Source organism: Rutidosis leptorrhynchoides, chromosome 3, assembly GCF_046630445.1.
Source record: "Rutidosis leptorrhynchoides isolate AG116_Rl617_1_P2 chromosome 3, CSIRO_AGI_Rlap_v1, whole genome shotgun sequence".
Classification (NCBI taxonomy): domain Eukaryota; kingdom Viridiplantae; phylum Streptophyta; class Magnoliopsida; order Asterales; family Asteraceae; genus Rutidosis; species Rutidosis leptorrhynchoides.
In genome coordinates, this window is record NC_092335.1 from 366,723,833 (window position 1) to 366,795,921 (window position 72,089).

Genomic DNA, 72,089 nt, shown 5'->3' on the forward strand with positions numbered 1-72,089 from the left:
GCAGAAAAGGTTATAGTTTCCTAGATTGCTAAGGCATCCTAGCTAGCAAGTAAGGCACACATAAGGATACAATCATGGTTCTCTATAATAGCCTGGTTTGCTCTGATACCAATCTATCACACCCCCAGTTAGGGCCTGGGCGAAATGTGACTTAATATCAAATAAACCAACATATTATAATATACGAGAACAATACTAAATGATAAAATAAACTTTATTGAGAGTACGCACCGGAAAATGAAATGTCGTTAAAATTATGGAAGTAACAATAATGTAAATGTTCAAATGCAAAAGTAAATAATGCGATATCTCTTGATCCTATGTCCAAGTAGCATCACATAAATAGTAAGTAAGAAAGCTTGAATCAATCAGCACCTGAGACAAAACATGCTAAAGTGTCAACCAAAAAGGTTGAGTGAAGTTCATAGGTTTAACAAATAAGTTTGACCATTTTTTTAGACCACAAGATTTAGTTTGTAAAGTTGATCTCCGCAGGATCAAAAAGTTAATCTCGCAGATCCAAAAGTTATGCCAGTGCGTGATATTTAGACTAAACGTTTAAGTTTGCCCCAAAGACAAGTTGTAGTTTATACTTGTTGGTTTAATTTCATTATTAAGTAATACAATGACTTGGTCAAATATATCGGGGACGTTACTCCCGATAGGCCTACCCCCAATAACTAAGCATGCATTCAACGAGCAATTAAAAATATCACTGTAGGGACTTAGTCAGACATAGCTAGGTATAGCATAGTTTTAGCAGTTGGTACTTGTGTCTAAAGCGTAAAATGTAAAAACAGCATGTGTCTCACCCCAATAAAAGTAAGTAAGTTTGCTAGCAATAAAGAGTGGGGCTATGAATTCACCTTAGTAAGTAGAGAGAGAGAGAGTTATTCCTCGGAATAGAAAGTTGGATGAGTGAGCAGAAAAGTCAACCTATTGACATTTAAGAGTAGTAAGTGTTTTTGCCCAAGTTTAAGTAGATGTTTAAGTATGATATTGTTGTAAGTATAGTTCGTTTTACTAAGTTTCTTTTCCTAGTAAGTTTCTATTTTTAGAAAGTTTCCACTTTTAGTAGATTTCTTATCTTAGTAAGTTTCTATAACTAGAAAGTTTCTACTTTAAGAGTGTTTTCCATTTTAGGATACTTGCCGTATTAGATAAGCTTCCAATCACCCCTTTTCCTTCGAATGGCCATTTCAGGTCTAGGGGCTTGAGCTATAGGATCCTTTAAATCGGAAATCCAAAACCTTCCGCCTAGAGTTTCGTAGAAACCATTCGTCAAGAAAGTTCGAAGATCTATACATCTCTAATACATATCCCAAAAAAATTTTATGTGTTATAATATAAGTAGTAGGTTATAGGTGTTAGTAATAGTAATAGTGTATACATGTTAATTAATAGTATAAGTAGTATTAGGGTTTCATTAATTATGGTTAGTTAATTAAAGTAGTATTTTAATGATTAGGGTTTAGGGTTTTGAGGATCTAAATAATATGAATGTTAAGATCATGCACGAATATGATTATGAATATAAACATGAATTGAAAGAAAGATTTAAAAGTTTTAAGATTTTGGATCATACCTTGTTAATGATGATGAAGATTAACAAGAAACAAGAAGAAAACTTGGTGATGAAGATCAAATAACCCAAATAATGAAGAACACGCTTGAAAATCTTGATGAACACGAAGAACAAGCTTAAAGATCCGAATACCACAAGAGAGGGAGAGGGAGAGATTGTTTTTGAGAGAGAATTTTGGTGTGATTTGTGAATGAGAAACTAGGAGTCTAGGGGTGTTTATATAGTGCAAGTATTAGAGTGTTAGTCAACATAAGGATGTTCTAATTAATGATTTTATTTTATTTTATAATTTTTAGTCAACAATAGGTGGTACTAGTTTATATATATATATATATATATATATATATATATATATATATATATATATATATATATATATATATATATATATATATATATATATATATATATATCCAGGGATTGCATTTGAAAGATACATAGGTCAGGTCATTATAGCATGAATTCCCAGTATGGAATGAGTAAAGAATGTCTTTTGTCAACTTTCATGTATGTTAGGATCAAAACCTTTTTTAATAAAGGTTTTAGCCCTATAATGAGTTAAAACCATTCGAAGCCCTTGTTTTACATCATTTGGTTGTTTGCACGACACAGCTCCCCCCCTCCCAAAGTATATATATATATATATATATATATATATATATATATATATATATATATATATATATATATATATATATATATATATATATATATATATATATATATATATATATATTATTTTTAGTCAACATAAGGATGTAATTGTTTAAGATTCTTTAGTCTCATTATTATTATTATTATTATTATTATTATTATTATTATTATTATTATTATTATTATTATTATTATTATTATTATTATTATTATTATTATTTTTACATTTACTACATGATAAGTATTATTTTCTTTTTACTAATTCATGACTTGTATATATATATTTTTTTATTTAGTTCTCAATTGTTTTATTATTTATATAAATGTCACTTTTTATTTATTACTTATAGGTTATTAGTTATAATACTACATAAATGCATAAATTAGCAGTGAGTGTCGACTAACAGTTTATTATTTTCACCTTTTATTAACTTGTCAATTATTGCACAAAGTTAATTAATATTTTTTAACTCTTAACACTTAACAATTGTTGATTAAAGTTTAATCATTAAGTTTTAATTATATTGTTTGGGCATTTAATATTGGAAAAATATAGAATGGAAAAAATAAGGGTCGTTATAATTTACAAAGTAGTTCAATGACTAAACATGTTACAATGTTTTAAGTACAATTGAAACCTGTGCGACACAATTTAAGTTAAGTCAAAAGACGCTCCATGTATGCATGTATACTCGACATCCAAGCAAGTATCAAAAAGAGTGCGGAAGCATGTAGAACATAGCGTTCAAGGTCCTGAGAAAACATATAGAAAACTGTCAACGAAAACGTTGGTGAAATCATAGGTTTAGTAAGTGAGTATGTAAGTTGAACCACAAGATTTATAACGTTGAAATAATAGTAAACCATTCTAAAATTTGTTATCACGAGCACCCAATTATCAAGGCTTAACTAACGTTACCCCATACACATAGTGTTAGAAACTACACTTATTCTCGAAAATATATTTCATCCGCATAACGGTAGCGAACCGTCCGAATGAGGGTTTGTCAAACTCATATGGCCATACAACATAAGTTCTCGCTTACACCACGCAAGTGTTACTAATGATAATCGAATTGAGGCATTTTTGTTCTAACTCGTACGTAGAATGTTTGATTTCGTACTTGTGTTCACTTGTAAAACGAAACGTTTATGTTTTCTCATCCCAAATGTAAGTATAAAAGGGTAAAAGTGGGACTATGATCTCACCTTGAGTGCACGGGTAAATAGGTACTTCACAAAGTAAACGTGTGCAAGAACAAATGCTAGTCTTGACTTAAACAAATAGGTTGTATCAATATCGGTAAACACGGTCGGTCAAAGTTGTTCAATTAGTCCTATGGCTCGTTACGACTCGATTAATATAGCATGTGAGTCAAATTGTCAAGTTGCATGCAAGATATAAGTATAAACGCAAGTTAGAACGATTGCATAAGAGTTTGGTTAAGTTTGACTAAAAGTCAAAATTGGTCAAAGTCAAAGTCAAAGTCAACGGTTTCGGCTCGGGTTTCCGACCATTACACATAAAAATGTAGTCATATAAAAGCATGTTGGCAAATTTTCATGTTAAACGGAGTTGCGAGTAAGCGGGAACGAAATTGCAAAAATCAAAAATTGACTTTGGTCAGGGAGAATCTCGCGACCGCGAGCCCAAACCTCGCGATCGCGAAGTGGCCTTTTTCAGCATCTGGTGACCGCGAGCCCAAACTTCGCGATCGCGAAGTGCCCTTTTTCAGCAGCTGGTGGCTGCAAATTGTGATATGCACGAACCAAACTTCAAATAACCATAAATCATGAACCGTAAACATTTAGAATATGTATCTTATATTGTTGGAAAGGTAATTTAACGAGGAATACAATTAAACACATTTAATCAAACAAAAACATCATTTACAATAACCGAATTCCCGACGAATGATAATTTAAAGCTCACCATTCAATGTTTCAAGCTCATAAATGCAAGTGATGATTCGGGAACTTAATACACACATATAATACACTGTTTCGTAGGTAATTATGCATACAACACTACTAAACACTTACAAACAACATTGCAAAGCATTCAATGCATCAAAAGTTTATATTAAATCTATCAAACCCTAACCAAGAATCACAAAATCAAAAATTATGTTAATGTAAGGTTTTCATGTCATCCAACATACCAAATCGAAGCTTATGAAGTTAGTAACACAATTAACACAAGAACTTTAACATCTAACAACATTTCATTAACCAAAATGAAGGATTAAACTAACCCTTTTTTCATATTCAAGCTACTTACATCAAAATGACAAGAACAAGCAAATAATTCACATAATCATGTTAGATTTGAGCCATAGACACTAATTAACACACTTTTAACTTTTAAAGATCGAGAACAAGAAATTTAGTATTTTTAGAAAGTTACCCAAACGAGATGAAGTTGGTATGGAATCGAAGAGGAAGTTGCAAGGATTCCAAATATGTAATTTGTTTTGAAGAACGCTTGCTAGATCGGATTTGGATGATGAATTTGTGTTTGAGGGTTTGAGAGCATAAAGGTAGAAGTAGTGAAAAGTGGTGGATGAAATGAATGGAGGAGGGAGGAATTTGGCTAGTTGACCTAGTCATCTCTTTGGTCTCTTGGCAAGTTTAGTCCCTCAAGTTTAAAAGCAGGTGCGTGAATTACCTAAACGAAATATTTTAAAAACGCGTCTTAACAGGTGATGTTATAATTAAATAACAGACTTTAAATTAAGTAGACGGAAAGTAAACTGAAAAAGGCGGGTCATTACACCCTAGTGGACCTAAGCCCACAATCAGGTTGGGCTAACTTATCATCTAACACTCTTCCGCAGTCCGAGCGGCAAAATCGCGAAAGCTCGGACTGAAAGAAATCAATACACATAAAAAGAATAAATAAAACCACAATTTTCTCTTTAATTTGTTGTATCGAATTGATTGATATCGTTGTTTGATTGCGTTGCTTGACTGCGTTTCCTTTTTCGTAACGTTTTTTTTTTTACGTCGTGGCTTGCTTGCCTAAGGATTGAGCAGAACTTGGGTTTTGAACTTTTTCCGCATACAATCTTCTTCAACGCTGCAAAACAAGAGAGTTTTTTTTTTTATTGTTCCTCTTTTTTTCCGGGGTTTGGAACCTAGTCAGGATAGGCGGCTCATCCCCACGTCGATGAAAAACAAAATAAAAATAAAAGTTACATGTTTGGATGGTATCTAAACAAAAGAAAAGAAAAAGGATGAAATCGGCAAGAACAGTAGGTTGCTAAATAAAATAAAGTGACGGAAGTCCATCGGTAAAACACAACTAAGTTTAAAAGATAAATATGCAAATAAGGAAGTTGAAGGATTCTAAGGTTTTTGTGTATACGTAGAGCTTAAAATAAAAAGAAAATAGAATATTGTGTTGGGAGAATAAGATGAATGGAAGTGGATTTGTGAATCCGTAGATTAGGTTGATAAGCAAAATAAATATAAAAGTCAAAGAGTGTTGATAAGCCGGAGTTGTATTTGCAGAGGGTTTTTTTTTTCGATGGCAGCTTCTTTGCTAGGGTTTTTAGAATTTGTTATTATGATTTTTGGGATAAAGATGTAGGATCGAAAGGTTTGACGGGGGCGGCTAAAGAATAGATCTCGGGATCAGACCTAAGCTCTGATTACCATGTAAGACAATGATAAACCCGTGATTATTATTCAATATTGATGCGATATTTATATTACAATGAAAACCACCTACAAACCCTATTGGACCTAAGCCCACAATCAGGTTGGGCTAACTTATCATCTAACACTTCTAAATTGTTGAGAGGGTCCTGATTGGACTCCCACGCAACTATGGTAAACTATAGAGATTCCTCTAGCTTTTTTTTTTTTTTTTTTACTCGATTAGTAGTTTTAAAGAAGTTAAATAGGCCTCCGGTGTAATTTTGTCTTGAATGAAAGTATTTTGAATGAAAGTATTTGTATTTATAGAAGACATAATTACGCTCCTCGTCCCTGTGATTTACCTCAAAATACACTCCTCGTCCTTTTCCCCTTTTTTTTTGCTTTTCTCGTCCCTGTGGTATTAACTTACTACATTCCTCGTCCTTCTGTTCAATTTCTGTTAATTTTGACCGTTAACTGCATCATGTGCAGAACATGTGAGGGTATTTTAGTCATTTTAACTCCTTTTTACCCCATTTTGACTTCTCTCTCATTCAACTCAAAACATAAACCCTAATTTCTTAATTAATACAGTAACAATAACCACGAGATCACCATTTCTTTTTGTTTATCATCTTCTACCACCAATTTTTTTTTTTCAAATAAACCCATTGACGATAAAAGCAAAACATCACCACCTGCTGCGTTTCTTTTACTTCATAAATACATATACATAGAGTAAAATCAAAATCATAAACACATAAGTTCATCCTTTCACTTCATAAATAGAAAATCTCAAAATCAGAATTATATACAAAAAATATCTCAATATCTCAAAATCATAAGCATAAAAATCTCATTGCAACATCAATAACAGTTGTTTTTAATTAAGTTGTCAAATTCTGAGAGCTGGATGAAACCTAGGCAGAAGAAGAAGACAGGTCAATTTTGCAGCCACCTTCAACCCAAAGACAAACCCAATCCCAAACCTGAACCCGAAAATCAATTTCATTACCGGCGACGTGAGTAATTGAGAACACCGATTTCGTTACCGACGACGTGAGTAATTGATGTCAACAATTTATGTTTCCAGCCACCTTCAACCCAAACCCAAACCCAAAAATCAATTTTGCAGCCACCTTCAACCCCAACCCTAACCCCAAAATCAGTTTTCCAGCACCTTCAACCCCAACAGTTGACCTTATCGGCGATTTTCTCAACGTCGTCACCTTCAACCCCAAAATCCGACCACTTTCGTTTTCCAGCCACCTCCATTTCATGACCCGTCCTAATCCATCTGAACGAAGTCCATATCGATTATAAACGATTCACAATAGTTGATTACATCGCGAGGTACTTGACCTCTCTATGATACATTTTACAAACATTGCATTCGTTTTTAAAAGACAAACTTTCATTTCATCGAAAATTGACAGACATGCATCCCATTTCATAATATATCAAACTATCAATGACTTAATAATAATCTTGATGAACTCAATAACTCGAATGCAACGTCTTTTGAAATATGTCATGAATGACTTCAAGTAATATATCTAAAATGAGCAAATGCACAGCGGAAGATTTCTTTCGTACCTGAGAATAAACATGCTTTAAAGTGTCAACCAAAAGGTTGGTGAGTTAATTAGTTTAACATAAATAATCATTTCCATCATTTTAATAGACCGCAAGATTTTCAGTTCTCATAAATACACATCTCGTATCACGCATTTCGCAAACTGCATAGAGATAAAAAATCATTCATATGGATTGAACACCTGGTAACCGACGTTAACTTAATGCATAGAATATCCCCAAAACAGAACCTCTCGTCTGTATAATAATCTCGAAGTACTAAAGCATTCGTACCCCAAATGGGACTTGTCAAGGTCCATAGATCTATCATTAGAATTCGCGTCAATCATGGGCCATTTCCCTAAATTCTTAGGTTACCAGACTTGAAGTGCGATATTCGGTTTAATAATCCAACCATAGAATGTAATTTTAAGTACTTGTGTCTATTTCGTAAAACATTTATAAAAGCAGCGCATGTATTCTCAGTCCCAAAAATATATATAGCAAAAGCATTTAAAAAGGGAGCAAATGAAACTCACCTAATGTATTTTGTAGTAAAAATACATATGACTAAGTTGAACAACTGAACAATGCAGGGTTGGCCTCGGATTCACGAACCTATATCATTTGTGTATTCATTAATATATATGTAATCGAATAAATATATATATATATATATATATATATATATATATATATATATATATATATATATATATATATATATATATATATATATTATTGTTAGTGATATAATTTTTATATTAATAAATTATATATTTCATTATTTGATTAAATGTGTTCATTTTGTATATAAAAATATTAATATAGTTAAGTTATGTATATTTAATATACTTTTATGTAATTACTCTTTGTTTACAAAATACTAGTTATAATAACACTAGAATAATTATACTGATAATAATAATAATTTTTATAGTACTAATAGTATTAATGGTAATAGTAATAACAGTTTTTATAAAAATATAGATTTAAAGTAATGATACTTTTAATAATAACTATATTAATTTTTCAATAATAATAGTACCTGTTAATGATATTCCTGTTACGAAAGTGCTAATATTAATAATAATACTTAGGTCAACATTGATAATACTAAAAAATTTAAAATGATACTAATACTAATATTAACAAAAATACTATTAAGTCTTATTATTTTCATAATAGTAATAATAATAATGTTCATAATCATAATAATAATAATAATAATAATTAATACTAAGAATAATAATAATAATTATAGTAATAATACTACCTTTAAAGTAATAATCTCCAAAAATAAAATTTGCTGTTGCTCAGGCTCGAACCTTAGACCTCTCGTTCACCCAAACACCTCCTAACCACTAATCCATCTCAGCTTTTATAACTTAATTCGCATACTATTTTTATTTAACTTGTTTCATATATGCTTCATTTCTCTTTATCATTTTAAATAAATTTTCAATCGATCCAATCTTCATCATCTTATATGTACACCACGATTATATTCCTCAGTGCAGCTCCTGATCGGCCCAACAGCATGTAAACTGGATCACGGCCCAACTGCAGAGCCCCAAACATATTCTGTTGTTAATAATAAAAAAAATGCAATGGCCGGGGATTGAACCCGGGACCTCTAGATCTAAGCAAACACCCTCAACCATTCCACTATTCTTGTTTTTCTGATACATAATCATACCTATAATTAATAACTCGCTATACATCTGTTTCTTTTCCTTCTCATTAATCACAGCTCATCAATTCGTCAACTTCCATTAAGGTGTCTTTACAGCTCACCTTGATCATTAAGAACATCAAGTGGGGAACCTTTGCTTTATACTTGACGGTTAGAAAAAAAATACATCATCGACAATCGATTTTTCCTTCCATATTCACTTTATAACTTTCCTCTCATCATCTTCTTATTATCCTTCCTTGTTGGGTGGCCTTTTGAACCGAAAAAGAAACAGATGTAGTAGTAATTTGATCGATTGAATGATCAAAGTGAGGGTTTGGTGGTGTCTTCTAGCAAGAGCATCAAAAGAAAAGAAATATATATATATATATATATATATATATAGCTGTAGCGAAATGGAAAAAAAATATATGTTAAAGTGGCAGTTTTTGCTTCGGTGATTCATGACGGGGTTCCATCAAAACAGATGGTACGAAAGAAAAAGAAGTAAAACGGTATTAGGTTATCTACGAGTGGTGGTTTGGTGTTGGCAACGGTTTAAAACACAGGAGAGAGAGAGAGAGAGAGAGAGAGATAAATAAAGAGAGAGAGAGAAGAGATGGATGGTGAAGGTCGTTTATAGGGTTGTTGGGTTCGGTTATTTGCAACGAAATAAAACTGAAATGGGTTTAGTTCATTTGAGTGGCGGTTTGATTAGGAACAGAAAAAAAAATATAATAGCAGCAAGGATAACGAGCACCGATGGTGATGAGGGGTGAAGATGGTTATCATGGTTGTCATAGGTGGTGGTGTTTGTGGGTGTCGATGATGGTGGTTATTTGGTGAAAGTGGTGATCGACGGTTGAAAGTGGTGAAAGTGGGTTGTAACTTTATGTGGTGGTCTCATGGTGAATTACGAGTAGTGGGTGGTGCTAGACTTGAAGATGGTGGTTCTGAATAATGGTTTTGAGTTTTGTCCATCTCTAAATAAAATGAAGTAGTGGTTTGTTATGTTCAAGACAAGGGAAACATAAAATAAAATTAGAAGGGTAGGTGGTCGACAAAGGAATCACGAGTAAGAAAAGGAAAGACAAATACAAGAGAAAGATACAAAAACTTGATTTTGATGTTTAACAAAACTTATAATTCAGTGAACTTAGATACCAATTATGCATATAAATTAAACAGAGATGACAGTGATTTAAACCTGATTTGGATTCTGTAAAAAAAAAATACGTATTTGTATAAACCGGTATAAGTATTTATATATACCCGTATTTGTATAACTATATATTGAATATGTGTATATATATCTGTATATAGAGAATCATAATAATAAACATTAATATTTATTCTTTAATCATAATGAAATTAATAATATTACTATTAATAACTATATCTTTACCTGTAATTACTTCTAATATATTAATGTTTCAATTTATATGTATATTTTATTTTTAAAAATAATAATTTTAATAATACAATTATTGATATATACATTTATAATGAAGATAAAGTTAATTATATTTAAACTTGTAATTTATTTAATATAATATAAATTATAAATTTTATCATATTTTCTAATTATAATAAATTGAATCCTTAATATCTATTACCTATGATATAATATTATTTATGTATAATATATATATATATATATATATATATATATATATATATATATATATATATATATATATTTACAATTAATAGTTCGCGAATCGTCGAGAGCAGTCGAAGGTCAAATGATCCCATTAAAATATTTCAAAAATTTTGAGACTCCACATTACAGACTTTGCTTATCGTGTCCGAATTATATAAAGATTCAAGTTTAAATTTGGTCGGAAATTTCCGGGTCGTCACAGTACCTACCCGTTAAAGAAATTTCGTCCCGAAATTTGATCGTGGTCGTCATGGCTAATCATAAAAATGTTTTTATGACGAATATAAATTGGTATATAGAGTTTTATCACTATTGAATAATATAGATAAAACGATTCGATTACTGGAAGAGTAAGAGTGAAGCTATCATAAAAGAAATGAAATGAGAAAGACAAGTTTTATCATAACTTTTGACTAGTCATGGTTGAATTTAGAAATTAAGACTCGTCTTAACTTTTGACGATGTCTTGGTTGAATTCCGGAATTCAAGGGATTTAAAGAAAATTTTCGAAATCTAAAAGATTTGATTCTTCGGCGAATAAGGGAATTAAGATCTCTATATTTAAATACGGTGATCTGCCTCAATTACTCTGTCTGATATTTCCATTATAAATTTACCTTTTCCGTTCCATTAGTCTCCACCACTTGTATACCTTCTTTCTCAGTTCATATTTTTCAAAAGATTATAATAATGCTTAATCCGGTTCTAATCCTTGTTCTTATTCTGACTATCGCAATGATCGTTCTTCTTTTCCAACTCCCACCGGAAGAATCTGTTTATTTCTACTATGCTCTAGGGATTATTGTATTTATAATCCTCCCGTGTCTTTATATTGCTATACGCACTGATATCCACAGTTTGTAATTTCGGTGTTGTTGTTGGGCTTTATATTCTCCCTTATATTTCGTAGTCCCCGCTTCGGTCTTCTGTAATCATTGTCATTCACAGTTAATGCTCTCTTTTATTTGCTGCGATTTATACTCCCATTTCTATGTCGGAGCTTCATTCTTTCGTTTCTTCTTCTTGAGATTAAGCACCGCATGTAATGGTCCAGAATTCGTAAATATGAATTTCGAAATGATCATAGTTAATGCTCTAAGAAGGAAATTGTAATGGCACGATCTTGATTTGTCAAATTACCAGAATATCACGGAAAAGATAGAACTATCAAGAAAATATGTTCTTGATATGTTTATAGATTAGATAGAATGTAAGAGTCGTATAACATGGCACATGATGATGTTATAATCTGTGAATCATCACGTTCCATTAGAAACTCAGCATGACTTACTGTAATATAATCACATTGATCAAGTGTCATTATATTATACTAACTAATGCATCAATTTCCAACATTTCTTCAATAACATTCATATTTTAAGCTCGAAAGTTTACAGAATATAGAAACTAACAGTTTCTATATGATGTAACACTGATAGCACGAAGAGATTAATGATTTCAGATAAGAATAGTTATGAAAATATCTTCAGAAATATGGAGGATATTTATAATGAAAGATACGATGATATCTTGGAATTTCTAATATCGAAGGATGGTGAAGAAAATTTGTCCGCAAGAGTTTGGAGTCAGAAGCAAGGTATTCGCTAAAGATTTCATCAGAAACAGAATCATCAGGATTCTTAATGTACAAGTTTAGTCCTTTTGATTTGTTCAGAGACTCCTTCGTAGTTTACTCAATCAGTTTTTCAGTTTTAAACTTTTTCTGAGCTTTGCCAACATACAATTCTTTATCATCAACTTTTTGGCTGTTGAGGTCGTTTACAGTTTTTGTTGCTTCATTCAACTTTTCAACATTCAGAGCATTAATTCGCAGACTGGGTGCTTTTCAGAATGAAAGATTATAGTTCTAAGAGATAAATGTTATATGGATACATATAACTGTTGATGTGGAAACGTTGCGAGACTCACAATACAGATTTGCTGATTCCCGGTAATTGGTATGACAATTCTTGTTACAAGATGCGGATGAGTATATGATGAGACTTCAATAGATAAATATAGTGATTTGTCGGAGAGATTTAAACCAAGGAGCAACGAGGTTACTAGTACGTCTGCTGGTAGTATGATGGAATATAAAAGGTTCCCCGGTAACAATAAAAGAGCATGCATATATATCAAGGTTATAATAAGGTTGTTTCGAACAAAAAATCGAAGTTGATTTGTTGGAGCTGTGACAAAATTGGCTAATTTGAAAAGAGATTGCAAAGTCATTTTCGATAATAATAACGCTAAAGGAATTAGTACAGCTACGCGTTAAATGTTTACTCAGTTTTTGAGAGCTTTCAGGTGCATAACTATATGCATCGATCTTTTCTTCTGTAGATGAAGTGCGGTTTGGTTCATCCTCTCGATTGATGTGTTTTCAAGAATTATGAAAGGTTTGAACACAGATTGTAATCGTCAAGATACAAATGAGGTTTAAGATGAATTCAAGTGGCAAACTTGAAAAAATGTTTAGTTTCATATGTTATAATCAATATTTTAATTCATTTTAATTGTCCAATGTTATTAGTCCACAGTCGATAGTCCACAGTAACAGTCCAATAATTCATATATAGTTTAATATATAATATTCGAATTAATTAATACGTATCGTGACCCGTATTCGTCTCAGACTCGATCACAACTCAAACTATATATATTATTGTAGAATCAACCTCAACCCTGTATAGCTAACTCCAACATTACTGCATATAGAGTGTCTATGGTTATTCCAAATAATATATATGGATGTGTCGATATGATATGTCAAAACCTTGTATACATGTCCCGATATTTAAAGTGCGTAAAATAAATAACAGAAATTAAATGACGATAAATAAAGTGCGTAAAGTAAATAACATAAATTAAATGACGATAAATAAAATTGCGAGAATATAAATTGCGATAAATAAACTGCGATAAATAAATTGTGATAATTAAATTGCGATAAATAAAATGTAATCAGTTAGCTAGGAACAATTAGCTAGGAACAGTTAGAGTGGATTCTTAACAAAATTTCTCATAGTTAATTTGTTTGTTTCTATCAAATTTTTATTTCGTCAAATGTGTTCTTCATTATGCCACTTGTTGGATTCTGATAGATTAAAATTCAAATATGAAATTGAATGAAAATGGTTATTCTATGGTGAATCAGATTCGTATATCTGTGGATGCAAGTAGGATGGTAATTGACCGTTGAATCAGATTCGAAGAATGTACAGTGTAACTTATTAATGTAAAATCTAAATATTCCTCGGATATTACCTACCCGTTAAAATATTTTCATCATTAACAGTTTGTACGAAGGAATTTTTAATTACAATCTTTATGAAAATATATATACATATATATTTTCTTCAGATGTAATCATGGATTTAATGAGTCAATATGATATTAACCTCATTTGATTTACCGTTAGAACAAGAATACATAATCTCTAAAACATTAGAGATTACATAATCGCCATGTCGAACGAAGATAATTGATGTAGAACGATACATAGAACGATGATTATACTCGAGGCATAGAATGAGATGTTGAGGCAAGAATTATTGAAACTTGGGTTGTTGGTGGTATTGGTGCCATTGGTGCTGAGGCTGGTGATGTTACTGGTGTTAGTGATACTGCTAGTGCTTGAAAATTGTATACCGTGCTTTCTAAAGCTAATACTCGAGCTCGGAGTTCTCTAACTTCTTCTACTAACCCTGGTTGATTATCAGTGTGAGGTAGAGGTCGGATATCTTCTCTAGTTCCGTTAATGGTAGCTTCAAGAAGAAAAATTCTTGCAAATAGGGTATAAACGGTGTTGCAAACGGGATCGCCGGTGAGCGGGTCAAGTACTCCAAGGTTAGGTGGTAGATTCGATTCATGATATGGTGTACCTTCTTCCCTTCTCCATAGGGTGAGTATGTCACAAACCTACCCCCATTTTCTCCAGTAATCACGGTAGTTGATTGGTTGGTGTGCTCCTGTCACGCTGTCTTCAGAGTCAGAGGAACTTGGTCGATTCGTAGAGGCCATCTTAAGCGATCTCAGGAAAGATTATTGGTATGAAGAGTTTAGTGACAGCAATTGATAGTTGGATGGTATTCTCAATGCATAATTTGCATAGATATATATAGTACCAAGATCCCTTAAATTAAGGAGAAATTTGCGAGAGATATCAGGCAAGATCTACAGTAACAGATACGCTAAGATATGAATTGTCAGATACGCTAAGATATGAATTTTGTCTATACACTATTCATGCAGTCAATGCAGTAAAACGTGTCTAGACTAAGAATAATGAGTAGGTAATTTCCTAAGGATGATAAGCAGATGATTTCCGACAAAAATGATAAGAAAAACTTTTGACATGCAGACACGGTCGAAGTCCAGACTCACTGATGCATCCTAATGACTATCAGTTAGACATACTAATGCAAGACCTGGTTCGCTAAGACCATCGCTCTGATACCAACTTTCATGACCCGTCCTAATCCATCTGAACGAAGTCCATATCGATTATAAACGATTCACAATAGTTGATTACATCGCGAGGTACTTGACCTTTATATGATACATTTTACAAACATTGCATTCGTTTTTAAAAGACAAACTTTCATTTCATCGAAAATTGACAGACATGCATCCCATTTCATAATATATCAAACTATCAACGACTTAATAATAATCTTGATGAACTCAATGACTTGAATGCAACGTCTTTTGAAATATGTCATGAATGACTTCAAGTAATATCTCTAAAATGAGCAAATGCACAGCAGAAGATTTCTTTCGTACCTGAGAATAAACATGCTTTAAAGTGTCAACCAAAAGGTTGGTGAGTTCATTAGTTTAACATAAATAATCATTTCCATCATTTTAATAGACCACAAGATTTTCAGTTCTCATAAATACACATCTCGTATCAGGCATTTCACAAACTGCATAGAGATAAAAATCATTCATATGGATTGAACACCTGGTAACCGACGTTAACTTAATGCATAGAATATCCCCAAAACAGAACCTCTCGTCTGTATAATAATCTCGAAGTACTAAAGCATTCATACCCCGAATGGGACTTGTCAAGGTCCATAGATCTATCTTTAGAATTCGAGTCAATCAGGGGCCATTTCCCTAAATTCTTACGTTACCAGACTTGAAGGGCGATATTCGATTTAATAATCCAACCATAGAATGTAATTTTAAGTACTTGTGTCTATTTCGTAAAACATTTATAAAAGCAGCGCATGTATTCTCAGTCCCAAAAATATATATAGCAAAAGCATTTAAAAAGGGAGCAAATGAAACTCAACTAATGTATTTTGTAGTAAAAATACATATGACTAAATTGAACAACTGAACAATGCAGGGTTGGCCTCGGATTCCCGAACCTATATCATTTGTGTAGTCATTAATATATATGTAATCAAATAAATAAATAAATAAATAAATAAATATATATATATATATATATATATATATATATATATATATATATATATATATATATATATATATATATATATATATATATATATATATATATATATATATATATATATTATTGTTAGTGATATAATTTTTATATTAATAAATTATATATTTCATTATTTGATTAAATGTGTTCATTTTGTATATAAAAATATTAATATAGTTAAGTTATGTATATTTAATATACTTTTATGTAATTACTCTTTGTTTACAAAATACTAGTTATAATAACACTAGAATAATTATACTGATAATAATAATAATTTTTATAGTACTAATAGTATTAATGGTAATAGTAATAACAGTTTTTATAAAAATATAGATTTAAAGTAATGATACTTTTAATAATAACTATATTAATTTTTCAATAATAATAGTACCTGTTAATGATATTCCTGTTACGAAAGTGCTAATATTAATAATAATACTTACGTCAACATTGATAATACTAAAAATTTTAAAATGATACTAATACTAATATTAACAAAAATACTATTAAGTCTTATTATTTTCATAATAGTAATAATAATAATGTTCATAATCATAATAATAATAATAATAATTAATACTAAGAATAATAATAATAATTATAGTAATAATACTACCTTTAAAGTAATAATCTCCAAAAATAAAATTTGCTGTTGCTCAGGCTCGAACCTTAGACCTCTCGTTCACCCAAACACCTCCTAACCACTAATCCATCTCAGATTTTATAACTTAATTCGCATACTATTTTTATTTAACTTGTTTCATATATGCTTCATTTCTCTTTATCATTTTAAATAAATTTTCAATCGATCCAATCAACCCTTCATCATCTTATACGTACACCACGATTATATTCCTCAGTGCAGCTCCTGATCGGCCCAACAGCATGTAAACTGGATCACGGCCCAACTGCAGAGCCCCAAACATATTCTGTTGTTAATAATAATAAAAAAATGCAATGGCCGGGGATTGAACCCGCGACCTCTAGATCTAAGCAAACACCCTCAACCATTACACTATTCTTGTTTTTCTGATACATAATCATACCTATAATTAATAACCCGCTATACATCTGTTTCTTTTCCTTCTCATTAATCACAGCTCATCAATTCGTCACCTTCCATTAAGGTGTCTTTACAGCTCACCTTGATCATTAAGAACATCAAGTGGGGAACCTTTGCTTTATACTTGACGGTTAGGAAAAAAAATACATCATCGATAATCGATTTTTCCTTCCATATTCACTTTATAACTTTTCTCTCATCATCTTCTTATTATCCTTCCTTGTTGCGTGGCCTTTTGAACCGAAAAAGAAACAGATGTAGTAGTAATTTGATCGATTGAATGATCAAAGTGAGGGTTTGGTGGTGTCTTCCAGCAAGAGCATCAAAAGAAAAGAAAAAAATTATATATATATATATATATATATATATATATATATATATATATATATATATATATATATAAATATAGCTGTAGCGAAATGGAAAAAAAAATATCTTAAAGTGGCAGTTTTTGCTTCGGTGATTCATGACGGGATTCCATCGGAACAGATGGTACGGAAAAAAAAGAAGTAAAACGGTATTAGGTTATCTACGAGTGGTGGTTTTGGTGTTGGCGACGGTTTAAAACACAGGATAGAGATATAAATAAAGAGAGAGAGAAGAGATGGATGGTGAAGGTCGTTTATAGGGTTGTTGGGTTCGGTTGATTGCAACGAAATAAAACTGAAATGGGTTTAGTTCATTTGGGTGGCGGTTTGATTAGGAACAGAAAAAAAAAAATATAATAGCAGCAAGGATAACGAGCACCGATGGTGATGAGGGGTGAAGATGGTTATCATGGTTGTCATAGGTGGTGGTGTTTGTGGGTGTCGATGATGGTGGTTAATTGGTGAAAGTGGTGATCGACGGTTGAAAGTGGTGAAAGTGGTTTTTAACTTTATGTGGTGGTCTCATGGTGAATTACGAGTAGTGGGTGGTGCTAGACTTGAAGATGGTGGTTCTGAATAATGGTTTTGAGTTTTGTCCATCTTTAAATAAAATGAAGTAGTGGTTTGTTATGTTCAAGACAAGGGAAACATAAAATAAAATTAGAAGGGTAGGTGGTCGACAGAGAAATCACGAGTAAGAAAAGGAAAGACAAATACAAGAGAAAGATACAAAAACTTGATTTTGATGTTTAACAAAACTTATAATTCAGTGAACTTAGCTACCAATTATGCATATAAATTAAACAGAGATGACAGTGATTTAAACCTGATTTTGATTCTGTAAAAAAAAATACGTATTTGTATAAACCGATATAAGTATTTATATATACCCGTATTTGTATAACTATATATTGAATATGTGTATATATATCTGTATATAGAGAATCATAATAATAAACATTAATATTTATTTTTTAATCATAATGAAATTAATAATATTACTATTAATAACTATATCTTTACCTGTAATTACTTCTAATATATTAATGTTTCAATTTATATGTATATTTTATTTTTAAAAATAATAATTTTAATAATACAATTATTGATATATACATTTATAATGAAGATAAAGTTAATTATATTTAAACTTGTAATTTATTTAATATAATATAAATTATAAATTTTATCATATTTACTAATTATAATAAATTGAATCCTTAATATCTATTACCTATAATATAATATTATTTATGTATAGAATATATATATATATATATATATATATATATATATATATATATATATATATATATATATATATATATATATATATATATATATATATATATATATATATATATATATATATATATATATATATTGAATTACAATTAATAGTTCGCGAATCGTCGAGAGCAGTCGAAGGTCAAATGATCCCATTAAAATATTTCAAAAATTTTGAGACTCCACATTACAGACTTTGCTTATCGTGTTGGAATTATATAAAGATTCAAGTTTAAATTTGGTCGGAAATTTCCGGGTCGTCACACTCCAACCCCAACTTTTAACGATAAGCTGTGTTTGAATTCCGAACTTGATCTGATGCATGAACACGAGTTTTAGAAAACCTAAAGCGGGTCTGATTAAATGGAATTTTAGTGGGTGCAATGAAAACCATTTCTTAATTTTTCAAATGAGAAAGGAATATGCAAGGGTTGCAAGGCCGATTAGATTTTAGTTTTAGTTAGGGGTTTTGAATTAGACTGAAAATGGTTGTAGGTGGGTTAATAGAATAGGGACGAGATAGGAGTTAAAAATGTAGGGTTTATAAAGTTCATCCTTTAACTAAAATACCCCTCACATGTTTTGCACGAGAAGGAGTTAACGGTCAAATTTAACGGAAATTGGACGGAAGGACAAGGAATGTAGTAAGTTAATACCACAGGGACGAGGAAAGCAAAAAATATAGGAAAAGGATGAGGAGTGTATTTTGAGGTAAACCACAGGGACGAGGAGCGTAATTATGTCTTTATAGAAAGTATACTTGGCAAATGAGTCAGGTTGTGTCGGTTTGGTTAAGGGGTTAAAACAGTTTTGGGTTGAAATGGGCTATGGGTCAAACGGGTAAAAATTTTAAACGGGTCCAACCGGGTCAGGTTAGGTCGGTTTGGGTAACAGGTCAAAACGGGTAATGGGTCAAATGGTTCAAATAGATCGAAACATGTCATATACTTTTACATTTATTATGTTGTTTTAGTTATTATTAAGAATAATTATATATAAGAAAATATTAATATACATGCTAATTGATATAACCATTAATGTTTTCATAAATGATTGACGGATGATCTTGTTATGCTCGACCCATTTGTTCCATTCACTAGAACCATTAGACCTGTCTCTATTTATTGAACTTTAGAAATTTTTACTCATTTCACCCTTTTTTTTTTGTATTTTGTATCAAACCCAATAAGTTTGAAGAAAAAACTTATTGGACATTTTTTAAATTGTAGTTTAAATTGTCAGGCATAATTTATTTCGAGACCCAATTAACTCGAAAGTTTGATCCATTTAACTCAAATTTGAGAGTATGCGTCTCAATTGCGTAAGATATAATTAAAAAGGTTAGTTTGTTTATATATATATATATATATATATATATATATATATATATATATATATATATATATAAATAATTTAGTGGTTTTCAATTTTTTAAAATAAATATGTTATAGATATCAATGTTTAGTTCTTTTTATTTCTGAAAAAAATGCTGATTTGCTGTTGCTGTGAAGGTCGAAGAAATTTTAGTGATGAATATAATATTATTGTACCTCTCACACCGAACCTTTTTTGTTTAAATTTCAATGCAAAGTTTATATTTATATGAATGATGACTCATATGTGTTACTCTTTCTAAATATATAGAATGTCGAGTCATGATCCATATATAAATAGACATATAGCGTGTATTAGTTCAACATCGTCTATATATGTACAAAGTTAGCATGTGAATTGTCTACGGTACATTTTACAAGGTAAAAGTTTGAAAACAAATTGCTTGTTCATTTTTCCCAGCAATTATTACCCTAACTTAAATGTCTAACGTATATTGTTTTCTAGTTTTGTACTAAAAATGTATTTTACAAGTTTCACCAACTATCAATTTTGGCATATATATAATTGCAAACTTACCATTCACCAAATCTTCACGGTTTATTTTCTCCGCATAAAACTGAAGATGTAAATTAACGTGGTTTTTAGTTTTATTAGTTAAATACTTAAATACTTAATTTAAAGTAAATTTACGAGTAAATTAAAAATGACCGGAAAAAAGGTATACGGTGACTTGATGGTAAACGAATAATATGATCAAACGGGTGAGGTGTAATAGGTTCAAATTACTTGAATGGTCGAGTATTTTTATTTAGATGAACACAGAGGCGTCTTTGAGCATAGACAAGATAGGCAACCACCTAGGGCCCAAAATTTTAATATGTATATAACCATTCTCAAAGTATTCAAATAAATAAAATATAAAATTGTCAATTAATGTATTATTGTAATTTTAAATAGTTAAATACATTGTTTGTGAAAAAATAGATAAATTTAAGTGTTATCTTTCTATATGTATTAAAAAAATAACGTGTATGAGGGCTCATTTTTATTTTCGTCTAGAGCCTCGAAATTATTGAGACGGCCCTGGATGAACAAAGTCTAATCAAAATACAAATTACTATCTTATGTGAGGATTATGGTAATATGGTGGTTCAAGGGTGAGGTTGCAAAAGGCATGTACATATATATGCGTGTTATGAGATTATGGTTAGAAGAATACGGCACAACATTTTAATTGGACAATTGTCACGTGAACAAGGCTATATTTAACTCAAATAGTTCATATGCAACGCAAGACGTAACTTTGTGCAAAATATATGACATATTTTGTTAAATTTTATATAGTTATTTATATATTTATATAATTATATATTTATATATACATGATCAACGTGTTATGGTTTACCACTTTAGCAAAAGTTTATTTTCCATATGTTCAGTGGCGATTCCACGATTAAAAATCAATGAAATGTGATTTGAGATATCCTAAACGGTCTTGTAAACGACGTTTGTTGCATCCGTTGTGACGCTCGTTGTGAAGGTTTGGTGACTAGCCCGTCTCGCTGTCTAATAAGTCGGTCAACGGTCAAAAGTCGGGTCAAATGCGGGAAATGTCGGGTCAACGCCGGACAAAAGTAAAAAAAGTCGGTTAAAATCCGTCAAAAGTCGGTCAAATCAATCAAAATTGACGTAGTTTAGTGTTACTTTTTTGTGATAATAGCAATTAAAGGTACAAACTGGTCAACAAGGTTTATTAACTTTAAACACACACACACACACACACACACACACACACACACACACACACACACACATATATATATATATATATATATATATATATATATATATATATATATATATATATATATATAGTCAACTTAACGTTTTAAGGTATCAACCGTCTCGACCACGTTTCATGTCCTTTTCAACCTTGATCCTCGTGAATTAAAAAGGCTGGTAACCCCTTGGCGGAGTAAAAATGATACATAATTTTTCTTTTTTTCCATAACTTTTTCACTAATCACCCCTTAAGTTATTAAATAATCCGATTTACCAGACATCTAAAACTACTTATTTGATTATTACGTTGTCAAACTGATAATCAAATCTACACAACATTAATGTATAACACGTTTTGCTACAGCTTATTATTTAATTATAATTATTTAAAACGCCTAATCAATTTTCAAAACATAAATCCAAACATTCCCGTAGTGGAGGGTCCGGTGTTCTAGTTCATTTTTCAAGAGAGAGAAATAGTAATATTATCAAAACATAGATGTCGCTTGAGTGACGTTGGTTCCAGAATGTCAGTTTGGAGAGATGGAACCGTCAGATTTGACGTTCCGAAAGGGCGACATCGAAGAAAAACGTTCCACTCCTTGTGCTCTTATGGAACTATTAGTTGGGCTACACGTGATCTAGTCACCTGCTTTTCAATTGTGGCTTCAATTGTTTTTTTCTACTTTAAATCTAATAAATCTGACTTTTAACCGATTTTGACCCAGACCAACAACTTTGACCGACTCGGGCCTAGTTAGGGACTCGTCGGCCGACTTTTACAAACACTTCATATATAAAAGAAGAGACTCGAATCTATCTATTTTATATCGTACCTTGGACATAAGGTTAATTCAATTTGATTGCAACATATGCAGACAAGCTTGTTGGGGGATGATAAATGATTTGTCTAAAAAAAGAAGTTGAGTGTTTTAATAAAATACACGCCACCCTCCACAAACAGAATATTACATTGTATTCAATTCTAGAGCTCACTAGTCTTAAAAATGTGCATATAAATACGTCCAAAACACAACACTTATATTCCCGTCTTGTTAGAGTTAGAGTCAGAAGCCTTTTGGTTCACAATTCTCACCCTAACTCTAACATAACCCAAAGTTAGTTGTACACATTAAAAAATGGAACTTTTTAATGTTCATCACCCTTTGGTTTTCGTTTTTGGCATTTTAGGTATGTAATGTTCAAACTTAACATTCATAGTTTGATGATATCTTGATTTCATCCTACTCAAATTAACTTGTTTCTTTGTTTTGTTAACATGTTACAGGTAACATGATCTCCACCGGTGTCTACTTCGCACCAATGTAAGTCTAAAATTGCAAATTAAGATATGATACACGAGTTTAGTGAGTTAAAAGTATGTGACTAATGGAAGTATTTGCAGGCCAACATTTATACAAATATGCAAGCGAAAATCGACAATGGGGTTCCAATCGTTACCATATGTGGTGTCACTCTTTAGCGCATTGCTATGGTTGTTTTACGCTTTCATTAAAGGAAGCGACACGTTCCTTTTAATCTCCATCAACACTCTTGGTACCATAATCGAGTCTATCTACATCATCATTTTTCTTGTGTACGCTACTCCGGATGCTAAGGTACATGTTTCATTATTGTCCCGTTTTTGGGCTTCATTTCATAAAACTTTGTATATTTACGAAAATGAATGTTATTTATGCGCAGAAGAAGACGTTTATGACTTTATTCGTTGCTATGGTGCTTTGTCTCGCGATTTCTCTTATAACACTATTATTGGTAAATCCACATAAACAAGTGCTCGTAGTTGGGTGGATTTGTGTTGGGATTTCGGTAGCCGTTTTTGCAGCACCTCTTGCTATTGTGGTGAGTTGGCACGTCGTATATCTTGTTTAGTTGAGTCATATTCTTGTGCTTAAGAAACAAACGAAACTAATTTTTTGCTTGAATTTAAACAGGTTCAAGTTGTGAGAACTAAAAGTGTCGAGTTCATGCCATTGTCTTTATCGTTTTTCCTTACACTAAGCGCAATAATGTGGTTCTTGTATGGATTTTCCATCAAGGATAGACGTGTTATGGTAACCAACACCTTTTCTCCATTCTGTTTAAGCTACCATTTTTTTTTTTTTTTTGGCGAAAACAGAATTTAAATTATTATAGATCCAACGATCTGTTCGAGCTACTATATTTAAAATGTTGGTTAGGATTTAGTTAACGTAAAATGTTTAATTTGTAGGTGCCAAACATATTAGGATTTATATTGGGAGTTTTGCAAATGGTACTTTATGGATACTATAGAAATGCAAGTATTCAACAAGAGAAAGATCCAAAGGCGAAAAAACAACATGTCGTAAACATATCGATTCTATCAAACTCAGAAGTGCACCCGGTGGATTCGGGTCGAACTAGTGAAGCAGAAGATGAAACCAAAAGTTGTGATAATCACATTGAGATGCAGGAAGTGAAGGATGAAAGGGATACTGGTTTAGTAGTTGTGATGTGCGAGGTTTAACTAATTATAGTAAATGGTGACCAATTAAAGTTGTTTAATTGGTATATTAATTTTGACATATAAAATGGTCATGTCGTCACGTATAGTAGTAGACCAATAGTATAATTTATAGATTTATATTTAGTGGTCGTTGGACAACACTCTTTATCTTTTAATAACAGAAATCCACCCAAAAAAAGTAACATTCTAACTGAAACTCCTCTGTTTTTGTTAGTGAGTGTTTGATCATCAGTCTTCAAGTTGTAATGCTCAACTTTTCTTTTTCAATGAATACATATATGAGTTTGTTACTAACTTAGATATATCTTATACGGAGTATCTAATACTATTAACATATATTTTTTGTTTTTAAAAGTTGGAACTTTTTTATTTTATCTTATGTCTAAGGGTTTGCATAAAGTGTGGAATGGAAATGGGTTCAATTTTGACTCATCACTCTTGATGATGAGGAACAAACCCCATTTGATGGGCTTCATTCCCAAATGTAAAATTCATACCCTTAAACCAAACAACTTATTTCATACCCATTTCTATTTGCTTTATATCAAACTCATTATCCAAACACACCTAGATATTTTTGATATGGAATCGGAAACTTACAATAAGGATTATAATTTTGATAACACAAACCAGCTTAATATTATGTACTCCATATCTTTAGACTCAAGAGGTACTATTATTGTAGTTAAAACTTTACTAAGTTTTAAAGGCTTATAGAATTAGTTTTTTATCAACAAATATCTTGGTGGCGGGTCGGAAACAGGTGGTAAGGTTGCGTACATTTTAGTAAAAAAAAAAAAAAAAAAACTCCCTTTTTCCTCAAATAATTTGGACATGTAAAACCCGTTATTGTTGGATATCTTGGTTGGGACTATGAAAGCTATTAAATGTTTCCCTTCAAACTAATCTTTTTATGACTTCTTTGTTCTGTTTAATATTAATTGTAGTTTAAGATGGTTAGCACCACTGATTTGTTGCATGAGTTTGGCCAACATTGTGTTCTTAGTTAGGGGTTGATTCCCCATCGTGCAACATTATGTTATCAAATTAAAGTATCAAATAAATACATAAAAGCATAAGTTTCGGTATGGACTATCTCAACGTAAGTTGTAAAAGAAGTTATACAATATCTTGATAAGAAACTCCTCTCTAATCAGCGCAACATCGACACTTCTTTAAAAAAACTAAAAAGACCGAGAGTTGGAACTCTTCTAAACCCCTTTCTTTTAATTCCTCTTTTTACTCTCGTTGCACACAGAAACCAAAACCAAAACCAAAACCAAAACCAAAAATTGCATGTAGGTCTCACCAATGCTTCGTGTTCATTTACCAAGGATATGCCTTTGCCAAGACTATCAAAAGACATGACCCGTCATCCATTAAAGACAAGCCAAAGATATCTTAGATATACCGTTGGCAACTCTGAGCAAATGCATTGGCAGTACTATGATATGTGAATTTTTATCAAATGAAAGGGCATTTCGCCTAGTGATATTCGAGGCTTCGACAGTGCATTTCAGCTATTGATTCCTTTTGTATTTCGTTACATAACTACCATTAGTAAAGTTGGTGTTCTTGTTCACAATCACACAATCATTTTATAAAGATAACTTTATAACCCATAAGTTCGTATATAAAGTGGTAGAAAAAAAACAAAATCATGCGTTTTTATATAATATGTTATCACAAATATAAGGGAAGCCAAACCATAAAAAAGGACTCGTGTCAAACAAAATCACTTACAAAATTCAAGAATTTCGCTTTTAAATTTCGTTTCATCTCCTTTTCCCTCGAGAATTCGGACACTTGTTCTTCTCATCAACAAAATTTACAAAGATTACGTCCGAAAAATTGGTTTCACGGACCATACCATGTCTATGATCCAAATGATTTCGCACCCGAATAAAATGTTAGTGCCAAATAATGAGCGCATAAAACAGTTGTACATACATGTACTACCCATCAAAGCCACCAGCTTGAGCACTTTGTCTTCTTTTTTCAACCCACATTTTAGCTTCTGCAACAGCCCTTTCTCTATCAAGATCTCTGTTTATCATCTTTGCAGTTTCTTTAGGAGAATCATCTTTTTCCAAATCCCATCTGCCACCACCCGATCCTCCACCCTCTTCGTTTTTCGAAACTCTTCCGTTTCTTTCCGTGCTCGGTCTCTCTTTGTTAACGACAACATGAACAGGAGGTGTTGTAGGATCGTACCCATGGTTTGCAAGATACGATAAGGCGGTAACCACGTCCCCAATTAACGGACGAGCAGCAGCTTGTTCTTGAATACACATAGATGCAACCGCTAGAGCCTGGTACAAACCCCTCATTGGATAACGACCTTCTAGTCTCGGGTCCACCAATGACGTGAATTTTCGCCTGTCATTGAACAACGGTCGCGCCTACAAACAAATAAATATTCAACGATATGAAATGCTAAAAGACATATTTAATCAGTAAACGAATGAGGTCTTCCTTGTTCATGTAACCTAGAGTGAGGGTGAATCTTTTGACTTGGATGTACATGGCCTAACTAAGGTTGTAAAAGTCACGAGTAGGGCGTTGACCAACGTTGACTTCTAATAATAAGGCATTGACCAACGTTGACTTTTAATAATATATAAATAAAACATATATATTTGAAAATTCCAAACATTTCAGACATCACAAAATCTAATTTTAAGAAATATTAAATTTTTTTGACCAACTTTGACTCGGTCCGACTCACACCCGACCAGCCCGATTCTGACCTGACTTTTTAGGCATTTTTGGGCGTAACGAGATGGGTTAATCCCCAAACCGATGCATCAACCGACTTTTAAAACAGTGGGCCTAACTAGGTTACCTAGAGTTAATTTCTGAAAGAAAAAAAAATGTTAGTTGATTATTACCCATGTGACAAGGTTTTGCTGTCCATGTGGTTTCGTGCTGTCAATGGCTTTGCGACCAGTAATAAGCTCTAAGAAGACAACACCAAAACTGTAAACATCAGACTTGACGGTTAATTGTCCAGTCATGGCATATTCGGGAGCACAGTAACCATATGTACCCATGACCCTTGTGGAAACATGAGATTTGTCTCCAGTAGGACCCAGTTTCGCAAGCCCAAAATCAGAAAGCTTCGGTTGGAACCCTTCACCGAGCAGAATGTTGGACGACTTGAAGTCCCTGTAAATAACAGGAGGGTTAGCCTTATCGTGAAGAAACTCCAAACCTTTTGCCGCACCTGCTGCTATCTTCATTCTCGTGTTCCAATCTAAAACTTCTTTATCAGGCGGAACATCTGCAAACAGCATATCATTACGATCTGAATTCAGGTACCTACAGAATATATATTTATCACTATTGTAAACGTCGGGCCGAGTCGGCGGCGCCGGTTTTGGACTAATCCGTCCCATTACGCCCAAAAAAGCCTATAAAGTCGGCCAACGCCAAAAAATCGGGTCAAAGTTGGGCTTAGTAGGTCAAAGTCAAAGTTGGTCAAAAATTTTAAAGCTTGTATCTATATTTGAAATATTTATGTTTTATGCTTGATATATTTATGTGTAATATATACACATTTAATTAATTTATCACTAAAAGTCAACGTTGGTCAAATGCCCGATTCGTCCCTCAAAGGTCTCGACCGTTGCATGAATGTACAAGTGTTTTATGCATGTCACCTGATGTACAAGTGTTTAATGCATGTTAACGACAGCTCTAAAGGCTTAGAGCTGTCGTTAGCAAAATCCATATATATATTAATATATCATAGACGGTGTTTACCGTGAAGGTGATCTTCTAACGATCCCAACGCCATGAATTCATATACGAGAAGTCTTTGCTCACCATCAGCACAGTAACCAATCAAATTCACGAGGTGTTGGTGATGTAAAAGGCTGAGCATAAGAACTTCAACTAGAAATTCACGGTTACCTTGTAGCCCATTTCTATCGAGTTGTTTAACTGCTACAACCTATCCAAAACAACCTAATAACTTTTAGCTGGTATAACTTGAAAATAAAAACCTCAATTAAGATTTGTAATCACTAATGTAAAACAATCAAAGACAGCAAAAATCTTGCTACCACACCGGATGCCAACTACACACGATTGTTATTTAGCAAGTGTTTCTCATGATGAAATATATTAGCTTAACTAGAGATACATTAATTAACAATAAGTAGTTTTCCAAGTATATTAATGTAAACAATAGACAGATTCTAAAAAGGCTTCGAAACTAGTCCACCAAAGTTGCAAAAATCGCTACATGGGGGAGTACTCGGTCGGGACTTTTTAGGGAGTACTCGGAAACTCGGGGAGTACTTGGATGTTGACCAAGTTTGACTTTGACCGATCTTGACCGAGTTTTGACCAATTGTGACTGATTTTCCGAGAAATCCCGAGCTTTGGCGGGTTTTCCGAGTAATCTCGAGTTTTGACCGAGTATTCGCCGAGTAATTCTGAGGCCTGCAACACTGAGTCTACCAGTCTATCACATGGTAGTGCTATATCTATATAGTTACCTAGTAAGAGTATATGAAATATTCAGATAAAACTGACAAGGGTGAATAAATAAACTATACAATATAATTTAAATTCCGATGTAATAATAAATAAATATGCAGAAACGAGCACGCTGCTAATCTGATGACTGTACAACAAATGGTAAATAATGGAGCAAATTGCAACGAGGTTCGAAATAGTATACCTGACCAGTAGACTGAAGACGGCCTCTATATACACAACCGAACCCTCCTTCTCCTAAGAAGCAATCAGGTCGGAAATTATTAGTTGCAGCTGCGAGTTCCCGAAACGTGAATGTTTGTGCAGCAATCTGACCATCAGGTAAATCTTTTGACCCCGATGACTCCCTCCTTAAACTAACATTATTGTTTCTAGTCTTCAGTCTATCAACTCCTGCCAAATTCATTACAATCAAAAACATAATCAACCCTATTTCGCAACTTAAACTAATATTATGCGGATATAAATGTAGTGAGTATAGAATTAGGTACCATAATCAATCCTCAATCCATATCTATCTATAATCTATAACATAGTATCTAACTAATATATTAAATTACAAAAATTCATTTAATGATCTTTTAATTTCAGAGATTTACGGAGAGATCTCATGTTCAAACCAAGGTCGAACACGGGTCCCGTGCGTAAAAGTACTCCCCTTTCTCGATTAGGGCGGACCGAAAATCTTATTCGTTTACCCGTTTTCATGAAAAGGAAAAAGAATATAAAGATAAATCCTACTGTATCAATTTATATCATGTCAATTCACTACAATAAGAAAGTTCTTATCCTGATATTATGGGGCCTACATCAAACTCATCCAATTACAACAGAAAACAAAAAATTGAAGATGCAAACTTGATTATAATCAAAATCAAATTCTAATATACTACTACTAAGTAAGATCAGATCAGATCATTTCAAAACAAATAAGTAGGAGTCTTTTATATTATTATAATATACATATAAAAAAATTAATACTTTAATTACTTCAATTCAATTAAAGTTTCAACTGATAAAAACATATAAACACAGTTTACCAGAGGATAATCTTGAAATATTGGAAGGAGCAGAAGATGTATGAAATTGTTGCTGTTGAAGATGATGATGATGATGATGATCAGCCCTAACTTTTGAAGGATTCAATTTCTCTTCTTCTTTTGAATCAAAACAGGGAAAACAACCCATTGATTTGATGGTTTCCTAAATTTTCACTCTTTCAATTACTAAATTTTTATGACACAAAATAACAATCAAGAACTTATGAGATGATTAAAGGTTGTAGTTGTTGTCGTTTTAATCTCTGTTAACTGATTAATAAAGAAACTAGATGGATTCAATGAAAACGGTTTGTATCTGATTTAAAAATAAAAAGATTTGTTTTCTATTATTAATTAACTTATTTTTGTAAATAATAATTTAAAGAGAGAATGATAATAAGTGTGAATGGATGGATAGATTGGTAGCTTGTGTTTAGAAACAAAACAAATCCCAAAAGACCCCAAAGGCGGCTTTTTTTCTTTCTTTCTGACTTTGTTTTAGCATATTCATACCCTCATCTCCCAAGACCGCTTCCTAACGGGGTTAATATGGCATTGGTCATCAGAATTAGAGGTTCACAACGCCCACAACAAGCCTTATGGGGGCGTTGTAGCCTCAATATTTTGAGGCGTAGAGCGTTATCAGTCGGAACAATAAAAGATACCTTAGCTTAATTTCATTCATGATTTAAATTCATCCCAGCTTAATTTCATTCATGATTTAAATTCGGATGATGAAAGTATTCAGTTTGTGCAACTTGCTCACCAAGCCAGTCAATTTTTCAAGACATGTTTTTATCACGAACCTACATTCCAAGAGATCGTGAAAGTGTTCAAAAAGATGTTGAGCATACATTTAGTGTGCTTTAGGTTAAGTTTGCGATTCTAAAAACTCTCGCTAGATCTTTAAACTTTAACAAATTAAGAGCAAAATTGTACAGTTGTGTTATCTCACACAACATGATATAAGAAGATAACGGAAGCAGTCAAGGTAAAACGGGGGCCGGGGCAAGTGTTCTTCGGAATGACTGAGCCTAAAGGGCACGTACACAGTCAATCGGGTTGGCCGTCAACTTATTGGGAAAAAGGAGGAAGATCACTTTGATCTCTTGTTTCGGAGAAATCAGTGGAAAAAGTCAACCCCCTAACAGATAAGGTAGGGGATTGACTTTCTAAGCTTCTTTAATTGCATTAGCCCCCCCCCCCCCCCCCCCCGGCCCCCGGTAGATGGTTCAACCAAGCACGGTTTCACGAAATGGAAAAAAGTCAATCCCCTTGACTGTATCCTTTAGGGTATAAATGCAAGAAGAGCACCTTTTCCTAACAAGATTAAGTGAATACCCAAAATAGGCTTCTATCTTACTTAGGACATACACTCTCTCCTTCCGTAATTAGTTCAATTGAAGAAGCTATGATTCCTGATTCAGAGAACCGCCATTGAAAGAATGTAAGTAATATATCAAATATCGTGATATGTTAAATTTTGAGTTACAAGATAGAGTAGTGTACGACCAACTACGAGAAGATCCGACCACATTTGAAATCTGAAATGACCCGTCCTAATCCATCTGGACGAATACATTACATTTGGTTACATCGCGAGGTACTTGACCTCTATGTGATACATTTTACAAACATTGCATTCGTTTTTAAAAGACAAACTTTCATTACATTGAAAGTTGACGGCATGCATACCATTTCATAATATATCCAACTATAATTGACTTAATAATAATCTTGATGAACTCAACGACTCGAATGCAACGTCTTTTGAAATATGTCATTAATGACTCCAAGTAATATCTCTAAAATGAGCAAATGCACAGCGAAAGATTTCTTTCATACCTGAGAATAAACATGCTTTCAAGTGTCAACCAAAAGGTTAGTGAGTTCATTAGTTTATCATAAACAATCATTTTCATCATTTTAATAGACCACAAGATTTTCATTTCAATTTCTCATAAATATACGTCTCATGCATAGAGACAAAAATTGTGATGACCCTGAAATTTCAGACCAAATTTAAACTTAATCTTTGTATGATTAACATTTCCGACACGATAAGCAAAGTCTGTAAAACTGAATCTCAAAATTTTTAAACTATTCAAATACCTTTCGGTTGTTCTCGACGATTCGCGAACAATTATATGTAAATAGATACATATATACTATAACTTGAAAAGGTAACAATGTATTAATTGTTTGATACCGTACATTAAACTTATTGGTTTAAATATCTATTTGAACATATATGATAAGTTGGAATTGTAATTGTATGAATAACTTGCGATGTGTACTTAAAACGTGTTTATGAATATTAACTTGGTTATTAAACGTTTTGATTTAAAACAATATTATTAAATTTACTTTGATAGATAACGAGACGATAATTTATAGAAGTAAATGACCAAAACACTCGAATGTATAAGTTATATTTTGAGTGATATAATTTATGGATAGTTAAGTCTATATTTTGACAAATGTACGAGTCACGAAAGGTAAAGTGCCAGTTTTCTCAGTGTACGTAAGGACGTTCGAAAAACCGGAACCGGGACATAAGTCGTGTGACAACGTACGACTTATCGGAACAAAAATTACAAATCAACTATGCACGTGAATTTAATATAATATATAATTAATTATATAAATTATATATATTATATTTATATTTATTTAATATGTCGACAAACTAGAAGTTAAAACAGATGTGAGCTGGATTTACGGGCCATGCGATCGCATGGCATTTATCCACAAAACCCATGCGATCGCATGGGGTCAGATTTCAGGAAAAGTCTATAAATTCGATCGAGTTCTGGCATAATGCACACACACATATCCATCTATATTACACTGTATTATATTTATAATTTATATTATTATTATTATTATTAATATTATTATTATTATTATTATTATTATTATTATTATTATTATTATTATTATTAATATTAATACATAAAATACTACGACGAGGTTATGAGCGTGTCACTTTCAAAACGAGTTTACGAGCAAGCTAAAGCTAAGGAAATTGTGGGTTATTGCCAAGGAGGTTATGGGTAATGTTCGGGGGTATATTTATGAATCAAACCTAGTGTTTATCATCTCCGTTACGTCTACATACTTTTCTACAATATTGAATCTCAATATTAATACGTAAGCATTTATATTTTATATTTTATAAATTAATAGTGTATACATACTTGTGCTCGAGTGTATATATTTATACATGCTTGTATACTAAATTTTGTCGTTAAACAGTTTATAATGAATCACGAATTAAATACATATATTACTGGTAAAAGGTATATGATATACATGTTTTCGGAAAGCTGGCGAAAAATCAATAACTTTTCATTTAGATATCGGATAGTTTCGAAGAACGAATCAAAAGATATGGTCAACTGAATTATAATTGACGTTAATTGAAATTGCTTTTGAATCTGCAATTAGGATTTAAACAACTTGTTTACGAGATTGATAAAATGGATTTTTGAATATTACCAGCTGAGTAAATGAATCCTTATATAAAACACGTCTCGTTTGGTTAAACAACTGTCAAAATTGACTTTTTGAAACGACTTTGGATAACTTTTGTGTGTCGATCTCGAGCATTAGGATTGTGATACACTATGACCTGACCTAGCTTGATAGACATTTATTGACCAACATATGTTCTCTAGGTTGAGATCTACGATTATTTGATATACCGAGTTTCGGTCAAATTACGATGAACAACTCTAAATGCTGCTAAGGTGAGTTTCATTTGCTCCCTTTTTAATTGCTTTTGCAATCTATATTTTTGGGCTGAGAATACATGCACTTTATTTTAAACACAATGGATACAAGTACATACTAAATTCTACACCGAGTTTGAACCGAAAATCCCTTAGCTTTGGTAACTAGTAACTGCCGGTTATAAGAACTGGTGGGCGCGAGTAGTAGTATATAGATCCATAGGGCTTGATATCCCCGTCCGAGCTAGAGCACTAGCCTTTTAACGGACGTATGCTATTTGAGAAGCGTACACGTTGGTTTGCGTGTATTATTAAGATGATTATACAAAGGGTACAAATTATATATACGTTAAGTTTAGTTATCAGGGTGCTCAATTTTGTAGAATATTTTGATAAATGTTTCGGATGAAACAACTGAAATCTTGTGATCCACCTTTATATACAGATTATACGAAACATTAAAACTATGAACTCACCAACCTTTGTGTTGACACTTGTTAGCATGTTTATTCTCAGGTTCCCTAGAAGTCTTCCGCTGTTTGATTATATGTTACACAAGCTATGTGCATGGAGTCTTACATGGCATATTTTTTCAAGGAAACGTTGCATTCACCAAATCATCACCATGTATCTTATTTTGACTGCATTGTCAACGGAAGTACTATTGTAAACTATTATTTATGGTGATTGTCTATATGTATAAATCATCAGATGTCAAAAACCTTCGATTTAAATATTCATTTATGGTGTGCCTTTTCAAAAGAATGCAATGTTTACAAAACGTATCATATAGAGGTCAAATACCTCGCAATGAAATCGATGAATGACGTGTTCGTCCATATGGATTTGGAACGATCGTCACAGTTGGTATCAGAGCGTTGGTCCTAGTGAACCAGGTCTTGCATAAGTGTGTCTAACTGATAGTTGTTAGGATGCATTAGTAAGTCTGGACTTCGACCGTGTCTGCATGTTAAAAGTTTTGCTTATCATTTCTTGTCGAAAATTACATGCTTATCATTCTTAAGTCTAGACACGTTTTACTGCATTGATTGCATGAATAGTGTATAGACAAAATTCATATCTTAGCGTATCTGTTACTGTAAACTTTTCCTGACATCTTCCGAAAATTCCTCCGTGATTTATGGAATTTTGGTATTATATATACATATGTAAATTATGTATTGAAGAGTACCAATCTAAATTCTATAATCTATTTCATATCAAAAATCATCTCTCTAATTATACAAGATGGATCCCGTATCTAGTTCAAATTCCTTAAACTCCGACAGCTATTCCGATATGAATATTCACATGAATTCCGAAGATAGCGTAACCGGAATGGATCAACCAATTAGCCATCATCTATTCTGGATGAATTGGGGATGGGTTCATAGTCTACTTAATTATTGGAGACAAGAAGAAGGCGATCCCTTCCATCCACCACATTGCCCTCTTGGCGAAGAACCTGAAGCACTTACCGGCGAACCTGTTCGTAATACCATTTTCTCTCTCATCTCCAGAATATCTCGTCATGATCATATACTCTCTCAAATCCTGGATCTTATTCATCCGCTCGTCCGAACCGCCAATCATCCCGGTGTAGTAGAAGAAGTCAACGAGCTTCGCGCTCGGGTAGTGGCTTTGGAGAATATGGTGCAAAGGTTACAAGCACCAGCAGCATCACCGACATCAACAGTACCACCGAAAACAACACCAACAGTACCATTACCACCACCAACAACATCCGCATCGCAAACCTCAACTTCACAATCTGTTCCACGAGCATCAACGTCATATGCACCGTAGTTACCAAGAAATACCAGCAACAATAACCGATGAAGTATTAACTCATTTCTCCTGAAGAAATTTTATGTATATTTAATATATATGAATTTTGAAATCAAAATAAATCTTTTCGTACCAAGTTATTACGTGTGAATCTTAACTGGTAGGTACTACTCGGTTAATTCATATTACTAATATGCTATGATGTACATCCTTCGTTAATGACTTAACCATCGTTAACTACAATCTCTGTTTCCAACTCAATGAATTCCATTTCATAATAAACTAAGTATATTATTCAATTATATGGTTGATTTTATACTTTCATCATCGATGTATTCGAAACTTTCTAGAAAACATCATTCGTACCTTGCGAAGTTAGCAAGAGTTCCATGAGCACCAACATGATTCACTGAGAAAATATCAATAAAACTGAGTATTGATTACATTAGTGAAATACTCCGTAAAGATTATTAAATCTTTAATGTTTTAGAGATTATTCATTTCTAATTCAAGTCAAAAATCAAATGAGCTTAATATGATATTAACTCATCAAATCTGTATTACATCTGAAGAAAATATACATACATATATTTTCATAAAGACGGTAATAAAAATTCTTTTGTACAAAATATTACTTGTGAAATCTTTAACGGGTAGGTAATTCCCGGGAAATATATAAGTTCACAATTAATATGTTATACTGTACATTCTTCAACTTTGATTCAAAAATTATTAACTATGCTCACAGCGATATACAATCATTTCCATACAAATTCAATTACATATTCTGATATTGACGGATCAGAATACAAGTCAAGATTTAACGGGTGACATCATTCTTAGATCTCTACATCTTTCAAAGCTATACTTTGACTTTAAAAATGTGAAAGATCCTTTAGCATTGTTATTACTGAAAATAACCTCGAAATTTCAAAGCTATCTTTGATCTTCCGAAAAATAACCTTTCAAAGCTAACAAAAAAAATAACCTTTCAAAGCTATCTTTTCAAAAAAAAAAAAAAAAATTAACCTTGCAATTTCTTTTCAAAGTATCCAGTATTATCAACCGTTCAACCAGTTAACGACGACCTTTCAGACTTGTAACTTTGGCATATATTTTTTTTTATCGGGGAATCTTTCATGTTCCACCACATTAGCAGTAAATTTACCAACAACTTTATTGATCTTTGACCTTCCGAAAAATTCTTATACTCATTGAAACCGTATCATGTACTCATCCACATCTTGTAACGGCAATTGTCATACCAACTATCGGGAATTAGCAATCAGTATTTTGAAATCTTGTAGCACGTCTACGCCAACAGTTATATGTGTACATATAACGTCTACCTCCTGGACTTACATACTTCGAATGTGAAGTTTCCGAAAAACACCCCAAACTACGAAACTAGTTCTCCGAATTTTGGAAAAATGTTGATGAAGCAGCAAAAACTATAAACGACCTTAACAGTCAAAAGTTTGATGATAAAGAATAGTATGGTGGTAAAGCTGAGAAAAAGAGAAGGTTTGGAATTGAAAAACGGATTGAGCAGACCATGAAGGAGGCTGTGGACAAATCACAAAGACTAAATCTACCTTCAAAGAATCCAAATGATTCATAGTCTGCTGAAATCATTAGCGAGTACCTTGCTCCTTACTCTAAAACCTTTGCGGACAATATTCTTCATCATCCTCTGATACTAGAAATTCTAAGATATCATCGTATCTTCCATTATAAATATCCTCCATATTGCCCAAGATATTTTCATAACTATTTTTATCTGAAATCATTTATCTCTTCACGCTATCTGTGTTACATCATAAAAGAAACTATTTTAGTTTTTAATTTCTGAAAATTTCGAAAAATGGATGTTTTTGAAGTAGTGTTGGGAATTGAAGCATGAGTTAGTATAATATAATGACACTTGATCAATGTGATTATATTACAGTAAGTCATGCTGAGTTTCTAATGGAACGTGATAAAGGTTCACAGATCATACCCTCATCATGAACCATGTTACATAACTCTTTCATTCTATTTAACCTCTAAACATATCAAGAAAATATTTTTCTTGATGATTCGGTCTTTTTCGAGGTATTCTGATAATTTGACAAGTCAGATTGTGCCATTACCATTTCTTTCTTAGAACATTAATTATGTTCATTTCAAAATCCATACCTACGAATTTTGGACCATTATTCGCTTGACTTAAAGTCGGGAAGAGAAAACGAAAGCATGAAGCTCCGAAAAATAATGGAAAATATAAAGCCCGAAAACAACCCCGAAATTACAAACCGTGTATATCAATGCGTATAGCAATATAAAGACACGGGAGAATGAAAAACAATATAACCCCAAGGTAATAGTAGAAGAAAATAACCTCCTCTGGTGGCAGATGAAAAAGAAGAATGAAGGATACGATAGCCAAGAAAATATCAAGAATCAGAACTGGATTAAGCATTTCACAATCTTTTGGAAGTATGAAATAAGGAAGAAGATGTAGGAGTGGTGAAAATAATTAAACGGAAGTGGTTAATTTATAACGAAATATCAGACATAACAATCGAGGCAGATTACGCATTTAAAGGAAATCTTAATTTCCTTAAATTTCAAAGAATCAAATCTTATTTAGATTATGAAGATTTTCTATTCCTTAAATTCCGGAAATCAATCGTAACTATGTCAAAAGTTAAGACGAATCTCTATTCTTTCATTTCACTCTTTTACGATAACTTCTCTCATACGCTTCGAATAATCGGATTGTTATCCATATTATCTAACGGTGATAAAACTCTATTTATCAACACATGTACGGCATGAAAACATTTTTATTGTTAGTCATGACGACCTCACTCAAATTTCGGGAATTTCTTTAACGGGTAGGTACTGTGATGACCCGAAAATTTCTGACCAAATTTAAACTTAATCTTTGTATGATTAACATTTCCGACACGATAAGCAAAGTCTGTAAAACTGAATCTCAAAATTTTTAAACTATTCAAATACCTTTCGGTTGTTCTCGACGATTCGCGAACAATTATATGTAAATAGATACATATATACTATAACTTGAAAAGGTAACAATGTATTAATTGTTTGATACCGTACATTAAACTTATTGGTTTAAATATCTATTTGAACATATATGATAAGTTGGAATTGTAATTGTATGAATAACTTGCGATGTGTACTTAAAACGTGTTTATGAATATTAACTTGGTTATTAAATGTTTTGATTTAAAACAATATTATTAAATTTACTTTGATAGATAACGAGACGATGATTTATAGAAGTAAATGACCAAAACACTCGAATGTATAAGTTATATTTCGAGTGATATAATTTATGGATAGTTAAGTCTATATTTTGACAAATGTACGAGTCACGAAAGGTAAAGTGCCAGTTTTCTCAGTGTACGTAAGGACGTTCGAAAAACCGGAACTGGGACATAAGTCGTGTGACAACGTACGACTTATCGGAACAAAAATTACAAATCAACTATGCACGTGAATTTAATATAATATATAATTAATTATATAAATTATATATATTATATTTATATTTATTTAATATGTCGACAAACTATAAGTTAAAACAGATGTGAGCTGGATTTACGGGCCATGTGATCGCATGGCATTTACCCACAAAACCCATGCGATCGCATGGGGTCAGATTTCAGGAAAAGTCTATAAATTCGATCGAGTTCTGGCATAATGCACACACACATATCCATCTATATTACACTGTATTATATTTATAATTTATATTATTATTATTATTATTATTATTAATATTAAGATTATTAATATTAATCTTATTATTATTATTATTATTATTATTATTATTATTATTATTATTATTATTATTATTATTATTATTATGATTATTATTATTAATATTAATACATAAAATACTACGACGAGGTTATGAGCGTGTCACTTTCAAAACAAGTTTACGAGCAAGCTAAAGCTAATGAAATTGTGGGTTATTGCCAAGGAGGTTATGGGTAATGTTCGGGGGTATATTTATGAATCAAACCTAGTGTTTATCATCTCCGTTACGTCTACATACTTTTCTACAATATTGAATCTCAATATTAATACGTAAGCATTTATATTTTATATTTTATAAATTAATAGTGTATACATACTAGTGCTCGAGTGTATATATTTATACATGCTTGTATACTAAATTTCGTCGTTAAATAGTTTATAATGAATCACGAATTAAATACATATATTACTGGTAAAAGGTATATGATATACATGTTTTCGGAAAGCTGGCGAAAAATCAATAACTTTTCATTTAGATATCGGATAGTTTCGAAGAACGAATCAAAAGATATGGTCAACTGAATTATAATTGACGTTAATTGAAATTGCTTTTGAATCTGAAATTAGGATTTAAACAACTTGTTTACGAGATTGATAAAATGGATTTTTGAATATTACCAGCTGAGTAAATGAATCCTTATATAAAACACGTCTCGTTTGGTTAAACAACTGTCAAAATTGACTTTTTGAAACGACTTTGGATAACTTTTGTGTGTCGATCTCGAGCATTAGGATTGTGATACACTATGACCTGACCTAGCTTGATATACATTTATTGACCAACATATGTTCTCTAGGTTGAGATCTACGATTATTTGATATACCGAGTTTCGGTCAAATTACGATGAACAACTTTATATGCTGCTAAGGTGAGTTTCATTTGCTCCCTTTTTAATTGCTTTTGCAATCTATATTTTTGGGCTGAGAATACATGCACTTTATTTTAAACGCAATGGATACAAGTACATACTAAATTCTACACCGAGTTTGAACCGAAAATCCCTTAGCTTTGGTAACTAGTAACTGCCGGTTATAAGAACTGGTGGGCGCGAGTAGTAGTATATGGATCCATAGGGCTTGATATCCCCGTCCGGGTTAGAGCACTAGCCTTTTAACGGACGTATGCTATTTGAGAAGCGTACACGTTGGTTTGCGTGTATTATTAAGATGATTATACAAAGGGTACAGATTATATATACGTTAAGTTTAGTTATCAGGGTGCTCAATTTTGTAGAATATTTTGATAAACGTTTCGGATGAAACAACTGAAATCTTGTGATCCACCTTTATATACAGATTATACGAAACATTAAAACTATGAACTCACCAACCTTTGTGTTGACACTTGTTAGCATGTTTATTCTCAGGTTCCCTAGAAGTCTTCCGCTGTTTGATTATATGTTACACAAGCTATGTGCATGGAGTCTTACATGGCATATTTTTTCAAGGAAACTTTGCATTCACCAAATCATCACCATGTATCTTATTTTGACTGCTTTGTCAACGGAAGTACTATTGTAAACTATTATTTATGGTGATTGTCTATATGTAGAAATCATCAGATGTCGAAAACCTTTGATTTAAATATTCATTTATGGTGTGCCTTTTCAAAAGAATGCAATGTTTACAAAACGTATCATATAGAGGTCAAATACCTCGCAATGAAATCGATGAATGACGTTTTCGTCCATATGGATTTGGAGCGATCGTCACAAAAATCATTCATATAGATTGAACACCTGGTAACCGACATTAACAAGATGCATATAAGAATATCCCCTATCATTCCGGGACATCCATCGGACATGATAAAAACGAATTCGAAGTACTAAAGCATCCGGTACTTTGGATGGGGTTTGTTAGGCCTAATAGAAAACAATTCATGGCCCAAAATAAACTCGGCCCAACTGCATTATTTCGGCCCAATATTAAATCCCAAATTGTAAACCCATTTAAATCATAACTGGCTCAACAATAATCTAACCAGGATCACAGCCCAACAGACCCACTCTCTTAAGACAGCTTTTATTAAAGATAAATATTTGCAGACTCCTGGTTTCGAACCCATGACCTCCTGTTTAGCAAATCCACTACCAAACCAATGAACTGTTCTATTTTTCTTGATTAAGTTAACTTATTAAATTCTTTTAACTGGTATCTATCTGTTGTCTTCTCTTTAAAAACTAATAGACTTGGAACATTATCAACCATTATCATCAACCTTTTATCGTCATCATTCTTAATCTTATCATCATTATCATGATCCTAATTACCATCGTTATCATCATCTAAGTATCATCATAATAATTATATAACCCGCCATTAAAATAGTTCCTAATCTTCTTCATCATTATTTCCTAATCCTAATTTACCTATCATTATCTTAAAATCGTTCCATCAACTTTACTAGCATGATTCGCGGTTTCATCATGCTTCCATCATATCTATGTCATTTCCTAATAACATAAACATAACAGACATATTTCGGCAATAATAATACTTGGTATAAATAAGTAATTAATTAAGTGTGATCACATGTATCACCTTTTTCCTTTACAGCTCATTATCATCCACTTTCTTTATTACTTTAAATCATCAATCTTTATTATTAATTTAACATCACCCATTACTTCTCATTCATCTATAACTAATATCAGTCACTTGTGGTACCAGCATCTTTATGGCCTCGTTTTTGATGGAGTTCGAAAGGAAAAACAGAAACACAGTAGCAGTACCTGTTTCACTTGGGTTTTTCGAACGGCAACAGTAACAAGAACGAAAAGGGGAAGAAAGAATAAAAGCTGGGTGGGTAGTGTTTGAGATTTCGAGCCAAAACAGACAGTAACACTGTAGCAGCTGAATGAAATAGAAAATAAAGTGGCGGTGGTGATTTGGGTAGTAATCTTTATGGTTTCTAATCGAAGAAGAAGAAGATCACAAATTTCCTAGGTGATGATTGAATAAAAGAGTTGATGAAGGTAATGGGGTTTATGAAGATAGTGAGAATGGTGTGGTGATGGGTTCTCGGATGATAACAAAAACCTGTGAGCAAAAAAACAGTATATCTGATGATGAACGATGGTTAGTTTGATGATCATGGTGATCTTGGTGGTTTGCAAACAGAAAGACAATAGCTAAGTGATCGAAGATGGTGGGTTTTGGGTTGTAATAAAGAAGGCGAACAGCAGTAGCTGCAACACTTAACAACAAACGGAACAGGAGCAGGTTATAAAGGTGATGGATGTTTGAAATAACAAAGATAGAGATAAGACGGTCAGGTGTTATTGTTTCAATGATTGTTAAAGGTGATCGGATGGTGGTGCAATGGTTGTAGAGGGTGTCGGTTGGAATGGTGCTCGACCAATAATCAAGGTGGAAGTTCACGGTTTCCAAGTTTGAAGATGGTGAGAGTGTTGATAACTTAAAGTGGTGATTCTCTGATGATGGAAACGGTGAAGGTTTTTAATGGTTAAATAGAGATGGTGGATCGATGTTGGAGTGACCGGATAAGGTGATTGTGGTGGCGGTATGGGTTATCGAATAAGGAGAAGAAAGTTGATTTATTTAAGTTTCTAACTATCTCCATATGTAATGTATGTATGTCTATATGTAGATATAAACTTAGATAGATATTAAACACTAACGGTGACTATAAAAGATGCTTCATATAACGGATGAGATTTACAAGATACAAAATATTTAACAGAAAGTAAGAGATGGTGGGGTGCGTGTCATTATCAACTTAATGTAAATGTGCAATTGTTATTCTTTAACTAATAACAACAAACGATTGAACGTAAAGGAGTCTATTAAATATAATTAAAATTCTCATTGACATATATATAGTATATATATAAGTAACTTAAACTCACATGCTTAAAGAAAGAAAATAATAGTATATATAACAAAATATCCTCATTGATTTGTTAGATTCATGACAATAACAAAAAAACAACAAGTGGATGGATTCATGTGATTTTAAATATATAAATACAAGTGGTTGCAAGTATATGTGATGTGGAGGTGATTGGATGGGGACCAGTAAAAAAAATGATGTCAGAAAAGTAGATTAACAACAGGGAGTCGTTGGTGTGGGGTGTCATGTCTCATATTGGATGAATGGATATATACATACATAATTGCAATATGTCAAAATGATAAAGAACATTACAAATCCCGTGAATTAATTTGGAAAGGTGTTGATGGAGTGTGATGGTTCACTTTTGAGTATCATTATTTTTCCCTATCGTATTATTTTGCAATATATTGTTGTACCCAATGGAAATCCTAGGGAGTTCATAGTTGGTAAAAAAAAAAACTCTCTACGCAGGAATAGTACTCTTTGATTTTAGTCCAATGAACACTAAATACATGAAAATAATATACGTCTCTTAATTTCCATTAATCGAATCAATTTCCTCGTTAAAATTTAGAAGCTACCTATAGTCCAACCAATTAATTTCACATAAGTTATCTGAATTGTTCCACTCAATTCTTCTAAAACGTTCGTTCATATAGGATATTCATCATTACCCACTCAATAATAATCATAATCATTCGAATTTAATAAAACTATAAATTCAACACGTTTTATTAATTTGTAGATTATTACATAATTATTTCTATTAATTAAATCTTATTTCAAAATATTAAATGTTTTTATATTTATTTAATTATACCTATATATATCTATTTACAAACAGATGTTCGTGAATCGTCGAAAGTAGTCAAAGGTCAAATGAATATATGAAAACAGTTCAAAATTTTTAAGACTCAACCTAACAGACTTTGCTTATCGTGTCAAAATCATATAAAGATTAAGTTTAAATTTGGTCAGAAATTTCCAGGTCGTCACAGTACCTACCCGTTAAAGAAATTTCGTCCCGAAATTTGAGTGTGGTAGTCATGGCTAACAATAAAAATATTTTCATGATGAATATGAGTTGATAAATAGAGTTTTATCATTTTTTATTAATCTAGATAAGACGATTCGATTATGTGAAGCGTACGAGTGAAGCTGTCACAAAAGAGTGAAATGAAGAAATAGGGATTCGTCTTAACTTTTGACGTAGTCATGGTTGATTTCCGGAATTCAAGGGATTCATAGAAAATCTTCGAAATCTTTATAAGATCTGATTAAAGAAATTATGATCAACTTTAATTAAATGCATTAACCTACCTTGATCGTTCTGTCTGATATTTTCACTATAAATTTACCTCTTCCGTTTCAATATTTTCACCACTCCTTTATTTCTTCCCCAATTCATACTTTCAGAACATCCGTTAATATGCTCAATCCAGTTCTGATCCTTGATATTTTTTATTATTATATTTTTTTTATTATCGTATCTGTCATTCTACTTTTTCACCCACCTCCAGAGAAATCTGTTTACTTCTACTATTACCTTAGGGTTATAGTGTTTTTAATTCTCTCGTGTCTTTATATTGCTATACGAATTGATATACACGGTTTGTAAATTATGTGTTGTTGTCGGGCTTTATATTTTCCCTTATATGTCGGATCTTTATGCCATTGTTTTCTCTTCTCGAATTCAAGTGAAGAAAGTAATGGTCCAGAATTCGTAGGTATGAAGTTTCGAATGATTATAATATATCAAACAGAAAGGAAAGGCAATAGCACAATTTGATTTGTTGAATTACCAGAAGTTACGGAAAAGACAGAACCATCAAGAAAATATTTTCTTGATATGTTTAGAGGTTAAGTAGAAATGAAAGAGTTATGTAACATGGCACATGATGAGGGTAAGATCTGTGAACCATCATCATGTTCCATTAGAAATTTCAGCATGACTTACTGTAATATAACCACGTTGGCCTGACATCATTATATTATACTAACTCATGCTTCAATCCCCAACACTTCTCCAGAAATCATTTATAACTTATACTTAAATTTTATAGAAGTTTTCATTATAATGAAATACAGAAAGCATGAAGAGGCATATAATGTCGGACGAGAATATTTATGAAAATATCCTCAGAAATATCAAAGATATTTATGATGATATTTTCAGAATTTCTAAGATCGAAGGTTGATGAAGAAAGATTTTCCATAAAATTTAACATGAGTACGGAGCAAGATATTCTCTAAAGATTTTATCGGATACAGAATTACCTGGATTCTTTGAATATCGGATTTGGTCCTAGTATTTGTCCTTGGTCTCCTTCATGGTATACCCAATCCATTTTTCAGTACCTAATCTTCTATCGAGCGTACCTAACACTCCCTTCTTTATCATCAAACTTTTGGCCGTTTAGACCATCTAGAATTTTTCTGTTTCCTCTGCATTTAATGTTATGATATCTGGATCATCGGTTATCAATTCGAGTGGTTTCAAGAGAATTTCATTTTTAGATGATTAAACGCTGATTGTAATCGTTAAGATACAATGGATGTTTAAGATGAAATCAAGTTACAAAGGATGTTTAAGATGAAATCAAGTGGCAAACTTGAAGGAATGTTTAGTTTCATATGTTATAATCAATATTTTAATTCATTTTAATTGTCCAATGTTGGTAGTCCACAATTAGTTGTCCACAGTTAGTAATTCAACAATTCATATATAGTTTAATATTAATTAATACATGTCATGACCCGTTATATACATGTCTCAGACTCGATCACAACTCAAGGTATATATATTATTTTAGAATTAACCTCAACCATGTATAGAGAACTCGATCATTACTGCATATAGAGTGTCTATGGTTATTCCAAATAATATATATAGATGACGTCGATTTGATATGTCAAAACATTGTATACGTGTCCCGATATTTAAAGTGCATAAAAATAAATAACAGAAATTAAATGACGATAAATAAAATTGCGAGAATTAAAATTACGATAAATAAATTGCTATAAATAAATGTAAATAGGAATTAACAGTTAGCTAGGAACAGTTAGCTAGGATTTTTGTTAGCGTGGATTGTTAACAGCATTTCTCATAGTTAATTTGTTTGTTTCTAACAAATTTTATTTGTCCAATGTTTTCTTCATTATGCCACTTATTGGATTCTGATAGGTCAAAATTCAAATATGAAATTGAATGAAAATGATTATTCTGTGGTGAACGGATTTGTATATCTGTGGATGTAAGTAGGATAGTAAATGACTGTTGAATCAGATTTGAAAGAATGTACAGTGTAACTTATTAATGTGAAATCTAAATATTCCTCGGATATTACCTACCCGTTAAAATATTTTCACCATTAACAGTTTGTACAAAAGAATTTTTGATTATAATCTTTATGAAAACATATATACATATATATTTTCTTCAGATATAATCGAGGATTTAATGAGTTAATATGATATTAATCTCATTTGATTTATCGTTAGAACTAGAACACATAATCTCTAAAACATTAGAAATTATATAATCGTCACGTAGAATGAAGATAATTGATGTAGAACGATTCGTAGAACGATAATTATACTCGAGGTACAGAATGAGATGTTGAGGCATGTGGTGTTGAAACTTGGTTTATTGGTGGTACTGGGGTTGATGTTGCTGGTACTGTTGGTGCCGGTGATGTTGCTGAAGCTGGTAGGTTTTACACCACGTTTTCCAAATTGATTACTCGAGCGCGAATCTCGTTGACTTCTTCCATTATTCCGGGATGATCGTCGGTTCGGACGAGCGGATAAATAAGATCTAGAATTTGCTATAGTATATAATCGTGACGAGATACTCTGGAAATGAGAGAGAAAATGGTGTTTCGTACAGGTTAGTGCTTCAGGTTCTTTGCCAAGAGATGAATTCGGTTGGTGGAAGGGATCGCCTTCTTCACGTCTCCATTGATTAAGTCGACTACGAACCCATCCCCATTTCATCCAGAATTGAAGATGATTAATTAGTTGAACCATTCTGGTTACACTGCTTTAGGAGCTCGAGTGAAACTCCATATCAGAATCCGAGGGACTTGAACTCGTGGTGAGTTCCATTTCGTTCGATTGAATAAAGAATTTTTCGACATAAAATGATTTCCGGCTATCGGATAGTATTCTAATTACATAGAATATCTATATATATATATATATATATATATATATATATATATATATATATATATATATATATATATAGAACAAAAGATTCTGTAGATTACGGAGGAATTTACGGAATATGTCAGGCAAAGTTTACAGTAACAGATACGCTAATATATGAAATAGCAGATACGCTAAGATATGAATTTTTTTTGTCTATACACTATTCATGCAATTAATGCAGTAAGATGTGTCTAGACTAAGAATGATAAGCAGGTAATTTCCTATGGATGATAAGCAGGTAATTTTCGACAAGAAATGATAAGCAAAACTTTTGACATGCAGACACGGTCGAAGTCCAGACCCACTAATGCATCTAAACGACTATGAGTTAGACACACTATTGCAAGACCTGGTTCGCTAAGACCACCGCTCTGATACCAACTGAAATGACCCGTCCTAATCCATCTGGACGAATACATTACATTTGGTTACATCGCGAGGTACTTGACCTCTATATGATACATTTTACAAACATTGCATTCGTTTATAAAAGATAAACTTTCATTACATTGAAAGTTGACGGCATGCATACCATTTCATAATATATCCAACTATAATTGACTTAATAATAATCTTGATGAACTCAACGACTCGAATGCAACGTCTTTTGAAATATGTCATGAATGACTCCAAGTAATATCTCTAAAATGAGCAAATGTACAGCGGAAGATTTCTTTCATACCGGAGAATAAACATGCTTTCAAGTGTCAACCAAAAGGTTAGTGAGTTAATTAGTTTATCATAAACAATCATTTTCATCATTTTAATAGACCACAAGATTTTCATTTCCATTTCTCATAAATATACGTCCCATGCATAGAGACAAAAATCATTCATATGGATTGAACACCTGGTAACCGACATTAACAAGATGCATATAAGAATATCCCCTATCATTCCAGGACATCCATCGGACATGATAAAAATGAATTCGAAGTACTAAAGCATCCGGTACTTTGGATGGGGTTTGTTAGGCCCAATAGAAAACAATTCATGGCCCAAAATAAACTCGGCCCAACTGCATTATTTTGGCCCAATATTAAATCCCAAATTGTAAACCCATTTAAATCATAACCGGCCCAACAATAATCTAACCAGGATCACAGCCCAACAGACCCACTCTCTTAAGACAGCTTTTATTAAAGATAAATATTTGCAGACTCCTGGTTTCGAACCCATGACCTCCTGTCTAGCAAACCCACTACCAAACCAATGAACTGTTCTATTTTTCCTGATTAAGTTAACTTATTAAATTCTTTTAACTTGTATCTATCTGTTGTCTTCTCTTTAAAAACTAATAGACTAGGAACATTATCAACCATTATCATCAACCTTTTATCTTCATCATTCTTAATCTTATCTTCATTATCATGATCCTAATTACCACAGTTATCATCATCTAAGTATCATCATAATAATTATATAACCCGCCATTAAAATAGTTCCTAATCTTCGTCATCATTATTTCCTAATCCTAATTTACCTATCTTTATCTTAAAATCGTTCCATCAACTTCACTAACATGATTCTCGGTTTCATCATGCTTCCATCATCTCTATGTCATTTCCCAATAACATAAACATAACAGACAGATTTCAGCAATAATAATACTTGGTATAGATAAGTAATTAATTAAGTGTGATCACATGTATCACCTTTTTCCTTTACAGCTCATTATCATCCACTTTCTTTATTAGTTTAAATCATCAATCTTTATTATTAATTTAACATCACCCATTACTTCTCATTCATCTATAACTAATATCAGTCACTTGTGGTACCATCATCTTTATGGCCTCGTTTTTGTTGGAGTTCGAAAGGAAAAATAGAAACACAGTAGCAGTACCTGTTTCACTTGGGTTTTTCGAAGGGCAACAGTAACAAGAATGAAAGGGGGAAGAAATAATAAAAGCTGGGTGGGTAGTGTTTGAGATTTCGAGCCAAAACAGACAGTAACACTGTAGCAGCTGAATGAAATAGAAAATAAAGTGGCGGTGGTGATTTAGGTAGTAATCTTTATGGTTTCTAATCGAAGAAGAACAAGATCACAGATTTCCTAGGTGATGATTGAATAAAAGAGTTGATGAAGGTAATGGGGTTTATGAAGATAGTGAGAATGGTGTGGTGATGGGTTCTCAGATGATAACAAAAACCTATGAGCAAAAAAACAGTATATCTAATGATGAACGATGGTTAGTTTGATGATCATGGTGATCTTGGTGGTTTGCGACAGAAAGACAACAGCTAAGTGATCGAAGATGGTGGGTTTTAGGTTGTAACAAAGAGGGCGAACAGCAGTAGCTGCAACACTTAACAACAAACGGAACAGGAGCAGGTTATAAAGGTGATGGATGTTTGAAATAACAAACATAGAGATAAGACGGTCCGGTGTTATTGTTTCAATGATTGTTAAAGGTGATTGGATGGTGGTGCAATGGTTGTAGAGGGTGTCGATTGGAATGGTGCTCGACCAATAATCAAGGTGGAAGTTCACGGTTTCCAAGTTTGAAGATGGTGAGAGTGTTGATAACTTAAAGTGGTGATTCTATGGTGATGGAAACGGTCTGTTGAAGGTTTTTAATGGTTAAATAGAGATGGTGGATCGATGTTGGAGTGATCGAATAAGGTGATTGTGGTGGCGGTATGGGTTATCGAAGAAGGAGAAGAAAGTTGATTTGTTTAAGTTTCTAACTATCTCCATATGTAATATATGTATGTCTATATGTAGATATAAACTTAGATAGATATTAAACACTAACGGTGACTATAAAAGATGATTCAAATCACGGATGAGATTTACAAGATACAAAATATTTAACAAAAAGTAAGAGATGGTGGGGTGCGTGTCATTATCAACTTAATGTAAATGTGCAAGTGTTATTCTTTAACTAATAACAACAAACGATTGAACGTAAAGGAGTCTATTAAATATAATTAAAATTCTCATCGACATATATATAGTATATATATAAGTAACTTAAACTCACATGCTTAAAGAAAGAAAATAATAGTATATATGTGACGACCCAAAAATTTCCGACCAAATTTAAACTTAAACTTTATATGTTTTCGACACGATAAGCAGAGTATGTAATGTTGAAATCTTAAAAAATTTGAACTGTTTTTAATATTCATTAGACCTTCGACTACTCTCGACGATTCACGAACAAATAATTGTAAATAGATATGTGTGTATGTATATATAAATAATAATTTGAAATATAATTCGAAGTATTATATGTTGTTGTTATTAAAAATTAATAAAATAAAAATAGGATATTATAATAATTATTATTTAAAATATATCTCTATATATAAATAAAGTATATTAAGATAAATATTAAATTGAAATGTAATTTGAAGTAATATACGATTTAGTTGATTGACATAATTAGGTAAAATATTATAAGGTATAATGAAACTTATTATTAAAATAAATCTATATAAACAAGTATATAGATATGGCTTCGAAGTTGGTAACACTCAATTGTCAATCGATTAATATTGAACGAAGTTAAATAAATGAATACTTGTAAAGACACGATATATAATTGTAAGTTATAATATAATATATTTACTTAATTTCTATACATAATTATTATAACTATATTATATATATATATATATATATATATATATATATATATATATATATATATATATATATATATATATATATATATAAAAGGAAGAAATTAGAATATTTCAGTCTATGTAAATAATTGTAAGTAAATATTAAATATTAAAAATATGTTATATTACATGTTTAATAAATTGAAATATCAATATATTAAATATAATAGAAAGTTAAAATATAATTACTATATTAATATCCCTAATATTTTCATTATAGATATTGATATCAGTAATTATATTATTAACTTAATATATAGATATAAGATTTGTTAAGTATAATTTGTTATACCAATAATATTAGTGTTATCTTTATTATTATCATTATTATCATTAATATTATATTTATTACTATTATTATTTTTATATTAATAGTATTGTTATTATATATTATTAAATATTAATTATTAATATAAAAAAAATAATTAAATAAATATACAATATAGATCTGATATATATACACGCGTGACATCTGCTTCTATTATTTCTATTATATTTTTTCTGCTTTTCTTCTATCTGCTCGTGAACAACTGTCTAACCAAACCACTACACACAATAATCGATCATCTAGTTATCTATTTTAATTAATCAATTACCATCATCATTATCAATTACACTGCTATTCTCTGTTGATAATTGGAAAATCAAACAGAAAAACTTAAAGAAAGAAAACCGTCCCCTGTTCGTGGCCTGTGGTAAGCAATAACTTTTATTCAAATAAATTTCAAAAACTAAGATTGTAGTCTTGTTAGGAATCGTCCATGTAATCTTTCTGTAAATTCTTAAGTCTCAATTTGCGAAATCAAAATCGAATTTCGGAGTCAAAGTTATATTTCAAAAAGTCAAAGTAATTGTTCTTGGTAAAATTTGAATCGATTTTGATGTTTTGAGTTAAACTGATGATTGAGGAAGATTATATGAATAATTTGAAGGGTAATTCGTGTTGTAATCCTTAGCCAAAACGCTCTTAAAATCTTAATCAAAATTTTATTTTATTTTTGTTATGAGCTGCGACAGCAGCTTTTCTTTTTCTTTTTCTTTTTATTTTTTTTATGTTTATTGCAACCGATTATTTTGGGATAAGATAGTAATTAGTTGGAAAAATCTAAAAGCTGTTTTGTAACCAATTCTTTGATGTGATTCGTTCCTGGGTTGATTGGTTTAAAAGGAAGAAGAAGAAGATGAACAAAAGTCGGGTTAAATATTAATAAGCAGTTTTATTAATTAAGAAAATCAAGATGGACTGGTTGGTTTAGGAGGGTGTTTTCATGACCCGTCCTAATCCATCTGGACGAATACATTACATTTGGTTACATCGCGAGGTACTTGACCTCTATATGATACATTTTACAAACATTGCATTCGTTTTTAAAAGACAAACTTTCATTACATCGACAGTTGACGGCATGCATACCATTTCATAATATATCCAACTATAATTGACTTAGTAATAATCTTGATGAACTCGACGACTCGAATGCAACGTCTTTTGAAATATGTCATGAATGACTCCAATTAATATCTCTAATATGAGCAAATGTACAGCGAAAGATTTCTTTAATACCTGAGAATAAACATGCTTTAAAGTATCAACCAAAAGGTTGGTGAGTTCATTAGTTTATCATAATCGATCATTTTCATCATTTTAATAGACCACAAGAATTTCATTTCCATTTCTCATAAATATACGTCCCATGCATAGAGACAAAAATCATTCATATGGATTGAACACCTGGTAACCGACATTAACAAGATGCATATAAGAATATCCCCTATCATTCCGGGACATCCATCAGACATGATTAAACAACATCGAAGTACTAAAGCATCCGCTACAACAGATGGGGTTTGTTAGGCCCAATAGATCTATCTTTAGGATTCGCGTCAATTAGTAGACTGGTTTACTAATTCTTAGGCTACCAAGCAAAAGGGGCATATTCGGCTTCGATTATTCAACCATAGAATGTAGTTTCGATTACTTGTGTCTATTTTGTAAAACATTTATAAAAGCAGCGCATGTATTCTCAGTCCCAAAAATATATATTGCAAAAGCATTTAAAAAGGGAGCAAATGAAACTCACTATACTGTATTTTGTAGTAAAAATTCATATGACGGCATTGAACAAAAGTAGGATTGGCCTCGGATTCATGAACCTATATCATTTATATATATATTAAAACACATAATAACAATTACCAAGTTTATATTAATATTATTAATATACCTTTTATATTCATAATTTTTATGTTATTTTGGTAAATAAATTAATAAATTAATATTTATATAACAGATTCCTATTAAAGTATTTTAATTAGGATATAATATATGTTATAAATATAAATGCTTAAAATATATTAGAATTAATATTTACATATATGATTTAACTTAAAAATCTATTTATATATTATTTGTTAAATAGTTATAATAACATTTTATTTGAACAAAATAGTACCTAATATTAATATAAATGTAAAAATATATTTTTATATATAAATGTCTTTTAGTTTTGTAAAAATTATAATAATTATGATAATAATGTTAATAATAATAACAATACTTATTTTAATGACAATAATAATAAAAATAATATTAGATATAATAATAATAATAATAAAAATAATAATAGTAATAATAATAATAATAATAATAATAATAATAATAATAATAATAATAATAATAATAATAGTAATAGTAATAATAATAATAATGGTAATGGTAGTACTACCTCAAAGGAGTTGCCCTTAAAAATAATGCCCAAGTCCGGGTTTGAGCCCGCGACATCCCGCTAACCCTATAATACACTCAAACCGTTCCTCTACCCGATACTTTCAGTTATAACTCGTAGTCTATATCTATCTAACCTGTATCTCCTTGTTGTCTTATCAACACCACAAATATCACGTATACTTCATTATTATGATCATTATTCGTTAACAATTAAACTGCCAACAATCTCCTCAACTTGATCGAACTTGGGCTTCGGTCCAACTGGGAAATAAATTGTAACGGCCCAAAAGCAATATAAAAACACAGGTGGCCCAATAGTTATTTCAATCTCGGCCCAAGGCTAAATTATAAACTTGCTTTCGGCCCAAAAATCAATTCGTGGCTATCTGTTTGTATCTCACTCAACTGAAATAAATAAGTACCCCTTTTTCTTCGTGTACCATAATATATCCCCACCATTAAAAAAATGGTCGGCCATAAACTCCAACAATTAACGTGCAAAACAAAAAAAATATAAAGTGCGTTGTTTAAAAAAAAAATTCGGTTTCCCACCTCATCATTTAGCAAACGAGTGGTTTAAAAAAAAAATAAGGAGCACGTCCAATAAAGCATCATGGTCGACCATGATCTTACTTTGTCCCACAAGCATATTTAAATGCTTTGCATAATACACCACCTTATCAAATTTTCAAACTTTAAACATGTTCTATTAATATTCAACAAGAGAGAAACAAGGCTGTAGCAGGAACGAATCCGAAGTAGCAGCGGGTTATCATGGTCTATGGTGGTGTGTTCTTGAGGTTTAGTTCGACTGGAAACTGAAACAGTGTAATAACAATAACACAAACAAATGGTGGAAGTGATCGGTTATAGTGGGTTCGTTGTGATCGAGATATAAACTATAAACAAGCAGTCGATTATGGTGGTGTCTAGGTTGAAGAGAGTTTCGATGGTAGTAGCAATTATAATAGTTGAAGTGGGTTTTAGTGTGGTCACGTAAAAGGAGAAAAAATATAACAAGTATAGTGGTGGTGATTAGGTGAGGGTAGTTCTAATGGGTTCACGAGGGTGGTTATCGTCATTAAATAGAAGTGTAGCGTTTTGTTGATCGATGGTGGTGATGAAGCTTTGGTTGTTCAAATTAGGATCATAACGGGATTAAGAGGTGGTTAAAGGTGATCAAGTTTTGGTAGTAGTTCATGGAGGTGATTTATGAAGGTGATAATAATCATGGTGGTGTAAGGTAGTGAAGTAGAAGAAGAAAGTCAAGTGGTAAGTTTGATCAGTTATGGTTAATCATGTTTGAAGAGGGTGGTGTGTTATGGTTGTATGTGCGTGATCACATGAACCTGAAGAATAGTAAAAGCAATCGGTTAACAGAAGTTGTAGGTGGTTTAAGGTGATGGTTATGGCGATATAGGTGGTGATATTGATCGGTTATTCGATTATGTATGCAGCTCAATTCAGTCTTGTTTCGGTTTAATAACCAAAATGTAAACTGAGGTGATCGACTTGACTGGTTAAAGTGTAACAGTAATCCTTCCGTTTCTTTGTAAATGTGTATCATCATCATTTTCATCTATGTTCTTATAACATTAATAACAATTGCAGGTAGGGTTAAAGTTGCATGTGATCGATTGTTAGATCAGATCAAAACTGGAATTGGTATGAACAAGTGGTGTTCTTGAATGGTTGAAAGTGAAAATATTGTTCAACGTTCATGATCGTTTGAGGAAAATGGGTTGTAGTAGTTGATGATGGAATTGACGAGTAGAATGATTTTTATAATTACATTGAACAATCGATTGGTTTATAGTCAAGTGGTGATTGACAGCCAGACAGAAACAAAAAATTTTTGATATCGATGGCTAACAAAAATCGTACCCTTTAACTGTATTGATTGTGATCAATCCAAAATTTTCTAAAAGTTGAAAGGAACATGAAATAACTTCTGATTCCAAATCGAATTTTTATGATTTCTTTTATATAAATATTCATAATTATTAATAATAATAATAATTATATTAATAATAATAATCCAAAAAGAATTAATAATGATTTCTTAAAATATATAGCTGTATATAACTGCGTACACATATATTAATATTTAAAACTATTAAATATAAATGTATTATTAATAATAATAATACTTCTATTAATAATACTAATAATAATAATAATAATAATATTAATGATATTAATATTAATAATAAATTAATATCCAAATAATACTAATTATAATAAAAGTAATAAAAATATAAAAAAATTTAAATAAAAAGATAGTTTTTAGTTATTCATAATAATAATAATCATGATAATAATAGTAATAATAATAAGAACACTGGTATTAATATTAAATATTTATGTTAATAATAATAATGAAAGTTATAATAATAATAATATTAGTAAAGATAATGCATTAGATTTCATAACTATATATTATCTATAATAATATAACTAATGCTAATACTAATTATTAATATTATTATTAATAATCATAATGAAAGTAATAACAATATTCCTATAACAACTATAATTTAATTTATAATTAAATTCATTATATTAGATATATATATATATATACACATATATCTATTTTCAATTAATTGTTCGTGAATCTTCAAGAGCAGTCGATGGTCAATTGAATATATAAACAGTTCAAAATTTTTGAAACTCAACATTACGGAATTTGCTTATCATGTCGATGTCATTTAAAGATTAAGTTTTAAATTTGATCGGAAATTTTCCGGGTCGTCACAGTACCTACCCGTTAAAGAAATTTTGTCCCGAAATTTGAGTGGGATCATCATAGTTTACAATAAGAATGTTTTCCTGACGAATAGGAGCTGATAAATAGAGTTTTATTACTGTTGAGTAATATGGATAAGATAGTTCGACTACTCGAAGAGTGCGAGTGAAGCTATCACAAAAGAGTGAAAAGTTTTGTCTTAACTTTTGACGTAGTCATGGTTGAATTTCGGAATTCAAGGAATTTAAAGAAAATCTTCGAAATCTAAATATTTGATTCTTCGGCAAATAAGGAAATTAAAATCTCTATATTTAAATACGGTGATCTGCCTCGATTACTCCGTCTAGTATTTCCAATATAAATTAAACTTTTTTTTCGTTCCATTATTTTTTTTTTATCACTCCTATACTCAATTCCCAAATTCCAAAGATTGTGGAAATGCTTAATTCAGTTCTAATCCTCGATATTTTCCTAATTATTATTTCTGTCATCCTTCTTTTCAATCTTCCACCAGAAAAATCTATTTACTGTTACTATTACCTTGGGGTGATACTATTCTTAATTATAGCGTGTCTTTATATTGATATTCGTATTAATATCCACGGTTTGTAACCTCCGGTGTAATGACCCTGGTTTTTCCAACTTATACTTATTAATATTTATTATTAATACTTGTGTTTTAATAAATGTATTATATTACATTTACTTGTTACCGTGATTGACTTTACATGTCCCGACTTGTCTTTGTGACACACGTACTTTTCGCGAATAATATTTTCGAATATTATTTACATTCATGATTAATTATTATTAGTCATTTTTAATTAACTAAGGTTACTAGTTAATTACTTGGGCTTTACTTGATTAATTGTTACATTTTTGGACTTGGGCCTTTTATTAATGAACATGGACTTGGAAGCCCACCCTACTTTCTTAATGGATTAATTAGCCCATTATTATCATGTAAGTATTACATTAAAACAAAACTAGATTAGTTAGTTCATGAGGAATCTTGTTACTTGCATATTTACACCTTGTTCCCATAACTATTTAACTTTATTACCACTTCAAGCTCACACCATTCTCCCATGTATGAAAGTTAAAGACTTGACCTTCCTCTTTGGCACCTCTTTTGGCCGTCGGCCTTGGTGGGAGTAAAGTGGGATTCAAAAATTTTTTTTGTTACATATTACTAGCATTTTACTTCACTCTTCAACACACACTCTTACTTGCAACTTCTTTTCTCTCTTTTTCTCTCAAGACTTGTAAGTAACAAGCTTTACTATCCTTTCTTTTTCCTTTACAAAACCGCCACCTAATCATCATCATTTACTTGTCTTTGTTTGTTGATTACTTACTAGTTATTTATTGTTGTTAAATATCAAGTTTTCTAACTTGTATCTTCATGAAATCTTGTTACTTCCATATTTATTTGATGAGGTCAAGAACAAAGAATCTAAACTTTCTAGTTTATGGTTCTACACTTAAATGTTTTCAAGATTTAAAGTTCATAAGTTTCATTATCATACTTGTGTTCATGTTTGTAGACTTAAATCCTAAGATTCTTGAATCTTCCTAAGTATGAAACAAAACATGAACATAATACTTGTACTTTAGTTTATTTCTTTCTTTTGTAAGTACTTTAAAGTTTGTGATGTTGTTATTTTGGTCAAGTGTTACTAGTTAATCTTGATCTCATTTTTCTTGAACCAAAGTTAACTTTGTAAGTTCAAGAACATGGAAGTATAACTTTTTAGTTACAACTTCATATACCTATGTTGGATCTAAGTTTATATAACTTATGGTCTTCTAATTTTGTTGTAAAAAAGAGCTTACAAGCTTACATACATTTTTCAAGTTGAAAATCTAAGTTTCATAACTTATGGTTTCACTAAAGTGTAGATCCAAGTTTTGTAACTTAGGATCTAACTTAAGAACACTAGATCTAGACTTTCTAGTCTAGGATCTTCAAGATCTAACTAAGATCTAAGTTCTACAACTTAAGATCTTGATTATTTAGTTTACTTTCAAGTTTGTAGCTTAATATTACTTGTAGAACTCATGTATGTGTCGGATCTAAGATCTTGATGTAACTTTGGTTCATCAAACTACATACAACTCTTAAGTGAGTTGTGCTACATATCTTAGACTTAAACTACTGTTATGATGGTCAAACCTTGGTAAAAATGATGCAAACCCATCAATGAGTTGTACACTTGAAGCTATACGCATCAAGGATGAGAACCGTGATGAGCATCAAGCGCCAAGAACCCACCGAAACACATTTCTTACTGTTTCTGGAACTGATCACACTACCCGGGCTACTGTAAAGTTTATTTTCAGTTATTTCGGTTTGAGTAGATGATTTTCCATTTAGACCTCGTCTTAATCCGAGTTACGGTTTAGGATCTATGGCCTCCCGAAAGTCACTACACCCTATTAACGTTGTGCTGAAATTTCTGACCTACACGTACTTAAACTGTCACCACGGTCAAAAGAAGACGATTTTGGTTCTGGAAATTGGTCAACCTCTAGGGGCCTCATATACGGAGCCATGGCCACTGGTCTCACCTCATTTCAGTTTGTATAGAGGTCGTGGCGACTGAATGAAGTCAGCCCTTATTTCAAACCCTAGTCTTGACTTAAAACTTACTTCACACTTTTTGTTTAATGATGAATGATGATGGTACTTAAGACCTAATTTACATACTTTTAAACCTTTGGGAACGATTTACTAACTTAGTAACTTTTGACTTAGTTTGAGGACCTTTCGGACCAACCACTTGCTTACTATTCTCGCGTATCGACTTTTACTACTTTCCACTGTGAGTTATAACATCCCTTTTTACTTTAACTATTTTGGGAACTGAGAATACATGCTCATTTTACATTTTACATTTTACATACTAGGCACGAGTACTTAAACTTTATATATGTGTGGGTTATACAACGGCATAAACTTTCCCCTTAGTTCGGTAACGTTTAGTCATTGGTCTTTGAACCGGTGAACGCGAATCTTAGTTATGGATCCATAGTGTTTGACATCCCCACTCGGGCTAATAGCGCTAGCATTTAACGGGTGTTTAATACTTCGTAAACTTACGCACTCGCCAAGTGTACTTTTAGGGGGTGTTATTTACGTTAAGTTAGTTACCAATTGCCCACGGTTATACATATACTTTTCATACTATTTTGAAACGCTGTTGAAGTACTGAAATCTCGTGGCCTACCTTACATTACGGTTATACTTAAACTATAGCTCACCAACCTTTGTGTTTTAAGCATGTTTTTCTCAGGTGCTTAAGGTTTGCTTGATTCCGCTGTACTACTCATGCTTTGTAGACACCCGCTGCGCTTATTAGAGATGTCACCGCATGAAACGTGTAATTTGCATTCAAACTATATTACTTTTGAAATGATGTATTTGTAACGACCTATGGGTCACGTACTATTATTGCTTGCTATTCGTAGAAGCATACTTTGGTTGTTAAACATTTGACGTTGGTTAAAACGTCACCTTTATTCCTGAATGCAAACTTATTTTGAAACAGCATATAGTATTTGACCTTGTAATGATCCTGTTGTTGATGATTCGTACACGATGGTTTTGTACGGGGCATCACATTTGGTATCAGAGCATTGGTTGTAGGCAATTAGGTTGTATTAGTGAGTCTAGACCGGACCGAGTAGGATTCACTAACAAGACTAATCTACAACTTGCTAGTTTACCTGTTTCTGCAGAACTTGCTGCATGCTGCTGCTTATTTTTACTGCTATATGCCGTAATCTGTTACTTTCTTTCACTTCTGCATGCTATTACCTGCTTTTAATTGCATGATACTTGTCGTTATTGGCATGCTACTTACTGCTATAGATGATCTAGACTGTCGTAGTTACTTTGCCTAATACGTGCTTGCTTTATGACTTACTGACATGGAAAAAGTTATTTTTCCTTGTTCAGATGTCGGATATTCCACCTGTTATCATTTTGGAGAGCGACTCAGACTCATCCGCCACCTCGCCTGCCATTGTTACCGATTCTCAGATCCCGTCGTCGACACCCTCCAGTGACTCTGGCGCTTCATCCTCTGGATCCAGTAGCCATGCACCCGACCCAGTGATCACCTCTGACGGAGCTGAGGACCTACAGGAGATTCCAGCTCCACTTGTCCCAGGACCCTCGGAGCCACAGCACCATTCCGGTGGTGCTATGATTCCCGCAGAACTTGGGGAAGGTCCGTTCCGTAAGGAGCATAACCATTGGTGCCGACGCCTTCCTGATGGACGTCTCGTGCCGATCCCGCCTTTCAGATACCGACTGATGATAGCCGGCCTAGCAGAGCCACCCGTGCAGCCACCCCCAGGTGATTCCGACGACTCATCCTCTGATGACTCCAGTGACGAGGATTTCGACGAGGATCCCGAGGAATCACCCGTGCAGCCACCCGCTACCCCACCGAAGAAGCGGTATCGTTTTGACGGTACTGTTATTCCTGGGGTTAACGGAGGGATATCGTCCGTTAATGCACATGGACTGAGGACTAGAGTTACCGCCCGTAAGCGGCTTGTTCCGTATCCTGCTGATCCCTTCATCCGTAAGCATTACCACTATGCACCATCTACTTCTGGAGCCGGACCATCTGCACCACTAGCACCACCTGTACCGACTGCACCGCCTGCCCCACCATCTCCCTCTGTCGAGGAACTGACGAGGGAAGTGGAGATCCTCTGTTCTCGGGTCACTGAGCTCGAGGACCAGATGTCCCACGTAATGGACATCCTACACCCACCGTCACCGTAGGACATTTGTAATAGATTTCATTATGTAATCTCATTTGTAGTTTTATGTTTTTACTTATGTATTGTACGAACCTATGCGGATATATGCAACTTATTATTAATGAATGGAACTTTGTGTTGTTTAATTCTTGCACAGTGTTCTATTTACATTACTGTATGATGATCTTGTGGTTTCTGAATCTATTTGCGTTACTTAATTAACATGTGATGTGTTGATTCCATGTTGGTTACTATATACTATATTATTATTTATGGAATGCTGGATTTTGACTTGAGTCAAAATTTTTGTTTAGAGCATCAATGGCCAACGGAAGATCAACGCCAACCGCAGCACAGATCGAGGAAATGATCACTGAACGTGTGGCCGCAGCTTTAGCGGAAAGGAACCCCCAAGCTCCACCAGTTAACCAGCCCATTCGTAATGGGTGCACATACAAAGAGTTTCAAAGGTGCAAGCCCCACAACTTTAGTGGTACTGAGGGGCCGGTTAGTCTCACAAGGTGGTTTGAGAAATTAGAATATGTGTTACGTGTTAGTAACTGCTTAGAGACGGACAAAACCAAGTATGCCTCGTGTACGCTGTCAGACGGCGCACTAACCTGGTGGAACACACTGGCTCAAGCAAAGAGTATTGACGAGGCGTATGCTACGCCATGGGAGGAATTCAAAGGGGCCATGATTGAAGAGTATTGCCCTAGGACAGAGATCCAGAAAATGGAGATTGAGTTTGGGCAGTTGAAGGTTGTGGGAAACGATCTCGATGATTATAATCGTAGATACTTGGAACTAGCCCTGATGTGTCCTAGCATTGTTACCCCGGAGTTTAAGCGTATAGAAAGGTACTTGTGGGGACTTCCTAAGTCCATTAAGGGAAATGTCACCTCATCTAAGCTACCAAACGTCCTGGAAGCAATGCGCATGGCACACACCTTAATGAACCAAATTATCAGCGATGAACCGGAGAAGGCAAAATCTGAAGCGGGTAGTAGTGATAAGCGTAAGTGGGACAACAACAAGGGGAGAGCCTATGATCAAACCCCTGCTAAGAGGTACAACAACGGTGGGAATCCCAATCCGAACACCAACTCGAACCCCAACTACAAGGACAGTCTGCCACAGTGCAAGAGGTGCTACAAGCACTATACCGGGTACTGTAATTGTGACAACCCGGAAATTTCCAACCAAATTTAAACTTTAATCTTTATATGTTTCCGACACGATAAACAATATTTGTTAAGTTAAATTTCAAGAATTTTTAAACTATGTTCATACATTCATTCAACCTCGACCAAGTTCCAACGATTCATGAACCATTAAACGAATATGATTATATATGTATATGTGTATATATATTATAACTTGAAACGTAAACAAAATATTAGATTAAATACTTTATATGATTGTATCTGTTTCAAAATGTTTATCAATGGAATTAGAAGATAAGATCAAATGATTGAATTATCAGATATATTAAATTATGATTACAAGTCTCTGTTGAAAGGCCCACGTTGATTTGAAAAATCTTTCCATTTTAACAATATTCGGAAAATGGTAAAGTGATTTATAAATAAGAACAAATTGTTAATCATTGAGAACTAGACAAAGGATAGTGGAAGATTGAATCTCATAAAGACTCGATTGATCTATTTAGTTTCAAACGTACAAAAACGTTTTCAGTTTAAAAAGAACTTTATTATTAAAACGTATATAACTTTTATAAATATCTAGAACCACTTTTGACAACTCATTAATTAACTAGTATGATAAAGATAACGATATTTATATTTTATTTTATTAAATATATATAACGATTTAAATTAATATTATATATATTTATACGCGTATTATACATAGTTTTATACTTTTACTATACTTAAACTTTACCTTTACTTTATTTTTACTTTACTTTAACTTTAATAATTCACTTTAATAATTCATACTTTAATAATTCACTTTAATAATTCATATTTTAATAATTCACTTTAATAATTCATACTTTAATAATTCACTTTAATAATTCATACTTTAATAATTCACTTTAATAATTCAAAAATCTATTATAAATAGAATTCAATAGGTTTCATTATTTCATAGAAACTTGAAAATATTTTTCTCTAAACTCTCTCAATCGATTTACATATATATATTTACTCCGTATTATTTCAAGATATTATTAGTATACATAAAATATTACGATGGAGTGTTGTCCGAGTGGTTTCGAAATTATTTTTCTAGTAGGATAGGATTAAGGAAATTATGGGTTATTGCTCCTTATAGGTGATTGAGTATGGTTCATGGGTATGCTCACGAGGTCAATATAATGTTTATCATTTCCGTTGCGTCTACGTACCTTTCTTGCAATGTTGAATCTCAATATTGATACGTGAGTACTCATAATTTAAGTTTTACATACTAATAGTGTATCCCTGACTAGTGCTCGAGTATTTAGGATTATGCATGCTTGTACTTTTGATATTGCCCTTAGACAGGTTAGGTTGAATCTTGAATTAGTTACACTTGCGGTTGAGATAAGGTATAAGATATGCATGTCCTTGGAAAGCTAGCGAAAAATTAAGAACTTTTCCTTTAGATATCAAATGGTTTCGATGAACGGATTAGAAGTTATAATCAATTGAATTTTTGATATTTTTATTAAAAATGATTATTATTATCGTCATTTTTATCGTCGTTCTAGTTTTATCTTATTATTATGATTATTATTATCTTTATCAATAAAAGGGATTTATCATTAAAAATTGTTATTTTTTTTATTATTACTATCGTTATTATCGTTAAAGTTATAATTAGTATTATTATTATTATCCAATTATTATTATTATTATTATTATTATTATTATTATTATTATTATTATTATTATTATTATTATTATTATTATTATTATTATTATTATTTTTATTAGTAATATTATTATTATTATCATTATTAATATATATATCATTATTTAAAAATGGTTATTGTTATTGTTATTATTATTATTACTATTACTATATTATCATTAAGATAATTATTAGTATTATCGTTAATAATGTTATAGTAACTATCATTATTAATATTAGTGTAATTAAAACAAATATTTGTAACACTAATTATTTTGATTACTATTATTATCATTATTATGAACACGATATAAAAGACGATTAAAAGCTATTAAACGAAACGATTAGGAAATAATGAGTAAGAGTATCATGATGAAATTAAAATATTATAAGATATTGATTTAGATAAAATTATCGTTCTTATTATTTTTATCATTACTATTATTATTAAAAGTATCGTTAGTATTAAAACTATCATTTTAACAAAAATTATCATTTTAATAGAAATGTTATTGTTACTATAAAATATCATTATTATTATTATTTTAAATAGAATTATTATTTTAAAGATAATATTAAAAATTATTGTAAATATTAAAGTTATCATAATTAGAATTATGGTTTTATCATAATGTCATCTTAGTAATTATAAATATTGATATTTTTATAATAATAATTATTATTACAAAATAATACAACTTTTACTTATTGTCATTATAGATATTATTTTATCAAATAAATATGTGATACAAACATATTTTACTACATGTAATAACTTACTTTAATAATACCTATCATATTATCTTTATGATATTAAATGAACCCTATAAATTTTATTACTTAATATATATAAAAGTATATTTTATTATATAAATTTAATATAAAATTTTATTTATTAATAAATAAATTATATTATTTACTCTAATAAATCTTTTAAAAAATATTTAAAAATATAAAACGACGATATTTAAACTATATATTAATCATGTATAGATTTTTGAAAATTATTTTGAGTCAAATTTACTTTTGTTGACTTTTGCATATTAATCTCGAGCATTAGGATTGCGGTACACTATGACTTGACCTAATTTGTTAGACAAATATTGACCAACACATAAATATATATAATTAATTTAGGTTCGTGAATCCGAGGCCAACCTTGCACTTGTTCAATGACGTTATATGTATTTTTACTACGAAATACAGTATGGTGAGTTTCATTTGCCTTTTTACCCTTTATATTTTTGGGACTGAGAATACATGCACTTTTATAAATGTTTGACGAAATAGACACAAGTAATTGAAACTACATTCTATGGTTGAATTATTGAAATCGAATATGCCCCTTTTTATTAAAGTCTGGTAATCTAAGAATTAGGGAACAGACACCCTAATTGACGCGAATCCTAAAGATAGATCTATTGGGCCTAACAAACCCCATCCAAAGTACCGGATACTTTAGTACTTCGAAATTTATATCATGTCCGAAGGAGGATCCCAGAATGATAGGGGATATTCTTATATGTATCTAGTTAATGTCGGTTACCAGGTGTTCACCATATGAATGATTATTTTTGTCTCTATGCATGAGACGTATATTTATGAGAACTGGAAATGAAATTCTTGTGGTCTATTAAAATGATGGAAATAAATGATTATGATAAACTAATGAACTCACCAACCTTTTGGTTGACACTTTAAAGCATGTTTATTCTCAGGTGTTAAAGAAATCTTCCGCTGTGCATTTGCTCATTTTAAAGATATTACTTGGAGTCTTTCATAGCATATTTCGAAGAACGTTGCATTCGAGTCATTGAGTTCATCAAAGATTATTATTAAATCAATTTATAGTTGGATAGTGGATATTATGAAATGGTATGCATGCCTATCAATTTTCGATGTAAAGAAAGTTTGTCTTTTAAAAACGAATGCAATGTTTGTAAAATGTATCATATAGAGGTCAAATACCTCGCAATGTAATCAACTATTGTGAATCGTTTATAATGTATATGAACGGGTCCTTTCATTTGGTATCAGTGCGGTGGTCTTAGCGAACCAGGTCTGCATTTGTGTGTCTAACTGATAAGTCGATAGGATGCATTAGTGAGTCTGGACTTCGACCGTGCCTGCATGTCAAAAGTTTTGCTTATCATTTTGTGTCAAAAATTAACTACTTATCTTCCTCAGGAAATTACCTGCTTATCATTTTTAGTCTAAGACACGTCTTGCTGCATTGATTGCATGAATAGTGTATAGACAAAAATTCATATCTTAGCATATCTGCTAAATCATATCTTATCGTATCTGTTACTTTAAACTTTGCCTGACATATCCCGCAAAGTCCTCCGTAATCTACAAAATCTTTTGATATATATATATATATATATATATATATATATATATATATATATATATATATATATATTCTATGTAATTAGAATACCATCCCTTAGCCAAAATCATTTCATATCGAAAAAAAAAATCCTTTATCCAATCGTACGAAATGGAATTCGTCATCAGTTCAAGTCACTCAGATACCGAAATGGAATCCCATTCAAGCTCTGAAAGCAGTGTGACCGGAATAGATCAACCAATCAGTCATCACCTATTCTGGATGAATTGGGGATGGGTTCGTAGCCTCCTCAATCATTGGAGACAAGAAGAAGGTGATCCCTTCCATCCACCACATTGCCCTCTTGACGAAGAACCTGAAGCACTTACCGGCGAACCTGTCCGAAACACCATTTTCTCGCTCATTTCCAGAGTATCTCGTCACGATTATATATTACATCAAATTTTAGATTTTATTTATCCGCTCGTCCGAACCGACAATCACCCCGGTGTAATAGAAGAAGTCAACGAGCTTCGCGCTCGGGTAGTGGCTTTGGAGAATATGGTGCAGAGATTACAAACACCAGCAGCAGCATAACCAGTACCACTATCATCAACGCTAACAGTACCATTACCACCTCCAACCACAACCGCATCGTAAACCTCAACTTCACAATCTGTCCCACGAGCATCAACGTCATACGCACCATAGATACCAAGGAGTACCAACAACAATAACTGACGAAGTGTTAATTCATAACTTCATTGGAGAAACATTCCGCAGCGATTATGTAATCTCTAAAGTCTTAGAGATTATCTAATCTAGCCCTAACCATAAATCAGTTAAGCGAACCAAAATGATAGAAGGAAGAGTAGAAACCCTGACAAAAATGGTGTGTGATTAACAAGCTAAACTTGCTTTACCAACAGCATCAACAGTACCGTCAGCGTTACCAGCATCGTCAGTACAGTCAACATCCGAATCAACAACACAGATAACATCACAAACTCCGTCAGTTCAAGAATCACTGTGGACATCATTACGAATCAATAACGTGTATATTGTATCAACGAGTTATGAAGAATTAACTCATTCCCTCTGAAGAAATTATATGTATATATATATATATATATATATATATATATATATATATATATATATATATATATATATATATATATATATATTGAAATAAATCTTTCCGTGCTAAGCTATTGTGTGTGAATCTTAACTACTCGGTTAATTCATATTACAAATATGCAATAATGTACGTCCTTCGGCCGCAACTTAACCATCGATAACTACAATCTCTGTCGAAATTCAACAAATTCCAATTCATAATAAATCAAGTATATATTTGATTTTACACTTTCATCATCGATGTACCCGAAACTTTTCAGATAACATCATTCGTACTTTGCGAAATTCACAAGAATTCCACGAACTGAACATCATACATCAACAAATAACGAAGTATTGATTCATAATTTCAATGTCATTAAAGAAATACTGCGTAAAAGTTATGTACTTTTTAAAGTCTTTAGGGATTATTCAATTCAAGTTTCAACCGTAAATCAAATGAGTTTAATTTAACATTAACTCATTAAATCTATGTTACATTTGAAGAAAATATACATATATATATATTTTCATAAAGACTGTAATAAAATTCTTTTGTACAAAATATTAATTGTGAATTTTTTTTAACGGGTAGGTAATACCCGAGAGATATATAAATTCACAATTAATATGTTACATTCTTCGAATCTGATTCAGCAAATCATCCATTATACTCCCTACTTTCACAACAATATACATTCTTTTATAGAAATCAAAACAACCATACTCATTCAAAATTTAATTACATATTCTGATTTTGAAATCTCAAAATTCAACTTGAGATATGACCAAAATCATCACTCTTAGATCCTTACATCTTTCACAAGCTATATTTTGACTTCAAAACTGTGTTAGAACATCAAATGTATGTTAACGATTACAATCTGTGTTCAAACCCTTCGAAAATTTCTGAAGACACTTCGAATGATGAGCAATCGAGATGATGATCCAACCATATGTTACCCACAGTTATGTACCCGAAAAACTCTTGAAACCAAAGTAAAAGTTTAAACAACGTATTCGCGTCAGATTCTTTGGCATTTATTAGCAAAAATAACTTTGCGACTCCTATTCAAAGTAGCCAGTTTTGTCACAGCTCCAACAAGTCAACTTCGACTTTTCAGTCAGACTAACCTTATTATAACCTTGAGATATACACCATCGTTACCAGGGAACCTTTTACATTCCACCACATTATTAGCAGATGTACCAACAACTTCATTACCCTTTGACTTTAGCCTCTCCAAAAAGTCATTATAATTATTCATTGAAACCCCATCATTTACTCATTCGCATCTTGTAATGAGAATTGCCATACGAATCATTGGAAATTAGCAATCAGTATTTTGAAATCTCGCAGCATGTCTACGCCAACAGTTATATGTGTATATATAACGTCTATCTTCTGGACTTAATTTGAATGTGAAGTTTTTGAAAAACACTCCGAACTACTAATTGGTTCTCCGAAGAAAAAAAAAATGCTGATGAAGCAGCAAAAACTATAAACGACTTTAAACGGTAAAAGCTGGATGATAATGATGAAGTGTGCTGGTAAAGTGCAGAAAAAGAGAAGTTTTGGAACTGGAAAACGGATTGAGCAAAGTAGGAAGGAGGCTGTGGACAAATTACAAAGACTGAACTGACTTCAAAGGATCCAAATGATTCAGTACCTGCTGAAGTCATTAACGAATACCTTGCTCCTGACTCTAAACCTCTGCGAACAATATTCTTCATCATCCTCTGATATTAGAAATTCTAAAATATCATCATATCTTTCATTATAAATATCCTCCATATTTCTGAAGATATTTTCTTAATTTTTCTTATTTGAAATCATTTACCTCTTCGCGCTATCTGTATTACATCATAAAAGAAACTATTTTAGTTTCTAAATTCTGAAACATTCAAGTTTAAAATAGGAATATTTTGAAGTAGTGTTGAGAACTGAAGCATGAATTAGTATAATATAATGACACTTGATCAATGTGATTATATTACAGTAAGTCATGCTGAGTTTCTAAATGGAACGTGATGATTCACAGATCATAACATCATCATGTGCCATGTTATACGACTCTTGTATTCTATTTAACCTCTAAAATATCAAGAAAATATTTCTTGATGATTCGGCCTTTTCCAAGGTATTCTAGTAATTTGACAAGTCAAGATCGTGCCATCACAATTTTCTTCCTAGAACATTAACAATGTTCATTCCGAAATTCATATCTGTGAATTCTGGACCATTACAAGCGGTGCTTAATCGCAAGAAGAAGAAACAAAAGGACAAAACTCTGAAATAGAAATTGGGGTATAAATTGCAGCAAATAAAAGAGAGCATTAACTGTGAATGATAATGATTATAGAAGACAGAAGCAGAGACTTTGAAATGTAAGGGAACATATAAAGCTCAACGACAAACCAGAAATTATAAACCATATATATCGATGCATATAGCAATATAAAGACACGGGAGAACTAGAAACACTATAAACCCAAGAGTATAGTAGAAATAAATAGATTCTTCCGGTGGTAGATGAAAAAGAAGAATGACCGATATGAAAGTTAGAAGTATATCGAGAATCAGAACTGTATGGAGCATATTGATGAATACTTTAAAATATGAGTTGAGGGGGAAAGAATAGAAGGTGATGAAACATGACTAGGAACTTAGAAATCAACAGATTTAACTCACACAATGGTGGAATAAGTGAATCAAACCCTCTAGTGAATAGGTTAAATATTTTTTTTGATTAATTTAGTCAAACCACAACTAAATCAAGTGTGATTAGATCAACACCTAGAGCTATTATTCACCACCTGGGTGATTTGGACTGAGAGAGAATTGGAGGAGCTCACTAGATCTGAGTGTGTGTAACAAATGAGAGGCTTAACCTAAAATGAAGAACATAAGACTTTATATACCCCTGCTGTCGACTCACCCATACGATTCATTCATCACAAGTACGAGTTGGCTTCATCAGCCGTACGGGTGATCACTCACTCGTGTCTTCTCATTTAGGTTGTAATTGTGACTTAGCTCAGCATCAACCGTGTGTATGAGCCTGTCAGCCATACTAGTGAGGCTTCACTCGTACGTCTGACTAAGTCTAACATAGTCAAACATCTAAATCTCGTTCCTGCAGTTCCTGTAACCACATACAAACACGGATAGGATAATAATGAGCAATCATGGTGGCCTGTAAATTGTTGTACCTACAATGGACGTGGGTAGATGTCTAGGGACTTGCATAAAATGCATCAACAGAAGGTGTGAGTTGTAAGGAAACGAAGGGGGTGAATTTATAAGAAAATCTCTGACAGAACAATTAAAATGGACGATCGCATTTAAAGCGGATCCTAATTCCCTTGATTACCGGAGAGTCAAATCTTATTAAGAAGGTTTTCTTCAAATCCCTTGAAATCTGGGAATCAATCATATCTACGTCAAATGATAAGATGAATCTACACTTACTCATTTCACTCTTCTATGTTAGCTTCATTCGTACTCTTCATATAAATGGATTGTTTATCCAAATTATTCGCTGATGATAAAACTCTAATTTTCAGCCCGTATGCATCATGAAAACATACTTATTATCATTCACGACCTTTCCACTCAAATTTTGGGACGAAATTTCTTTAACGGGTAGGTACTGTGACAACCCGGAAATTTCCAACCAAATTTAAACTTTAATCTTTATATGTTTCCGACACGATAAACAATATTTGTTAAGTTAAATTTCAAGAATTTTTAAACTATGTTCATACATTCATTCAACCTCGACCAAGTTCCAACGATTCACGAACCATTAAACGAATATGATTATATATGTATATGTGTATATATATTATAACTTGAAACGTAAACAAAATATTAGATTAAATACTTTATATGATTGTATCTGTTTCAAAATGTTTATCAATGGAATTAGAAGATAAGATCAAATGATTGAATTATCAGATATATTAAATTATGATTACAAGTCTCTGTTGAAAGGCCCACGTGGATTTGAGAAATCTTTCCATTTTAACAATATTCGGAAAATGGTAAAGTGATTTATAAATAAGAACAAATTGTCAATCATTGAGAACTAGACAAAGGATAATGGAAGATTGAATCTTATAAAGACTCGATTGATCTATTTAGTTTCAAACGTACAAAAACGTTTTCAGTTTAAAAAGAACTTTATTATTAAAACGTATATAACTTTTATAAATATCTAGAACCACTTTTGAAAACTCATTACTTAACTAGTATGATAAAGATAACGATATTTATATTTTATTTTATTAAATATATATAACG

The 72,089-nt window shown here is 32.0% G+C and overlaps 2 protein-coding genes across 2 annotated transcripts; one reads left to right on the plus strand and one right to left on the minus strand.

The window, feature by feature from the left end:
• Positions 1-23,238: 23,238 nt before the first annotated feature.
• Positions 23,239-24,608, plus strand: LOC139901254 (bidirectional sugar transporter N3-like). Its single transcript, XM_071883980.1, has 6 exons — positions 23,239-23,290; positions 23,388-23,424; positions 23,505-23,718; positions 23,804-23,962; positions 24,055-24,174; positions 24,333-24,608. Exons 1-6 carry the CDS (start codon positions 23,239-23,241, stop codon positions 24,606-24,608), a joined length of 858 nt encoding a protein of 285 aa, XP_071740081.1.
• Positions 24,609-26,252: 1,644 nt separating this feature from the next.
• On the minus strand, positions 26,253-30,667 carry LOC139902814 (serine/threonine-protein kinase PBS1-like). The gene is made up of 5 exons (XM_071885459.1): positions 30,155-30,667; positions 29,299-29,507; positions 28,374-28,563; positions 27,500-27,891; positions 26,253-27,010 (listed from the first exon to the last, which is right to left on the minus strand). The coding sequence occupies exons 1-5, from the start codon at positions 30,300-30,302 to the stop codon at positions 26,564-26,566; spliced, it is 1,386 nt and encodes a 461-aa protein (XP_071741560.1). The 5' UTR covers positions 30,303-30,667; the 3' UTR covers positions 26,253-26,563.
• Between the last annotated feature and the right edge of the window lie 41,422 nt (positions 30,668-72,089).

Excerpts from the sequence above, each read along its gene's own strand:
- LOC139901254 (XM_071883980.1), top strand. The coding sequence starts at position 23,239 with ATGGAACTTTTTAATGTTCATCACCCTTTGGTTTTCGTTTTTGGCATT. Across the intron at positions 23,719-23,803 it reads ACGCTACTCCGGATGCTAAG|AAGAAGACGTTTATGACTTT; the intron begins GTACATGTTTCA and ends ATTTATGCGCAG. Across the intron at positions 23,963-24,054 it reads CAGCACCTCTTGCTATTGTG|GTTCAAGTTGTGAGAACTAA; the intron begins GTGAGTTGGCAC and ends GAATTTAAACAG.
- LOC139902814 (XM_071885459.1), bottom strand. The coding sequence starts at position 30,302 with ATGGGTTGTTTTCCCTGTTTTGATTCAAAAGAAGAAGAGAAATTGAAT. Across the intron at positions 28,564-29,298 it reads GTCTTCAGTCTACTGGTCAG|GTTGTAGCAGTTAAACAACT; the intron begins GTATACTATTTC and ends TGTTTTGGATAG. Across the intron at positions 27,892-28,373 it reads GTTAGAAGATCACCTTCACG|ATGTTCCGCCTGATAAAGAA; the intron begins GTAAACACCGTC and ends TGCTGTTTGCAG.